The sequence below is a fragment of the Microtus oregoni genome, unplaced genomic scaffold (genome assembly GCF_018167655.1).
Source record: "Microtus oregoni isolate MIOR12 unplaced genomic scaffold, Mior012 000015F_ref0000493, whole genome shotgun sequence".
In the NCBI taxonomy this organism is placed as follows: domain Eukaryota; kingdom Metazoa; phylum Chordata; class Mammalia; order Rodentia; family Cricetidae; genus Microtus; species Microtus oregoni.
Window position 1 is genome coordinate 38,964,040 of NW_024543074.1, and position 61,265 is coordinate 39,025,304.

General features: G+C 48.6%; 4 protein-coding genes and 1 long non-coding RNA gene across 7 annotated transcripts in view; 3 read left to right on the plus strand and 2 right to left on the minus strand.

Annotated features, from left to right (window-relative positions):
- The window catches only part of Wnt3a (Wnt family member 3A), a 45,983-nt gene extending 32,629 nt beyond the window's left edge, over positions 1–13,354 (plus strand). The window contains exons 3-4 of the mRNA XM_041665914.1: positions 5,672–5,937; positions 12,875–13,354. Of these exons, the coding sequence (XP_041521848.1) occupies positions 5,672–5,937; positions 12,875–13,354 (746 nt within the window). The remainder of the gene's footprint in view (positions 1–5,671; positions 5,938–12,874) is intronic.
- An 18,854-nt stretch (positions 13,355–32,208) lies between these two features.
- On the plus strand, positions 32,209–48,021 carry Arf1 (ADP ribosylation factor 1). Of its 2 annotated transcripts, none has more exons than XM_041663984.1 (5): positions 32,209–32,300; positions 45,908–46,091; positions 46,177–46,287; positions 46,488–46,612; positions 46,738–48,021. In XM_041663984.1, the coding sequence occupies exons 2-5, from the start codon at positions 45,944–45,946 to the stop codon at positions 46,897–46,899; spliced, it is 546 nt and encodes a 181-aa protein (XP_041519918.1). In that variant the 5' UTR covers positions 32,209–32,300; positions 45,908–45,943; the 3' UTR covers positions 46,900–48,021. The 2 variants fall into 2 exon arrangements, with proteins under 2 accessions (XP_041519918.1, XP_041519917.1); XM_041663983.1 differs by lacking the exon at positions 32,209–32,300 and adding an exon at positions 32,358–32,760.
- Positions 48,012–51,719, minus strand: CUNH1orf35 (chromosome unknown C1orf35 homolog). Its single transcript, XM_041663982.1, has 7 exons — positions 51,392–51,719; positions 51,206–51,251; positions 51,030–51,112; positions 50,882–50,954; positions 50,680–50,765; positions 49,697–49,828; positions 48,012–49,566 (listed from the first exon to the last, which is right to left on the minus strand). Exons 1-7 carry the CDS (start codon positions 51,634–51,636, stop codon positions 49,446–49,448), a joined length of 786 nt encoding a protein of 261 aa, XP_041519916.1. The 5' UTR covers positions 51,637–51,719; the 3' UTR covers positions 48,012–49,445.
- Positions 51,720–51,864: 145 nt separating this feature from the next.
- On the plus strand, positions 51,865–55,522 carry LOC121456130. The gene is made up of 3 exons (XR_005975597.1): positions 51,865–52,222; positions 52,892–52,966; positions 55,419–55,522. It is a non-coding gene; the product is annotated as an uncharacterized LOC121456130 (long non-coding RNA).
- On the minus strand, positions 55,511–58,675 carry Mrpl55 (mitochondrial ribosomal protein L55). 2 transcript variants are annotated; one of them, XM_041663986.1, is made up of 4 exons: positions 58,615–58,675; positions 57,259–57,366; positions 56,828–57,029; positions 55,511–55,749 (listed from the first exon to the last, which is right to left on the minus strand). In XM_041663986.1, exons 2-4 carry the CDS (start codon positions 57,306–57,308, stop codon positions 55,591–55,593), a joined length of 411 nt encoding a protein of 136 aa, XP_041519920.1. In that variant the 5' UTR covers positions 57,309–57,366; positions 58,615–58,675; the 3' UTR covers positions 55,511–55,590. The 2 variants fall into 2 exon arrangements, with proteins under 2 accessions (XP_041519920.1, XP_041519919.1); XM_041663985.1 differs by having other exon boundaries at positions 58,511–58,669.
- Positions 58,676–61,265: the final 2,590 nt, after the last annotated feature.

Here is a 61,265-nt window from a genome sequence, read left to right on the forward strand (position 1 = left end):
TGAGCGGAGGGCAGGAGGGGTAGTGGGTGTGTTTAGTGAGGCTGGTGTTTACTCACAGCACCTCAGCTCCAGGCTGTCCCTGGACTGGACATTAGGAAAGGAAAACAGGGCGGAGGGCTTTTCAAGAATGTGGGGTAGGGGGGCGTGCACACCTTTAATCCCAACACTCAGAGGCAGGTGGATCTCTGAGTTTGAGGTCAGTCTGGTCTGCAAAGCAAGTTCCAGGACAGCCAGAGCTATTGCACAGAGAAACCCTGCCTTGAAAACCACACACTCTACCCCACCCCCACACTGCCACCCCCCAAAACCCCCCACAAAACTGGGAATGAGTGGAGTGTCTGTTGTGGTTCCAGTTCCATTCAAGAGCACACAGTGTGGTAGGGTCTCAGGTGGGGGTTACCTCCCCAGAGTAGACTTACCGCCCTTTCAGCCCAGAACTTCTGCCCTTCTTCTTGATATCACAGACAGCTAAGGGGTAACCTGTGTTCTGGATTGGAAATACACAGTGGACAAGATCCAGTCCCCACCCTTGGAGATGGTCTGGGCTGAAAATTAATCCAGCAGACTGAACTCCTGTTGAGGAATAGCCACCGCTGGCATTCCAGGGAGCCAGAGGCCATACGTTGGTTAGACAGGCTGCCATGCTGCAGAGAGGAGCAGGGGCATCCTTAGCCCAGGGAAGAACAAGGCTGGCGACTATGGCAAGAGGCCAGTGAGTGTCTGAGAAGGGGAAAGCAAGGGCAGCAGGAAGGAAGCTTTACATAACTTTAGCAGGACCCTGTATCGCACTGGCGCTGGGCTCAGAGCTGGGCAGCTGTGTGCCTGGCAGTGGAGGCAACTGAAGGCAAGGTGGCAGTCCAACTAGGAGCTTCTCTGTGGTGCTGGTGGACGATGGACTCTGCGCTCATCTTCTGGTGTCCAGAGTGACTGTTTCTAGCCAGCCAACTTCCTGTGGGAAGTAGTGGGAAGAGGCTGGGCTCCTAGATGGTACAGAAGCTGTCTAGGCTCTTGGCAGTGCCCCAGGTTGGGGATAGAGTGGCTGAAGTCTACCGAGGGCCATCCAGGGAGAGGAGCTCATCCATAGGGAGGGTCATCAGCTCCATGAGGGCTTTGCCAGCCAGCTAGAGGTAACCACAGCACACACTGTGCTCTTCGTATGAGAGCGAATGTGCATTCTCTGTTCTGTGCGTGTGGATGTGTGCTTCATGTGTGGGCAAGTCTGAATGTGTGTAGTTGTTCACAGTCCCTCTGTCCCTGCCTTTGAAACACACAGAGTCCCATGTGTTTAACCTCTTAGCTATGGCTTGTGGAAGCATGGGAAGTAGTTGCCCGCTTGTCGCCCAGAGGGACAGCTCTTGATGTGTGGAGGAGGCGTTGAGGAGGCCACAACTCTCTGTAAAATCTCATAATCTCCCAGATTGGGAGTTTCTATATGCAGGAGCTCAGTGACACCACCCCACTTCTACTAGAGGGTCCCCAGCCTGAGAGAGCCTGTGTATAGCTCCCCCTACAGGCCTGTGGGGCTTTCGGTCTGGAATGGTTTCTAGACAGGTTTGTAAAATCTCTTGCTAGTCAACGTGTCAGATGCATGTCCTTCCTGCTCAGAACACCATGTTTGTCATACAGCAAGCCCTCCTTATCTAGTGTATCAAGTAGAGGAGAGGGCGCCTTCTCCCGTACGGAGCTCTTATTCACCGCTGGGACTGGGGGAGGTGCGAGTTAATACAATCATAGAAATCAGTTTGAGGATGTCAGAAGTAGAACTACCATGTGACTCCACCGTTTCCACTGATGGACCTATACCCAGAGAACTCCAAACTCTGCCGTAAGGATACTTGCACGCCAAATGTTTATTGCTGCTTAATCACGATAGCAAATAATTGTAATTAACGTAGTTGTCTAGCAACGGGTGAAGGGATAATGGAATTTTTGTGCGTTTGTAAAAAGTGGAATACTATTCACCTCTGATTTTTTTGTTGTCGTTGTTTTCTGTCTTTTTAGTCAATATGATCTGATTGATCATTTCAAGATCCACCCTTGTGCTTTGTCCACTCTTTCTGAAGCCCCTGGTCTAGACCTGCAGTCAGGGAGGATGCCAAGGTCTAGGTGGTTGTCTTTCCTGTACACGCAGGCCTGTGGTAAAGCTTCATGTCATGTTAGGCACAGTAAGCTTTAATGGTCAATCCAAACAGAACAGTTAGAGTATAGCCGGGGTGAGTTACATGGTCTCTCTCATTGATAAGTTTTCTTTATGGGCTATTGGTCTACCTGTTTTTGTAGCTGGGTGATAAAAACTAATGTTTCTTCTCTCCTTCTCCTCCTTCTGAGTTCCACAGGTGCCAGTCTTTATAGCTTCAGCATGTGGTTTCTCTTTCCTTTTACTAAGCTGGCAACTTTCTCTCACTCTGTGGTTTTTCTTGGGCATAATTACCACTCTTGATTTCAGGGCCACCACTGGGTAAAACAAGAATGGCTTAGTCACAAGCACTGTGATGTTGAAACTGGTGACTGTCTATCTGATCCCCAGACAACCCCTGAGAGACTACAGTGTGAGTTACATACATCTAACATGGATACTCTGCACAAGGGGTTACATATGTCTCGGGAAGGAACAGCACAGGACAATATGAGACTTCACCACACGGCTCAAAACAATATGCAATTTAAGACAGGTGGATCTCTGTGAGTTGAAGGCCAGCCTGGTCTATAGAGTGAGTTCCAGGACAGGCTCCAAAGCTACAGAGAAACCCTGTCTTGAAAAAACAAAACAAATATGCAATTTAAAAAGTCAGTTATTTCTGGAATTTTCCTTGTGTATGTCTTGCGTATGTGGTGCTGGGGATGGAAACTAGAGCCCCGCTCAAACAGACAAGCAGCCTCCCACTAGCTCTCTCTCTCTCTCTCTCTCTCTCTCTCTCTCTCTGGGCCCCCCAATGTTCCATGCAATGCTTTCAAATTGTGACAAGCTATGGGTAACTGAAGCCTCTGATAAGCAGGAGTCCTGTGTTGCCAAACTGACTCTCACATGATGGATGTTTCCTTCCACCCACCTGCTGCGCAAGGCTGCATTTCCTTCACTGCCTTCCTAATCCTCGCTCTCAGTCGGTTCCGCATGTGCGTGAGATAGCGCCTTATTGATTTGCATTGCGCCGTGACTCATGGTACCGAGCTTCAGACTGGGTCCTTCTGGAGCCCTGGTGTATCCAAAGATTCACTAGAAAACAGAAGTGATAGAATGATCTCTCCATATATTAGAATGGGGTTCAGTAGTGGCTGACAGGCTGTGGTTTGGCTAGTACAATGACTGTCTTCCAACAGAAAGTCCAAGAACCCAATAGTTATCTGGTTCACAAGGCTGGATGTCTCCGCCGTCTTCAGTATACGCTGGAATCCCAGAGAAGTAGGCTCTAATACCAGTGAAGGAATGGGCTTGCCAATGAGAGTGAGGGCCAGCAGGCAAAAGAGTAAGCTTCCTTCTTTCCTGCTCTTTATGTAGGCTGCTACCAGAAGGTGTAGCCCAGATTTGGGTGTGTTTTCTGACCTTAAATGATACAATCAAGAAAAATCCCAGGTGGTGGTGGCACACACCATTAATCCTAGCACTCAGGAGGCAGAGGCGGATGGATCTCTGTGTGTTCTAGGACAGCTTGGTCTACACAGTGTGTTCCAGGGTAGTTAGGGCTATGTAGAGAGAGAGAGAGAGAGAGAGACCCTATCTTAAAAAGAAAAAAATAAGCCAGGCAGTGGTGGTGTATGGCTTTTATCCCAGTGCTCAGGAAGAAGATGCAGGTAGATCTCTGAGCTGATTCCAGGGCAGGTAGCCAGGGCTACAGGGCTACACAGAGGAACCCTGACTTGAAAAACAAGACAAGCCCAAAATCCCTCCCAGGTGTACCCAACAGCTTCGGTTTTAGTTAATTCCAATAGTCAACTTGACAACCCAGAAGAGCTGTCCTGGTTGGCCTTGAACTCAAAACAATCCTCCTGCCTCTCTTCTAAGTGCAGGTTTGTTTATTTATAGCATTAAAGATCTAATTTATCTTGTTCTGAGATGGGGTCTCCTGTAGCCCAGGTTAGCCTTGAACTGTCTGTAGCTGAGGATGAACCTGAAGAGTCGCTTGTCAGTCACCACCTCTGGAGTCACTGGGATTCCATTCTAGGCCTGCGTGTCTTCACCATCTCATTACAGGCAGGGCTGGGGCTTGGTCCCAGGCTCCTTTGGCACGCCAACCTGCTTCTCTTCCCACTGTAGCACATTATTGTATTTTATTTATCTGATTTTTGAGACAGTCTCATGTAGCCTAAGCTAGCCTCTATGATGACCTTGCATTTTTGATCCTCCTGCTTCCCTTCCCCGATGCTGGAATTAGAGTGCACGGCTATGCCCAGCTTATGTGAGAGTAAGGATAAGGACCTAGGGCTCCCTGCATGCTCGGCCCTATTTATTTTTATTACATAATTGTATGTATTTTCAGGTGCGGTGTGATATTTCAGTATAGGATTATATTAAAAATGATTCAGTCAGGGTTCTTAGCATGTTCACTGAAAATGTCCATAAGCCCTTTTAAGCATTGACTTTTTTTTTTCTTTTTTGACGCAGAGTTTCTCTGTGTAACAGTCCTGGCTGTTCTGGAACTTGCTTTGTAGACAAGGCTGGCCTCAAACTCACTTAGATCCTCCTGCCTCTGCCTCCCAAGTGCTGGGGTTAAAGGCATGCACCACTACCGCCTGACTTAAGCATTTTTTAAAAAATACAATGTGTTTTCCACTCTCCTCATACTACTGTTCAGTAACATACCAGAACCTTTTCCTCCTCTTTAACAGAAGTTTAGACCCAGTGGTTAACCTCTCTCTACCTTGTCTTGCCATCCCAGGTCTCTGTTAGCTAACCCATTCTACTTCCTGCTATGCAATGATGCTTTTAGGTTCCAGCCCATCTTTCTGTGCCTGGCTCATTCACTTAGTGTAACGTTCTCTGGGTTTGTCAGTTTGGGTGCAAGTAGCAAAATCTCACTCTTATTTATGACTAAAAATGTCTCATTGTGCACATTGCAGACCTATGATAACCAAAGCCATACAGCTCTGGTATAGAGCAGACATGGGCCGACGGATCAGAATAGCAGTGCCTCAAGGAATAAATCCACATATGTACACCGCATTGTTTCTCAGGAAAAAAAATGTATAAAGAACATACATTTGAGAAAGGACAATCTCTGATCAATGGTGCTAGGAAAGTGGATATCAATAGCCACACATGGAAGAATGAAACCAGATTCCTATCTTCTACACACAAATACCAACTACTAAGGAAAAAAACTTAGGGCTGGGCCTGGTGATGATGCTTTTAATCCCAACCATTAAAAGGCAGAGGCAGGCAGATCTCTGAGTTTGAGACCAGTCTGGTCTACCTAGAGCATCCCAGGCCAGCCATTGCTCTACAGTGAGACGCTGTCTTAACAACATGTGCGTGCGCGCAACACACACTGAATGACTTAGGGAAAACACTTGGGAAATGGATGGTTAGGGCCAATATTTTTCAGAGAAGACTCTTAGAAGCACGATGGTAAGATCCTGTGTGTGCTGAGTTCTCAGTCCTGATTCTTGGATTCCTGCCTTTGGAATGCAGCCCTCCTCACCTGGCCTCCTTACCTGCCATCTCCTTCCTTTGCAGCCACCCGGGAGTCAGCCTTTGTCCATGCCATTGCCTCTGCCGGAGTGGCCTTCGCAGTGACACGCTCGTGTGCAGAGGGCTCAGCAGCCATCTGTGGGTGCAGTAGCCGCCTCCAGGGCTCCCCAGGCGAGGGCTGGAAGTGGGGCGGCTGTAGTGAGGACATTGAGTTTGGTGGAATGGTGTCTCGGGAGTTTGCTGATGCCAGGGAGAACCGGCCAGATGCCCGCTCTGCCATGAACCGCCACAACAACGAGGCTGGGCGCCAGGTATGTACGCAGAACTCCAGGACTTCACTGGGGTGACCAGAGCGGGAGAACAGGGTGAAGGAGAGACTGCTCTTGGTGACCAGGCCGCAGGTCTGCTTTCCTTCTATCAAGGGACATAGTGACACTACTCAACTGTTTCTCAACTGTCCAGTGTGCTCCCAAGCTCACCTGTGGAGTTAGGGTCCTTGGGAAGGAAACAAGTGGAGGGAGGCTGCCATAGAGCATGTGGTGTCCAAGGGTTCTGCACACATAAAAGGACAAGACATGAAAGGGAAAACAGAGGAGAGAAGCAGACGAATGGATGGATAGATACAGTAGATATAGATTGAACTGATACAGAGAATTATAGTGCAGCGATGATACAGGCTATTGAGACGGAGGGAGGGAGAGAGTATGAGAACTTGAGAATCTGGAACAGAACAGGAAACCATGATAACAGCATTTTGAAGGTCCCTTCCTCTGGCTCTACCTGGATATAGCCTTTTCTTTACCTTCCTCTGGCTATCCCTGGCTTCAGGGGCTGATGCTGAGATCTCAGGGGAAAGTGAAGGTCTGAACTTTCCTACATAGACAAGTTTCACCGCAGCAGCTCATCCTCGAATCTGCTTAGTGTCCCTCCCACCCAGAGTCCCGCTTCCCTTCCCAGAGAAGGAGGGTGGATAGGTAGGAAGTACTCAGTGGTACAGCAGAGCCAGGGAATGAGTCAGGAGCCGGAGTGGATGTCGTCAGGCATCTTGAGAAGCAGAGCTGACTATGGAGGTGAAAACAGACGTTTCTTGAAAGTGTATTTCATAAGCGTTTTGAAGTGGGTATGGTGGGGCAGGCCTGTAATCCCAACACTCATCAGAGGTGAGGCAGGATATAGATGTTCAAGGTTGGCTTCTATTGCACAGTGTTTGAGGCCAGCCTCGTACATGAGACACTGTCTACAAAAGCAAGCAAGCAAGAAAGAAAGAAAGAAAGCAAACAAGCAAGCATTTCCTTAAGTGATGGCTCCTCTGCCCAGCTCCCGTCGCCAGGCACCTGCTTACACTGTAGCAGACATTTGGAGACGCCAAGCATGCCTGAGGACAAGCTGTCACAGTGACACTTAACTCTACATCAGGAGCCTCAGCGTCTCAGACCTTCCATCTCTGCCTAAAACTCAACACTTGCTCAATCCACTTATCCTGCAGACAAAGGATAGGATATTCTCCTCTGGGGAACCCAGCTCTCTCAGAATGAATGGTGGGGAGGCGGTTCCTAAAGCACAGCAGTTGGGTCACTTTATAGTGAGTATTGAAGGTGATAATTGCCTCCTACCTGCAGGAATTTCCAGAAAGCAGCGGGAGGTGATGGGGATCGTTGTGGTGCAGGTCTTTATTCTTAGCAGGCAGAGGCAAGTGGGTCTCTGTGAATCTGAGGTCAGCCTCAACTACTTAGAGAGTTCCAAGCCTTCAGGAAGCTACATATAGAGTCCCTGCCCCCACTCCCGCTCCCCACCCCTAAAACCACAAAAAAAAAAAAAAAACCCAGAATTTTCAGAAAACATACAATAAAACAAACAAACACCAAGAGTTTAAGAGTTTAACTAGATGTTATGATTCAGGCCAGCAATCCCAGCACTTGGGAGGCTGAGGCAAGAGGCTCATTTAAGCCTGGGCTATATTGGGAGTCTGAGGCCAGGTTGGGTTACATAGTGAGACTTGTCTCAAAAAAAAAAAAAATACAGAAAACTAAACCACAACTTTTTTATTTAAAAACAAACAGAAAACTTCACAAAAACTATTGGTATCTCCAGAAAGATCAACCATTGTCCTGTGACATTGGAACAATGAGTCAATTTTAAAAAGGAATGAGAGAGAAGAGTTCTTAGAAATTAAAAATATGGGGCTTACAATATGGCATGGCAGATAAATGTACTTGCCTCCAAGGCTGACAACCTGAGTTTGATCTCCAGAACCCATCAAGTAGAAGGAAGAACCAACTCCTCCTGCAAGCTGTCCTCTGACTTTCACGCCTTGTGATGTGCATGTGTGCATTTATATATGCACATAATAAATGGTGGGGGGTTGTTTGTTTTCTAGACAGGGTCTCTCTATACAGTCCTGGGGGTCCTGAAACTCACTTTGTTGACCAGGCTGGTCTTGAACTCAGAGATTTGCTTGCTTCTGCTCTGGGGTGCTGGGGTTTAAGGTATGTGCCACCATGCCTGTGGCCTTCAGTGCTTTAAAAGAAATTGTTGGGCAGTGGTGGCGCACGCCTTTAATTCCAGCACTTGGGAGGCAGAGGCAGGTGGGTCTCTGTGAGTTTAAGGCTAGCCTGATCTACAAAGAGAGTTCCAGGACAGACATGACTGTTATACTGAGAAATCCTGTCTCGAAAACCAAAAGCCTAATAATAATAATGTAAAAGTATGATAAGAAAGCAAACATTTCATGAAGAGTTTTGGGGGTTATGTTCATGAGAGACAAGGGAGGACGAGAAGAGGAAGCTAGCAAAGACAAGGCAGGAAGCTTCCCTAGAATGGAAATTGTAGCTCATGCAGGCCCCGCTCAAGGATGGGGAAAGAAGAGTAAAGTGAGCTCAGGGCTCACAAGCCCTGGATGCACTTTTTAGAGCAGTTGTTCTCAACTAGAGGTTTGTAGTTCATTTGGGTGGAGCGACCCTTTCACAGCGGTCACCTAAGACCAATTGCATACCAGATATTTACATTACAATTCATAACAGTAGCAAAATTACAGTTATGAAGTAGCAATGAAAATAATTTTATGGTTGGGGGTCACCACAACATGAGGAACTGTATTAAAGGGTCACAGCATCAGGAAGGTTGAGAAACATCATTTTAGGGGATTAGCATTTGGTTCTTGCACCTACAAAGGGTGGCTCATAACTGGCTGGAACTCCAGCTCCAAGACACCTGCTACCCTGCTCGAAAAACAAAAAAGGAAGAGTGGGAAAAGCCCCCTTCCCCAAGATACGTTATAAAATTCAGAGCCTGTAACCTAGAGCAACCCTCCAAGCTTCAAAGAGAATATACTTGATGTTCCCGCAAAAGATGGGGCATCCAAAAGTCACTGGAAGCTAGAAGGGAATAGAGCAACAACTTTCAGAACTCTGAGCAACAAAGCAATCTTAAATCAAGAATTTCATTCCCAGCTACACTATGAAAGGGGGCACAGTAGATAGAAAAGATTTGTCTTCACAGTCCCATTTCACAAAGCTGACCAGACGGCAGAAAGATGTCTTGAAGGTAAAATGAGTAAAATATCTTTTTGTCTTAATATTTTTATTACATTTAGTCTCTGTGTGTGTGTGTGTGTGTGTAGTAGATGCATGTTCCACAGTGTGTATGTGTGTAGATGAATGTTTCACAGTGTGTGTGTGTGTGTGTGTATGTGTTTAGATGCATGTTCCACAGTGGCGGGGGGGGGGAATGCATGTTCCACAGTATATGTGTGTGTGTGTGGTAGATGCATGTTTCACAGTGTGTGTGTATATGCATGTTCTACAGTGTATGCATGCATGCATGCGTGCATTTATGTGTGTATGTGTGTGGTAGATTCATGTTCCACAGTGTGTGTGTGTATGCATGTTCTACAGTGTGTGCATGCATGCGTGCGTGCGTTTGTGTGTGTGTGTGTGGTAGATTCATGTTCCACAGTGTGCGTGTGTGTGTGTGTGTGTGTGTTAGATGCATGTTCCACAATGTGTGTGTAGAAGTTAGGGGACAGTTTCAGGAGTCGGTTTTCTCATGCAGGGAGCCACGTAGTTCCCTGTCAGTCAGACCTTGCCAGACTGAGCTACCTCACCGGCCCTTTTTGTTTGCTTTTCGATATCAATTCAAGATGGGCTTGAAGCCGGGCGATGGTGGCGCACGCCTTTAATCCCAGCACTCGGGAGGCAGAGGCAGGCGGATCTCTGTGAGTTCGAGACCAGCCTGGTCTACAGAGCAAGTTCCAGGACAGGCTCCAAAGCCACAGAGAAACCCTGTCTCGAAAAACCAAAAAAAAAAAAAAAAAAAAAAAAGATGGGCTTGAATTCTCTACACAGCTAAGAATGACCATCTTCCAAACTCCTGCGTCCCCTTCTTACGTGCTGGGACTATGGACCTGTACCACCACATTCAAATTATGAGATGCTAGGGATCAAACCCAGGCTGCATGCCCAGCATGCTAGGCAAGTGTCCTCCCCACTGGGTTTCATCCCCAGTCCTGATGCTTGGACAGCATAAGAGGATGTTTGAAGATGAGAAAATACAGGGCTGACTCATGGCAGGTGTGTTAATCATGTAACAGAACGCTGTGTGGGAAAGGAAATGTCACCTTAGAGTCTGCTTACGCAGCCAGTGCCCTCGGCAGTGAGTATTGAAGGGAGAGATCATCCTACGGCTTTTAGGGCGAAAAGGGTTGGAAGGTTTGGCTGTGCAGGGAGAGGTGAGAGTAGTAAATTTCAACACTTCACACCAAGAGAGCAACAGGCAACACCTTCCATTCAAAAATCAAGAAGCAACAAGTGCAGTGACAGCCTTGCATACTTCAAGGCACTGCCTTGCATGGTCAGGAATTAGGCCACGCAGACGAGCTTTGGCCAGGATCCCTGCTTTCACCAGCAGGTCTCCGCTGCTATTGAGATCATTGACCAAGTAAAACAAAAACAAGAAGACTGAGGAAGGAGAGACGGGAAGAGCCTCCCGCAGAAAACCTGGCTGCTGAAGAGGAGAATGTGGTATTAGATAAGCCGGACAAGCTGGGCATGGGGTTTTTCTACCGTGCCCGTGGGCCAGTTCCATAAGAAGGTGAAGAAGCAGCTGAGAGTTAGATGAGGTGCAAGCAGGTCTGAACCCAGAGTGATTGAAGCCTTAAGCCGAAGCTTTCCAATACAAATCCTTGCAAACCACAGCCCGAGCTGCTTGGATAGGTGAGCTCTCAGGTAGGTGTACTGAAAGAATACCCAGTTAAAATGCAGTTGGGAGTCTTCAGAAAGAGTCTTACAGTGTAGCTCAGACTAGCCTCCAACTCTCGATCCCCGAGCCTTAGCATCCACCTATAGTCATGTGCCATCATGATGGGCAGGTCTTCCTCTTTTATCACAACCTTTCCTCCCTCCCTCCCTCCCTCCCTCCCTCCCTCCCTTCCTTCCATCCATCCAAGAGTGCATACAGAATAAACAGGGGAATGATGGAGCTTGAGAGAACTTTCCAGACCCTAGACTCTTGACTCCTGGGGTCTGACAGGTGAACTGTCACTCTAGGGAAGGTAGGAGCCAAGGGATACATGGAGATGGTCTGTGCCTCAGTTTCCTGTCTCCGTTTAAAATATTTTAGCTGGAAAAAATATATAAAAAGAAAATACTTTAACTGGTCAGGCGGTGGTGGTGCACGCCTTTAATCCCAGCACTTGGGAGGCAGAGGCAGGTGGATTTCTATGAGTTCAAGGCTAGCCTGATCTACAAGAGCTAGTTCCAGGAAAAGTTCCAAAGCTATAGAGAAACCCTGTTTCAAAAAACCAAAAAATAAAAAAAGAAAGAAAAGGAAAGAAACCCTGTCTCAAAACAAAAACAAAATTAAAATATTCTAACTGCCATTGTAATTGAACACACAGGGCACAATGAGACCTTTCAATATGGGAAATAAAAATCATGACCAGATGCGGGTATAGGAAGCATTCCTACCACCTGAAAAAGTTTTTCAGCCAGGCATGGTGGTACAGATCTGCAATCCCAGCGCTTGGAGGCACAGGCAGAACTGCCACAAGTTCAAGGCTAGCCTGGGCTATGTGCTGAGTTCCAGATCAGCCAGCACCACATAGTGAGAACCTGTCTCAAAATGAAAAAGAATTTTTTTTTCTGTTTGAACATTGAAAACCTCCCACTCATCGTTTGAAGCAGCTCTTTGTCTGCTGTGATGGTCGCTTTGTGCTATAGACTCTCAAGGGTATACACTTCCCTTCCAGTGAAGACCTCTTCAAGTCTTAGCCTCACCACACTTGGGCCCGAGCACCCAGCATGAAAACCGGGACCACAGCCAGGTCTAAGCAGTAGCTACCCCCATGGCCAGCTTGTTATTTCAATAGTGCGATGGATGGTGGCTACGGATGCAATATTCTGCATGCTTTTCTTTCACTGAGACTTAAACTGTGTGTGTTTTGCACAGTGTTTCTTGGAATGTAAAAGGAAAGATGCAAGAAGGTGTCCAGAGCAGGTGTCTGTGGGCTAGGAAGGAAGGCTAGAAGTCTGGAGCGAAGGAACAGGGAGTAGTCCCTGTGTGTGGTAGGGAGGGCTTGGAATCTGAGGACAATGGACAGGGCCACTGGAAACAGTTCTGGTGGTTGTATGTCCCCCTTGTCTCCACCCCATTCCCTAAAGAAAGGGAGGCAGGATTCCCTTCTTGAAGCACCTCTACTTCTTCCACTAAGGAAGGAGCAAGGTGGGGCCTGGCGGTGGTGACACACACTTTTAATCCTAGCACTCGGGGAGGCAGAGGCTGGCTGAACTCAGTACATTCAAGGTCAGCTTGCTCTACAAAGTGAGTTCCAGAACAGCCAGAAGGAGTAAGGTCTCCATTGTCAATACAGAAAGTGTCTGTTCATCTAGGTCCCTGAGAGTATAGGGACCACTCTTAGCACCCCTGCTTCATACTCCTAGTCTTCACACCAAGGCCATAGCATCTGCTCTAGACAGCTCCCTACATCTCCCCTCCAGCATCCCCACACTGACCACTTGAAGCTTTCTGCACTGTATCCTAAACTCCCCTGGAAAGAGAATTAGCTGGGCCTCCATGGAGAAGAAAGCTCCCAGGCCCCTGAGGCCTTGGATCTGGCAGGGCAGACCCAGGTCACCAGAGAAAAGGTAGGGCCCACAAAGAGGAGTCTCGGGGGCTTCCTGGAGTAAGTGGGCTGCAACCCCCTGGTTGAGCTACCCCAGGCACTGACACAGGCTTGTGTGCTTGCCTCCTCAGGCCATCGCCAGTCACATGCACCTCAAATGCAAATGCCACGGACTATCAGGCAGCTGCGAAGTGAAGACCTGCTGGTGGTCGCAGCCGGACTTCCGCACTGTCGGGGATTTTCTCAAAGACAAATACGACAGCGCCTCAGAGATGGTGGTGGAGAAACACCGCGAGTCTCGTGGCTGGGTGGAGACCCTGAGACCGCGTTACACGTACTTCAAGGTGCCCACAGAGCGCGACCTTGTCTACTACGAGGCCTCGCCCAACTTCTGTGAGCCGAACCCTGAAACCGGCTCCTTCGGGACGCGCGACCGCACCTGCAACGTGAGCTCGCACGGCATAGACGGGTGTGACCTGTTGTGCTGCGGGCGCGGCCACAACGCGCGCACTGAGCGACGGAGGGAGAAGTGCCACTGTGTTTTCCACTGGTGCTGCTACGTCAGCTGCCAGGAGTGCACACGTGTCTATGATGTGCACACCTGCAAGTAGGAGGGTTCCTAACAGAGGGAGCAGGGCTCATACTTAGGGGCAGGGTACCTACCTGGGGGCGGGGTTCCTACTTGGAGGGGGTCTCATACCTGAGGATCTAGTTCCTACTTGAGGATAGGGCTCCTACCTGTGAGCGGCTCCTTCCTACGGATCCGGTTTCTACCTTTAGCTGGGGCTCCTACTTGGGGTCTGGGTTCCTTTTTAGTGGAGAGGCTCCTGCCTGGGATACGGGTTTCTACCTAGGGTGGGGCTCTACCTAGGGGTGGAATTCCAATCTGGGATGGCAGTCCTACCCCGTAAAGGGTTGGGCTCCTCTCTTGACCCAACGGCTCAAACCGGGACAAGTGAGCAACTCCCTCAACTAGGTGGGATTCGTGGATGGGCGGGGAGGATTGGGGTCCCTCCTCCCAGAGGCTGCTGCTCTGGATAGATTGAGAGGGTGCTTCAGGGTGGGCCCTACTTGGCTTGGGGATCCAGTGGGGGCGGGACTTCACCCTGAGTGGGTGGAACTTCTGAGAAAGAAGAAAGAGGAAGCAGACCCCCTTTCGTTGGGGTGAGGCTAGGCTTTGTTGAAGACTCATGGGACAGAACTCCAGGGAGGGAGGAGATCCCAAGTAATCCTAGGCTCTGAGCTGGCAATTCAGCTACCACATGGCTCCTTTTCAGTCCCCGTGTGCGGATCCACCTGCTTCATCTATGCTTAGCCATAAGAATGGCAGAATGAGCCATGGAGAACTCAGGGGTGATGCCAGATCCCATCCCCATACCTGGGAACCCCTTTCTAGGCACCACTTGTGCCTGGGCATTCCTACCCTCCTTACCAGATCTCTCCTGAGGAAGATTTGAAGTCTCCCAGAGTTCAAGCAGGCAAGCACTGAGTAGAGAGGGTATTTCAGGGATGGGCGCTGCTAAGAAGGATCTTGGGGCCTGGCATCTTCCCACCATAGCCTGTCTCTGCCCTGTACCCGACACTCAGATCTCCTCCCAGGAAACCTTCTCAGCTCATCTGGTCAGTGATGCCCAGGCCCCAACGGTGCTCAGAGATGTTGACCTCACTTTGAGTTGTATGAACTACAAGGGTATTAGGACACAGGCTACAGAGACAAGGTGTCTCCTGGAGCGCCCCAGGTTCAGGACTGATCCCCAGAGACTGCTATTGAGGCAATGGTCACCAGGTCTGTTGGCCACCAGCCTGTCCCCAAGCTTCTCTTGCGTCTGTCTGGCCTGAAAATGAGACACTGCAGGCCATCTGCCACAAGACCTTCCTGAATTGCTGCCACTGTGAATTGTCCCCACCTCCAGGCATGGGAGGGGATGTGGCCACATAGGAGTGTGCCCCAAGAGCTCGGAAGAGAAGCTACGCACGGTGACTGTCTTCTGCCTGGAACTTTGCATTTGGGGCTGTAATTTTATTTCCAATGCTGCTATATCCACCATCACTGGAATTAGACAAACGTGACTTTTTTCTTTTTTCTTTTCTTTCTATGAAAGAAATTATTTTAGTTTATAGTATGTTTGTTTCAAATAATGGGGAAAGTAAAAAAGAAAGAAAGAAAAAATACCCAAGTCTGTGGTTTGTACTAGATTTTCCCCTTTGTTAACGTGTTTTACCTGCACATACTGATGGAGTTTGTTATGTCATCCTGTGCTGATCCCCTGAGTGCAATTCGCATTTCCCTGTCCTTGTTATTTGTGGTACATCTGTACTGTGTTGGGGACCTGAAGATGCCAGCTCAGGGGCTGTGTTGGAGGAGGTCGCTAGTTAGTTCCCAGCCACTTAGCCCCGAAATAATCACCAGTAACTGTATTATTTAAATCACTGCTTGGCCCATTAGCTCTAGCTTCTTATTGGCTAACTCTTACATCTTAATTTGACCCATCTCCATTAATCTGTGCATCACTACGAGGTCGTGGCCTATACCAGCAAAGTTTCAGCACATCTGTCTCCAGCTGCGGCTCCTTGGCTTCTCTCTGACTCTGCCTCCTTTCTCCCAGCATTTCGTTTAGTTTTCCCTGCCTAGCTAAGTTCTGCCCTGCTATAGGTCCAAAGCAGTTTCTTTATTCATTAATGATAATCACAGCATACAGAGGGAAATCCCACATCAGGACTGGGTTTCAGAACCAAGTAGAGACCATCAACAAGCCTCCAGGGAAGTCTTTGGGCCCAGAATTCCAAGAAGAAAAAATAGAAAATAGCTAAGTCAGGAAACGAACTAGTCAGTTGCAGCAAAATCTGGTATAGAGCAAATTTGAGAGCTTGGATAGAGAGTGCGGGTGGAGTTTTAAGAAAGTAAGGGAGCTGGGGAGCCATACAGTAATTAGGATACTTTGGTAACCCCAGTGAACAGATGAGGAGCCTGGGTCACAAGAGAAGAAGCTTGCCCAAGACCACCTCACACATTGGTGATGCAGGAGAAACATGGAATAAACCATCTCCCCATGAATCCATAGTCACACAGCTGATACCCCAAGATCACTGTATTTAAGGTATGGCAGCCCTTGGGATATGAGGACAGTGGTCTAACTTGCTGTTGGTGGCCTTTAAGTGTAGAGTCAATTGGATCCTAGAAGCACACTCCAGTCCTTAGATGGGGCTGGACAGATTCCCACCCAAAGGAAGCTCCGGATGGGGGTGGTCTTTGTTCAGGAGCTGCCATACTCCCATCTGCCTTCACAAGGAGCCCAAAGCCTCAGCCAAGCCACGTAGGGCTGGTGACCTGAGTGGTTAGGGATGGGATGTGGGGCACCATGGAAGTGAGCTAGAGGTCTCTCTCAAAGCCATACTTCTCTCAAGACCACAACTCTGCCTAAGCATGCCCTACCATGTCTCTGCTCCTTTCTCTATGCTGTCCATCCTTTTCTGTCCCCACCTCTGGGTCCTGCCCTAATGTCCAGATAACTAGAGCAATGAATGTCCTGAGGAAGCTGAAAGCAGCAGATCTGACCTCTCAAAAACCTGAGTGCACACCTTTAATCCCAGCACTCAGGAGGCAGAGGCAGGTGGATCTCTGTGAGTTCAAAGTCACCCTGACCTACAAAGTGAATTTCAAGACAGCCAGGGTGGTTACACAGAGAAACCCTGTCGTCCCCCCCGAAAAAAAAATAAAAGACCTGGGAAAAGAGGCAATGGGGTGAGGGGAGACACAGGCAGGGCCTTCCAGGCCCATTTGACCCAGCATCATAGACAAATCTGTGAGATTAATCCATGCTGACTGCTAAAAGCCAAGGCTACTGTCCACATGTCACTTGCCCGTTGCCCTGGTAGCCCAACATTATGTCACACTGGCTGAAACTACACTCTGAAGGCCATTCATCGGAGTAGTCTGCCACTGGCTTTGTGGCAGGGCCACTTAAGAAGGTCCTTAACGCTTCAAAGCAGTCACAAGCAGTCCTAAGACCCCACTAGACTCCCTTGTATCCTTAAAAAGTGTACCAGGAAGGAGCCCACATGTCCTGGGCATAAAGACATGTTCCTGGTCTGTACATGGCTCCCACTGCACACCCCAGGGACATCATCTTTTGTCCACCTAACCTGCCAACTAAGCCTTGTGCTACTCTGTGCACTTACCCCTTCGAGGGCCCAGATTCAACCTATAGGTTGCTGATCCATGACCTGAGACAGCTCAGTCCACCACCCTGAATATACAGTCGTTGTCGTCCCCCCCCCCCCGCCACCCGGTCACATTGTCATACCAAACACCAAGGTATCCAGAGTCCCAGTAGGCTACAAAAGAATAGCTAGCCTGGCCTGCCGGTATAGACCTATAATCCCAGCTGCCACAGAAGCCAAGGCAGGAGGATCACAAATCCAGGACTGTCTGAAATACAGAACAAGGTCAAGACCTTAGTAAGTCCCTGTCTCAAATGAAGGGCTGGGATGTACCTAAGTGGCAGAATGCTTTCCTAACCTGTGTGAGGGAGGCTCTGGACTCTACCACAGCACTGGAAAAAGATCACAGGCTATGAGGGACACTGACAGCTGAGTGGTCTTGGGAAAGGAGGGCTGTGCTGGAGCTCTCTAGCCCTGGAGAACTAGCCAGGTCTGTTCATGGCTTCTGGAGGAGCAGAGTGTAGGCCCGGATTCTGAACTCTAAGTGCCCCTTCCTTGGCCTTCTGGTTCCCTGCATCTTAGCAGGTAGGCACCCTACACATAACTCCCTCTCCTCAGCCTCAGGGCTTGCTGTGCCCCTGCTGGTGCATTCCAGGCGGGCCACCCACTCAGGGCTGCAGGTGTACGTCAGGCCCTGACCTACTATTGGCAGGGACTACCTAGGAATTCACAGAAGGGCAAGGGTCAGTGGGGCCAGTCGGCTGCAAGTGAACACTTTACAAAGAGGATGCCCTGTTCAGGGCCAGCCAAGACAGAAGAACAGGCGCCCAGTCTCCCCTCAGGTGAATGAGTCACTAGCGGGTTAGGGGCAGGTTCCGGAAGAGTCCACTTAGCCTGCTGGGCCATCTTGGATGCTAACAATAATAAAGCCATCAGTCCCTAGGGCAGTGATGAGAGTCCTCAGTTAAGCCTGTCCGACAGATGAGTAGCTCCTCTGGTTGGCACCCTGGGCAGGAGCCACCCTAATTGGTACCTGCTGCCCCGGTGCCCAGATGAAAGGGACAGACTCGACTGGGAGGCGGCAGGGCAGTGGCACAACCAACAGGTCATGGGGACCTGAGAAGTCAGGGTCCAATGCTTATTGGGAGGACAGGCTGTCTCAAGACCCTAGTGGGGTCCAGGTGCCACACAGATTTTGGGGATACAGAGCCCATATGCCCAGGCAGAAGACAGGCCACTTTAGAGTGTTAAAGAGCCCACATACCTCAAGATATAAGTCTGGGAAGCTTGGAGTACCTAAGCCTAGAGAGGAAATCGCATTGGCCCGAGGGCATGCCAGGGATCCAGATGGGCTCTGTTGTCTGGGTGCAAGTTTCTGAGCAGCAGCCCCTACCGGCCCTGTATGAGAGACTACCATGATGATGGTCTTAGCTGTCCAGAGGTGACACACTAGGCTGTGGTCCTTATGGCTTAGTGTAAGAAGAAAGGGAGAGGGTCCACGAATGGAGCATCCACAGCCCATGGGAACACAAGATAGACCCCAGACAATGGCCTAGCCATGGGGAGCTAGGAGGTAAAACCCCACACTCATTGCCTGGCAAGAGCAAGCTCCACTCCTCTCTGGGTCTCAGTTTCCCTCCTTGCAAAAGGAAGTGGGATGAACTGCAACCCCCTGTCTTAGGGATGGGAAGCCCTAGGCCCCACTCAGCTTGCAGCTGTGGGCCTTAGAAGCTGCCTCTCTGGTGAATTTACAGCCCCTCCCGCTGCCCTGGAGAAGGAGGAAATGAGCTGGGGGCCTGTTCACAGGTAGTTGAGACAGCACCCGAATAACCATATAAAAGGGCCGGAGGCTGGGGGCCCCACCCAGCCAGGACAAGCTTGGCCATCCCCTTGCAAATCTCACACTCAGTAGCTTTGAAGTACTGGAAAGGGTGTGGCCAGCCCTCACCTTGGGCCCCCACTGGCCCTCCCTCTTTCTGTCACCCCCTCCCCTAGACGCCCACTTTCTGGGTCCTGGGGCTCAGTTTCCTCTCTTCAGAGACAGACTGGATGTTGTCACCATGGCCTGTCACCTCCAAGAAAACCTACTCTCAGGACAGTTGGGGTGCAACCAGCTATGGTTCCCACACCTGGCTTGGGACTGGGAAAGTGGGCCTGAGGACTAGCTTTCCATGAAGAATTGGTGAGGTGTAGGCAAGTGGATGGCAAGAAACTGGAGTCCTCAATCCAAGCAGTCTTGGCTGCAGGGTCTGGCATAGTCTCCTCCAGGGAATACCTGAGAACAAACAGGCAGTCAGGAGGAAATTTTGGGAAGACCCTAGAGCCTTCCTGAAAGTAGACCATCCACTGTTGGCATGAGAGAAAACTGAGATGTAGGGGTACCACAGCCCTAGAAACCCTTCACCTGACCTGGCATGTTGCACAGATGATGCCAAGCCTGGTTTGCTGTATGGGTCCTGGTTGACTTAATGTCTGTGACATTCTGATTCTGTGTGATTGAGGTGATGGGTTCTTATACCTGACCAACCTTAAGTCCTACCAAGCCTGCCCCAGCCATAAGGATCTACCCAGAAGCAACTTTAGGACCCGATACTGCCCTGGAGTCCAGTGAGTGGCCTGGAACAGATTCTTCTCCCTCTGGCTCTACCCTACAGCATGCCATAGGCCCCAGGTCCTGCCCCTCCCCCATCAGTCATTCACCTTCTCCCACAGCCTGGTCCCTTCAGGAGTCCCCCATTTTCCTTCCAGAAACACCTCCAAGAACAACACACTCTGAGATGATATCATTCTTGGTCATCATTTCTTCAATGACCTCCAATTTCCAGAGCCAGAGTAGAAACCAGGTACGTCACTGCCCCCGAAGCTCTAGGGGACCAGCAAACCATTCTACTAGAGCCCACTATTAGAGAGAGTCCTGCCCACATAGCCCAGTTGGCTAGTGTCTCTCTCTCGAACTGAGTTGGACCACACTTGATTGCTACTCCCGGGTTATGTAGGAAGGCTTTCAAGAGGAGGCCAGCAAGGTGCTGTTTCTGCCCCCTGATCTTTAATTCTGAGATGCCAAACAGATGCCAAAACAAGGAGTGGTGGTCAGGGCAGCAAGGAAGCCCTGGAAAGAGCCCTGACTCCAGGAGCCTGGGCACTGCCTACCCTTCCCACCCTGCCCTGCTCTGCTTGGCCAGGCAGCTGGGATGGAGCTGCAAGCTGTCAGAAGGTGCTAATTGTTGTTTAGCTCTGAGCCAGCTCCTTGCTCTGGTCTTTTTTTCCACCCTCTCTCACTTTTTTATTTGAGCGTCTAGAACTCCTGGTAAACAGTCATTTGGCTCTCAGAGCCCTGCAAATTGGTGTTTATGGTGTGAAGATGAGGAGGACCCAAGACTAGTCCACCCAAACACAGGCCAGTAAGGAGGGAGGAGAGAGTGAAGGAAGCATGGGCCCAGCAGGGACTGGGTACCCTCTATGCCCTATTCAGGTCCAGCTCTGCTGGTTGATCCAGGAGAATGTCCAGGAAGAGGCTCCCTAATCCTTAGCAGTGGGGAGACTGGAAGTTGCGGGAACTGGGGCAGAACCTGAGGCTCTGAGGGTTGAGGGAGGGAGGGATGAAGAAAGAGAAAGAGGGAAGACAAGAGAAAGAGAGAGGGAGGGAGGAAGGGAGAGAGAGAGAGGGAGAATTCATGTGCATAGGCCCTTCTTACCCAGTGGCCTCACAGATTTGAGACAGGAATGTATGGCTTCTGTGTGGTGCTTGTGGGGTGCAGGGTGTGGAAGGCAGGTGCCAGAGGAATTCCAAGCCTGAGCAGATGGCTGGGAGGGCTTCTTGGGAGAAGGGGACTTCCCCAGTTGTTGGCCTCTCACTGTGGAGAGCAGGCAGGCCTGTGCAGAACCCTCAGGCTCCTTGGCAATGGTGGCTCAGCAGGCTCCCTTCACCCCAAGCTCCTCAGCTCCCTCTGCTGCAGGAATTCCAAATGCTACTGCAGCTTCCCTCTGCCCCTTCTCCATGCCTGGCACAGACTGGAGACACTCTGCCACCCCACAGTGCCCGTCTTTCTAAAGCAAGTTGACTCTTGACCAGCACACCAGACACACTGCTTGGGAAGGGTGAGTCCTGAAACTCTAAGGAGACCATTTGACATCTGTAGTTTGGAGTAGACCCTGGGGATTACACAGGCTTCTCTTCCGACTGTTTTTATTGTCCAGGTCTGGGTTGGGGCAATAAAGTGAAGTGCCAGCTTGCACCTCGGGGACCAGGGACCAATCTTGTGGGCGTCATGACCCAGGCAACATTCCATATGCCATGGACCTGATCCCACGTGTCCTCTGCTCAAGGATATTCCATGGCTCCCTTGTGTCTACCAGACGAAATTAAACTCCTCAGCCTATGCACCTCACAGTCTGGTCCTTTAAATTTAGTCATTTCCCTATAGAGTGAGTGGCTGTCCCACCCAGGAGCCGTGACATACATCCCGCTTCTGACTGCAGTTGACTCCCAGTGTATCCTTCAATCCCCCAGATGCTCTTTGACCCCTGCACTGTTCTCAACACTTCTAAAAGAAGTCTCCGGTCTCTGAGCCTTTTCTCTCCTGAATCCTAAACTTTCAATGACTCCTGCTGACCCTGGAACTGATTCCAACCCCTTGACTTTCCCCTGCCCATCACTGTCCCTGGGGACATCTGAAGTACCAGCTTGACCTCAGGGAACTATGTGGAAATAAAGAAGGTAGGTGGATTCTGATGTTGCTGCAACCTTGCTCATTCCTAGGGGCTTCAAAACATACACAGGGTTGCATTTCCAAGTGACCCAGCTGCCAGAGGAACCCACATCCCTGATGGTAGGAAGGGGCTGCCCCAAAACGAAGGCCCTGTCAGGTCCTTCCTGTCATATCAAGGAAGGTTGCCTGACAGATATGATGGTGCACAATGCATGTGGCAAGCACGGAAGGGAGGAGTGTGAGGGTAGAAAAGGTGCGGGAGAGGACCTTGCAGGTGGGGTGAAGCAGGTGGAGAAGGTGCGGGAGAGGACCTTGCAGGTGGGGTGAAGCAGGTGGAGAAGGTGCGGGAGAGGACCTGGCAGGTGGGGTGAAGCAGGTGGAGAAGGTGCAAGAGAGGACCTTGCAGGTGGGGTGAAGCAGGTGGAGAAGGTGCGGGAGAGGACCTTGCAGGTGGGGTGAAGCAGGTGGAGAAGGTGCGGGAGAGGACCTTGCAGGTGGGGTGAAGCAGGTGGAGAAGGTGCGGGAGAGGACCTGGCAGGTGCAGATGAGGAGATGTAACTCCCGAAGGTGCAGGAGAGGACGGTGTAGTAGATGCTGAAAACCCCTCTCACAATAGAGACTATGGGTGTGGAGGCTCAGTTGAATCTGAAGGTGGAAGGCAGAGTAGTGATGACCCTAAGTCCTGTCTCGTGTCCCCAGAGCCTGATCTGTAAGCCACAGTGGGGGAAACCGAGGCAATTAGAACATCAGAGTATCTTAGGACAAGAATTTCCTCAAGACTCCCAACATGTGAGTATGATGTTGTTGTCAAGGGTACTGGACAGCTCCAGGCTCGGAGACCACCTGAGGAGACATGGGAAGGCCAGCCCCTGGGCACAGTCCAGACTTCACCACAGACCCAGCCTGGGGCACAGGTGTTAGGGGTGGGGCTCACGTTGGCGGGAGTGCTGGGTGCAGATGCCTCAGCTGGGCTTTTTAATTAACCTCTGCTGGCTGCTCAGAAGGGCCCCAATTAAGTACAGAATGCAATGGCAGAGTGGGGTCAAAGAGAGGAGCTGGTTTTAATTAAAGTGCAGTGGCCTGGGCAGGAGCGCCCCCGCCTGACCGCCTCCTCAACAGGTCCTACCCAGCTCAAAGGCAGTCACGTGACGGGTAGATGACAGAACTCTGCAGTCTCGTCTGGCTGAGATCCCACTAGATAACAACAGAACCAAGGGCTGCCTTGTCTAGCCTGTGTGGCCACTGCCAGGCAGCCCCTCTCTGAGCCACCTTGTCCCCTCTGACCTCTTCTCATTCGTCACCTGACCTGAAATAACCATCTGCTACCCATTCAATAAGCAGGTCCCTGGTATAATAAGCATCTGTGGTATGTCTACTTCAGGAGCAGCAGAAAGAATAAAACAAATAATCACATCCAATGTGCATGGGCAGTGGAATTGAGCCAGACGGGGAGGGGTGGAGGATAGCCTTGTAAAGGAGCAGAAAGCAGCAGGAAGAAGAGAGAGCTCCCCTGGAGAGGGCAGAGCCCAGTCAAATCCAAAGCAGTACCTGAGCAGGACTGAGTTGCTTGGGTATCAGCAAGGACAAAGTCTACGAACAAAAGTTAAAGGGAAAGCCAGACTTTTCTCCAAATGACCAGAAGCCTGCTGAGGACTCTCAACATAATCAGCTCCCCGGGAAATGTAAAGACAAACCACAAGAGAGTGTTGGTGAGATAGCTCAGCAAGTATAAAGGATGCTTTGCCATTAAGTCTGAAAACCTGGAACCCACACAGTGAGAGGAGAGAGCTGACTTCCACCAGTTATCCTCTGATTTTTGCACACAAAATGCTTGCACATGCTTATACACATGTGCATACATGCACACACACACAATCAACCAATGTAATAAAAGTTAAAAGTGAGGAGCTACCATCTCTTGCCTCCTAGGATGCCTGATATACCAGCAAAGCAACAGGGGATGGTTGCACACGCCTGTGATCCCAGCACTTGGAAGTGAAGGCAGGAGCATTAGAAGTTCAAAGACATCCTCAGCTACATACGGATTTGGGGCCTGCCTGAGCTATATGAGATCCTGTTTCAAAGCAACAGCAGCAAGAACAAAATTGGATGCTGAGGTGAAAGTAGAGTTCCAGCCTCCTTCCTTCTGCAAATTCCACGCAGTTGTTCCCTCACCTGTTACAATGGCCCTAATGAAGATCTGTCTTAGCATTCTTTCTGTGAAAAAAGCTGACGTAAGAAAATGCTATGGGTGTTTTACTACACACACACACACATATACGGGGGGGGGGGGGGAGGAAGGGAGGGGAGAGAAACACCAAGGGGGATAAGGGCTTTTGGGTTTCATGGGGTTTCTTGCAAGGAGAAACATTAGCTACGCATCTGACTCTCTACAAATCTCACTGGCTAGGAAGACAGGAAGTCCTCTAGTACCTTGGCCCAAGCGCAGGTCCTGAGCATCAGTACATCCTGATGAGACTGAGCCTAACCATGCCTCTGAGAACACTCTCAGGCCGGGAGCTGCCAGGCAGGTTTGCATGTCCTGCCCCCACAGCCTCACTTTGAGTAACCGCTTTGAGTAACTGCAGCTATGGGCCAACATTCTTCACGCCTGGCTTCCTCCAGACATGGGACTTTGGGGAGTAATGAATGAGGGATGAGGAATGGGGGGGGGGCACTTCTCCAGAGCCACTGTGAGCCCCTCTCACCTTCCTGAGAGATTCATGTTCCCCCAACTCAGCCCTGCCAAACCTGAATGCCCAAGTACCATTCAGGGACACAGGAAAGATACCCTTGTGGACAACAGATCCAGATTGAGGCTTGGAGGACAGGGTCCTGAGGTGCAGGGTAAAATTTAAGAAATGTTTTAAATATTTCTTGGGTCCAGTGGGTTACATCAATACACACACACACACTCACACATATATGTACATATAATGTGTGTATACATATTCTAAAGTTCAGTTTTGCACACTTGATATACAGTAACACATGTGTATGTGTACACACATGCATTTCCTTATGAGGAAATGAGCACATTGTCCCTCCCTTTTATAAAAGAAACCCCTCACAGGGACTCTCCTTACAGAGTCAGCTTCCTTTGTCCTCTTGTTTTCTTCTTTAGGTGATAGTTGGCCCTAGGACTCTAGAAGATTGACTGTCCCCAGTGGACAGGAATTAGGAGACTGTTAGCATAGAACTTCCCAGGGGCTGCACCCCTAGAGGCCTGGGCTAAGGTCAGTGGCTGAGCTACAGGTGAAGGCTACTCTCTATTAACAGAGCTGGCTATCCAAAGTGAAGCCCATGCTGCCTGAGCTGGGTACCAGTGAGCTCAGGCTCAGATGTTGAAGGGTACATCATGGTGTCTATCCTACTCCCTGAGTGTATACTGTAGGAGTATGGTGTAGCCTGTGTGTACACTCCCCAGGTCCACAGTTTCATTCCCCTTGGGTCCTCTCTGGTCAAACACTGGGGTCCTGGAATGCTAGGTTATAGATCTGAAAGACAGGTTGTCCACTAAGAATGTTCCCTGGAGTGGGCAACATCCTGATTAGCCCAGAATAGACAGAAACACAAGTTCTTGGATCTGATGAACAGGAAGCTCCAGGTTTGAGGCCCAGAGTGTCTGTAGCCTGGATATCTGGGTGCAGAGCAGCTCCAGACTGAAGCTGGAACACACACCACTGACCACCTGAAGAGTAGAATCACACTCCTGCAGGTAGCCCACTGCTGACCACTGTCGATATTCACAGCAGGGTTGAAGTTTGTTTGTCTGCACACAGCAGGAACCTCTCCAGCCAGCTGATGAGGTCGGTTAAGGACCTAAGACACATATACATCATGACAAAAGAAAACAGAGGCCTTTAATCCCAGAGCTCAGGAGGCAGAGTCAGGCTCATCTCTGTGAGGTCGAGGCCAGCCTGGTCTGCAGAACGAGTTCCAGGATAGCTAGGGCTGTTGAAAGAGAAACTGTGTCTGGAAAAACCCAAACCAAACCAAATCGAGGCCATTACCAAACACTTACATGCATCTTACACATTGTTTGTGGGGTGATAGGTATTTTATTATCCCAATGGAACCAACGAAGCTGGAATACCCAGATTCATTTTTCATTTTTGGTTTTTCGAGACAGGATTTTTCTGTGTAGGCCTGCCTGGTTTAGAACTCACTCTGTAGACCAGGCTGGCCTCTAACACAGCGATCCCCCTGCCTCTGCCTCTCAAGGGATGGGATTAAAGGCATGCATGGGGAGTGACAGGCGGTAGGAGGCTCTGAAGAAGGGTCTTAAACAGAAAAGACAAAGGCAGTTTCTCCTGCAGTCTCACATCACAGTCAGCACAGGAGACTTCTGGGATCCCGAAAAGTGTGAAGACTGTTGCTCACCAGAAAGCAGTTTGTTCTCAGTAGTGGACATCAGCAGGAATCTTCTGATTTAGTTCAGTCCTGGGGCTCTCTGCCTGGAGCATCAGATCCCAAGCTTGGGGGATTAGTCTCTGAGATATCCCCACTTCAGTGCTGAAGTAGGCCCAGGGTGCATCCCCTTTTCTTCTAATGACCAGTACTTATAAACCGGGCTCCCTCTACCCTTCCTTGGGTTGCACTGATCAAGCAGCTCAAAGAACTTGTGTTGGCTGGTTTACCATGAGAATAATTACCAAGGATACAGATGAAGATATGTAAAAGGTCAGGTATATGAAAGGAGTGGGACTTCCATGTCCTCCCTCGGCATCCCCTACCCCGGGATCCTCTGCACGTTCAGCTCCTAGGAAGCTCTGAGAGTCTCTAGGGGTTTTATCGATACTTCATTACATGGAGTGATTGGTTAAACCACTGGCTGTCAGTGATCCCCTCAACATTCAGCCCTTCTTCCTTCTCTGGGGGCTGAAATGAGGCTGAGGGTCCCCACCCTCTGATGTAGCCCTGGTCTCTCAGTGACCAGCCCCACCTGGAAGCTCTCCAGGGGTTGCTGGCCAGCAGAGGGCTCTTCAACACATGGAATATACTTCCCTTCCAGATTCCTCAGATTTTAGGAACTGTAGTCTAGAAAATAGAAGTTGTTTTCTCTCTCTTCCCCCCCCCCCTCAGTTTCTAAAGCCTGGAGAAAGAAGTGTGATAAAAATTAGAAAAAAAGCTGGGCATGAGGGGCTGGAGAGATGGCTCAGTGGTTAAGAGCATTGCCTGCTCTTCCAAAGGTCCCAAGTTCAATTCCCAGCAACCATATGGTGGTTCACAACCATCTGTAATGAGGTCTGGTGCCCTCTTCTGGCCTGCAGGTATACACACAGACAGAATATTGTATGCATAATAAATAAATAATTTTTTTTTTAAAAGCTGGGCACGATAGCCCATGCCTTTAATCCCAGCACTTGGGAGGCAGAAGAGGCTGGACCTCTGTGAGTTCAAGGCCAACCAGGTCTAAATCTCAAATTCCTGGACAGCCAGGGCTTACAAAAGAAACCCTGACTCACAAAAGCAAACAAACAAAGGATCTGGGAAGGAAGGGTTTTCCCTGTATCCCTACCTCTGGGGAAGTCATTAAGGATGTAAAGTTTCTCTTGCAACCAGGTACTCGATCCAGGGTTTTGATTGTATGAGGATGTTGAACATAAGACAGAATACCAAGTGCAGTTCAAGTGAGATTCAGTGCTGTTCAGAATTTCCCTAAAGGCTCTGTGAAGTTACTTTTTTCAGCCAGTTAGCCTGCTCAGAGACCCATGCTGAAAAGGGCTTTTAAGAGCTTGAGGGCAGGCAGAGTAGGTCAGGAAACCCTATGGTGCACTCCAATCTGCCCAGTGTATAAAACCTCCCAACAGGCCAGATTGCTGGTGCAGTGGTGAGCTCCCTGGGAATCCGTGATGGGAATCCCAGAGACCACTGTAGTCTGTAAAATAACCAAAGGACCCGAGTCCTAAGAGGCCAAGGAAAGAGCCATAGGGCTGGAAACAGTCAAATGTGGAGGTTAAACTCCTTATCACTGGGCTCAAACTCGCATCAGTAGCCTGACATGAATGCCACCCATCTTCCATACAGAGGCTGCATCAGCTGTCTGGGGGACTGGATGGGGTCCTCAAGACACAGAGTTCCTTTCACCTCCTGGGGGCATCCCTGTCTCTGGTCCTTACACTAGGTAAGGTTGTCTTTCTAGAAACCTGGAGAAGCCAGGCCACGTGGCATCCATGCCCCTGACTAGGTCCTCAGGATCAGGTTGCTCTAAAGGGAACGGTCTGGACTTTGCCTTGGTGTATGATCAGCTGAAAGGGAGGCGAGCCGCCATAGGCACTTCTAGCTTCCCAGTACAGGTAGCTGAGGATCCTGGACCTCTGGACGCACTCCTTTCAGTCAGCTCACTTCGCCCCCTCCTGGCCAGAGCTGGCCCATGCAGGGACCTCAGAGAGGAAACGCACTCCTGGTCTCGAAGCAATCTTGTTAGCCTCAGTTTACCCAAGCAACTGACATTCCCTGGTAGGGTCTGTCCTCAGACATGCCCACTCAGGGCTCCCACAGATATGTATGCCCGTTCTGCTCCCCCCGCTCGCCCACCGGGACAGGGCCTAAAACAGAAGCACAAAGAAGGAAGTACGTTTCTTAACTTGGGAGTGGGCCTACAGCAATCTGTTTTATCATTTTTAAAACTTCATCTTACATAAATCCCATCCTGTCTCTCCTTTTTTTTTATTTTGCTAAACTCTTCCCCCAAAATAAAGTTTCTTTGGTTTTCTATTTCTTTTAAAAATTTTGGAGGTTTTATTTTTTAAAAAGTAAAAATTTTATTTAAAATTTCTTCTTTGTTGTTGTTGGCTTTTGTTTTGTGAGACAGAGTGTCTCTGTGAAACACTCCTGGCTGTACTGGAACTCACTCGGTTGACCAGGCTGCCTTCAGAGATTCATCTGCCTCTGCCTCCCAAGTGCTAGGATTAAACGTGTGCGTTACCACCAGCAGCTTTTTTGTTTTGTTTTTATTTTATGAGCATTGGTGTTTTGCCTGTATGTATGTCTGTGTGAGAGTGTCAGATCTTAGAGTTACAGCCAGGTGTAAACTGCCATGTGGGTTGGGTGCTTGTGCTGGGAATTAAACCTGGGGCCTCTAGAAGAGCATTGCATGCTCTTCCAAAGGTCCTGAGTTCAATTCCCAGCAACCACATGGTGGCTCATAACCATCTGGCCTGCAGGCATACACACAGACAGAATATTGTATACATAATAAATAAATAAATATTTAAAAAAAATTTTAAATACCTTTTTAAATTGATTTTATTGAGTTATACATTTTTCTCTGCTCCCGTCCCCTCCCCTTCAACCTTCTCCCATGGTCCCCATGCTCCCAATTTACTCAGGAGATCTTGTCTTTTTCTACTTCCCATGTAGATTAGATCCATTTATGTCTTAGGGTCCTCATTGTTGGCTAGATTCTCTGGATCGTGATTTGTAGGTTGGTTTTCTTTGCCTTATGTTTAAAAACCACTTATGAGTGAGTACACACAATATCTGTCTTTTTGGGTCTGGGTTACCTCATTCAATATGAGTTTTCTAGATCCATTCATTTGCCTGCAAATTTCAAGATGTCATTATTTTTTCTGCTGTGTAGTACTCCATTCTGTAAATGTATCATATTTTCCTTATCCATTCTTCGGTCAAGGGGCATTTAGGTTGTTTTCAGGTTCTGGCTACAACAAATAATGCTACTATGAAAATAGTTGAGCACATGTCTTTGTGGTATGATTGAGCATCCTTTGGGTATATACCCAAAAGTGGTATTACTGGGTCTTGAGGAAGGTTGTTTCCTAATTTTCTGATACTGATATCCAAAAAGGCTGTACCAGCTTGCACTCCCACCAGCAACGGAGGAGTGTTCCCTTTACCCCACATCCTCTCCAACGTAAGTTGTCATCAGTGTTTTTGATCTTGGTCATTCTGACTAGTGTAAGATGGGATCTCAGAGTTGTTTTGATTTTCATTTCTCTGATGGCTAGGGATTTTGAGCATTTCCTTAAGTGTCTTTCAGCCATTTTAGATTCCTTTGTTGAGAGTTCTCTGTTTAGGTCTGTACTCCATTTTTTAAAAGATACCTTTTAATTGTATGTATGTACGTGTATGTGTAAGTACAGGTGCTTGTGGAACCCAGAACTGGAGTTATAGGCAGCTGGGAGCTGGGGACAGACCTTGGGTTCTCTGTGAGAGCAGTCTGTACTCTTAAGGGGTGAGTCATCTCCTCAGCTGTTGTCCATTTTTCTCTTTAATACACACTTGGGGCTGGAGAGATAGTTCTGTGCATCAGACTTCCTGATGCTCTCGTAGAAGCCCTAAGTTTGGTTCCCAGCACCTGCAAGGCAGCTCATAAACACCAATAACCCCAGTTCCAATGGATCTGACCCCTCTTCTGGCATCCTTGGGCACCAGGCACCCACATGGTATACATACATATTTGCAGGCACTCACATACAATAGTAAAATAAATAAATCTTGAAAAAGATATATACACTTAGTGAATATACAATTCAACAAAATTTATGTGCAATATGAAAGTTTCACTGGAGGTTTAACCTGACCTGATGAGGTAAGGAAAGCCTATCTAGGTTTTAGTAGTAGGGTCCACTTCAAATTTATCTACAATGGCTATTAAGTTTTTAACTGGCACAAATAATTAATTATGGGGTACATGATAAGTTTTTGGGCATGACTAGAATGTACAGTGGTCAAGTCAGGATAAATGGGGGGACTAGCACTCTGTCCCTATTTTGCCACAATTTTGTCTCTTTAGGAACAGAAAGAGAATTTGGTTCCTGGCTGGTAACTATTGTGTGATGTTTTACTCTTTTGACTTTTTGAGGGACCCACCACCCAGCTCCCAAGTAAATCACACACAGAGGCTTATTCTTAGTTATGAATGCCTGATTTTAGTTTGACTTGCTTCTTGCCAGCTTTTCTTATCTTATGTTAACCTGTTTACCTTTTTTCTCTGGACTTTTTTCTTTTCTTCTGTATACCTTTCTTTACTTCTTTCTCTGTGGCTTGCTGTATACCTTTCTTTACTTCTTTCTCTGTGGCTTGCTGTGTAGCTGGGTAGCTGGTCCCTGATGTCTTCCTTCTTCTCTTGTTTCTCTTCTTCTCTCCTCCCCGATTTCACTTCAGATTTTTTTAAAAAACATTTATTTATTTATTATGTATACACTATTCTGTCTGTGTGCATGTATGCAGCCAGAAGAGGGCACCAGACCTCTTTACAGATGGTTGTGAGCCACCATGTGGTTGCGGGAATTGAACTCAGGACCTTTGGAAGAGCAGGCAATGCTCTCAACCACTGAGCCATCTCTCCAGCCTCCCTCACTTTCTATTTATAATCTCTGCCTGCTAGCCCCACCTATCCTTGCTCCTGCCTCGCTATTGGCCTTTCGTTCCCCCACCCCCAGAAAAGGCTTCTCTGTGTCACAGCCCTAACTGTCCTAGAACTAGCTCTCCTAGACCAGGCTGGCCTTGAACTCACAGAGATCAGCCCGCCTCTGCCACCCGAGTTGTAGGATTAAAGATATGCGCCACTAGGGTGACAGGCTTATATGGCTGGGATCACAGGTCTCTGGGATATCCTGCAATTTCTCCAGGGCATGAAGAGCCAGCATCACCCAAGGCTTTATACATGAATACTTGTGTGTTGAGGGTAGGAAAGAACAGGCAGCTACCCCCATAGAAATTTACAGACGTGGCACTTAAAAGGGTAGCCCAAAACAGTGAGGATGCCCTGCACCTTGTGCCTGGACACAGGAGTGACTGATCTAGGCCCAGGTAACAGAACTGTCTCCTGCCAACTCAACAGATTAAAAAATAAATAATAATAATGATTTTTAAAAAAAGTCCTAGGTCCCTCAACATCTGTTGCCTGTGGGACTCTTCACAACAAATGGGGTGAAGAACTGGACAGAGCCTGCGTCTGAGTCCTGCAGAGATGGGGGAGGCGCAGAATGCTGCTGCTTCTGATCAGGTAGGAAAGGCTTCCCAGGGCGATGGAACAGGCTCTTCCTCACCTGCACCCTCCAGGAGTCCCCTCTCCACATCAGGGGCAACCTAGAGTACCCTCTCAGGCAGTGCTAACCCCACGCAAGTCTCTGGTTCTCTGGGTTAGCTCTGAGCGTGCACAAAGGTCCAAAGCCAGTGGAGAGACATGGCGAGTATCTGACACTTGGCCTGCGCCTCTTTCCGCTTTAGCACCCGTCAGTCACATCATTATCTTCAGTGCTCAGGGCCAGCTGAAACATCAGACTCTGGAGACCTCTGAGAGGGACATCACATCCCCTCAGCGCTGACACGACCTTCCCACGCTGACCTTGGCGTCCACAACAGAACGCTTACTGTCCTCAAACCCGCATCCGCGGAATGGGCTGGAATTGCGCAGGAAGACGCGCGTGCGCACGCGTCGCTGGACACGGAAATCCACATACCACACCCTTGTGCGTTCCAGTCCGGCGAGCCGGTGTGCTAATCCCGGCCGCGATCCGGAAGCAAAGCGACTTTGGCTCCGCCCCGTGAAGGCCACTCGGTGCGGACGCGCAAGCGCCATTTACCTCGGGGCGGGACTTCGGCAGTGCCCGCCCTTTTCCCCCGGCGTGCCCCGCGGCAGGCGCTGACGTGGCTGCCGTCAGCGCCGCCATCTTGTGGGAGCGAAACCAACGCCTGGCTGGGAGCAGCCGCCGCGGAGGTGAGGCGCTGGGAGCGCTGGGGCCGAGGCTGGGGAGGCCACGGGCTGACCATCGTGGGCGTCGAGGGGCGCTCAGTGCAGGCTGCTAAGGGCCGGGTCTGGTCAGGCGGGCCTGGATCTGTGTCCAGTGGACCTGGCGACAAGCCGGGCAGAGGATCGGGGCTCCCCCAGTCCCGCGTCGCCCACGGCCGCTCGGCCCTCCCCCACTCCGCGGCCCATACGCCTGGCCGCCCGCCGCGGGCCGCAGCCCGGAAGTCCGGCCTGGACGCCGGCTCCTCTCCAGGAAGCCAGGTTTCCTGCTGTTCCTCTCTGCGCCTCTCCTAGGTTCCGCGGCCCGGGAGCCTGGCTAAGGGGGTCTTCCTGCTAGAAGGGCTGATCGGCGGCGTCAGAGACGGCCCGGGCCTTGGGGCGGGGGAAACTGAGGCTTGGGTGGCCCTGAGACGGCGTCAAGGTCACTCAGGTACCGAGGTCTTCCTCCTCTGTTTCTCTAGTCCTGTTCCCGGAGGATCGGAGCTTTAGGAGGGGACGGGATGGGGCAGGTGGATAGGGGCCCGGGACTGCTGAACCCGGTGCTGGGATCTAGCAAGCGCATATGTGGATCTCAAGGGATCCCGGGGTGCCCACTCTGCCCCCTGTGAGCCGTGATTTGGGTCCCACACTTTACCGGCCAGATCTTCATTGAGGTTTGCACTCCGGGGCTTGGTGGCCTCTGGAGGAATTAAGCCTCGTTTCGCCTCTTGACGGACCCCCTTGCTGCTGTTTTGGGTGGGTTAGAAGGGCCCTTCTGAGTTGAGGAGTCTTTAGCCTGGCCGTGGGACAGTCTGCTTCCAGTCCCTGAGCAATCTGCAGCTAACAGAGGCCAGATCCAGTACCCCGGTCTGACTGTCCAGTCAGGGTGGTCATGCCATGCCGGACTGAATGGAGCTGATGGAGCTGAGCCGTTGTATGGTACCTAAGTGCCAGGGAACCAGCTCTTCTCGTCAAGGAGGAATTCACCATCCGACAAGTGGCTGTTTTGCGAGGCAAGGAAGGGGCAGCTGCTCTTGGTCCCAGAAGTCACCGGAGAGCCCAGTAGTTGATGCCACAGCCAATGTTGGAGTAGTCCATTGCTGTTCTTGTTTCACATCTAGTGGTCAGCAGTTTTCCCTGCAGGCTGATTCTGGTGTTTCCTGCAGTGTTGGTCAGAAAGAAGAAGGCTGGGATGCTGTGGTGCTTTGGTGCTGGTTCCATGTCCTTCCTCTGTAGTCAGTGTCGACAGCATCTACCATGGGTGACTGGCTGTAATGTCCTTACTTTTGAGCTTTCAGTAGCAGTGTCACTAATGGCCTAGACCGAGATTTGATGAACAGTGTTACTACCTGGTTTCTCTGTTTCTCCAGAGTTGAGTGTGGGAAGGGCCGGTCACAGATGTGTGAGCTACATTGTTGGAACTGCCTTGTCTCCTTGTCATAAAGGTTTCTCTTAGTGGACTGTCTATCACTTATCCTTAGGTATCTGTTGAACACGAGTCACTAGATCACCACCCTGCTCTCTTGTTTGTGAGGCAAATGTGCAGGATTGCTACTTTAAAAAGGTTTAAGAGCTAGGGGTAGAATGCTTTTCTTGACCTGCGTGAAGCCCTTGGTTTGAATCTCCAGCACAGCATACACAAGGTTTAACTGTGAATAACAGCTGACTCATACTCGGTCTACTCATCCTGAAAGGAAAGGAGCAGTAACTAGTTCTGTGCCCCTCACACACAGTTCTGATTGTAAGTCATGTAGCTGTGATGCCCACTATGCCTCTTGCACAATAGTGCCTTGTAGAAAGAGTGTTTAAAATCTTTGCTCCACTGGGTTGCTACCTCTGCCCAGGATCAGGCAGGCTTCAAACTACAACTTTTTTAAGGTAAAGGTAAATTAGGCCTGTAGCAACTATGGCGACCCAGTGTCAGGCAGCCTAACCAAGAGAAAAAACTTGTTGTGCAGGTTCATGCAATAGCTTGTTGAGGATGGTTTGAGAGTGTTGGGTCAATGTTTTTCAGATTCTTTGAATTAAATGTTACCTTGATGTGCAGGGTTTTTTTGAGACAAGGTTTCTCTGTGTAGTCCTGGCTGTCCTGGAACTCTCTCTCTCTCTCTCTCTGTGTAGACCAGGCTGGTCTCAAACTCAGAGATCTGGCTGCCTCTGTCTCCCGAGTGCTGGGATTAAAGGTGTGTGCCACCACTGCCCAGCTTGATGTGCAGGTTTAAATCTACTCTTAATCACAGGGCCTTTGTATGTCATTTGCACTGAGGAGCCCATCAGACCTCAGCCTGCTGTAGGTTGCATTGCATTCATGGTCTGTCCCTGTTGCCTCTTATGAATTTCTTTGACTTTTAATCTTCATGAAATTGTCAGAGATGGTGAGGAGCGAAATAGGAAAATTCCTTTGTGTTGAGATCTTACACTAAGAGTGCTTGTGTGTGTGTGTTGTATCTACTATTGAAAAGATTTGACACTGCCTGCTGAGAAGTACAGGATAGCTGGTGTGTGTGTGTGCACATTAGTGTTGTCACTACACACTGAGATTTGTGTCCAGTATTGAAGATTACAGGTAATAATTAAAGCTTGTGATGTTGCTTGTCAATGTCCTGAAAGGTAACTCAGCCTTCCTAAGTGGGTCAAATGGCCTGGCTGGAAAACTTGTTATTGTGGGCACATCCAAGCTCTTTATTTCCAGGAGGACCTTTAGATGTTCACCACCCGTCCTGCATCAGATATAAAGAAGTAGTAAGACTGTTTAGGGCCCGGCCTCCACTACATTCTTATTTGATTCTGTTTCCTGATTTTTTTTTTATTCAACATTGGTAATTAGGAAGAGCATCACTCCCTGCAGGCCCTGATAATAGGGAAAGTTTTAAGTGATAAGGGGAATTGACAGAAAATAGGATGCTAGGCCTATATTTTATTGGTACTGTTCATGGGGAAAAGTTTTAACAGTGTAGTAGAGTTTTGCTCTAAACTTGATGCTCCTGCCTCAGCCCCTGGAGATAAAAGCCTGCTGGGATTACAGGTGTATGCCCCCATGTTAGGCAGAATATTTTTACAGACAGCAGATGGGGTGATTAAGTTTATATGGCAAGCAGCTCACCATATTTCTGAGAATCTGGGAATTGCTGCTGTATAGAATGAGTAAAGTGGGACTTGGTTATTATCGCTGCACATTTCAGGAAGTGGGAAGTGTGTGATAGAAAACCGTTTTCTTAATATCTATCTATAAAGGTAAGTATACCTGTTAAAGGATGCTGGCAAGCTAGAGCTCTTTCCAAAAGGCTCTTTGTGCTTGATGACTGTGTGTTAAACAATAACTTTTTGTTAGTATCAGTTGTCGAAATATTTTTGTCTGCCTGGCAGTGGTGGCACACGCCTTTAATACCAGCACTTGGGAGGCAGAGGCAGGCAGATCTCTGTGAGTTTGAGGCTAGCCTGGTCTACAGAGTTAGTTCTAGGGCAGCTAGGCCTGTTATACAGAGAAACCGTGTCTTGAACTCCCCCATACTTTTTTTCTTTCTTTTTTTCAGTGTCATATACTGAAACAGGGAAGTTTGTGGCCCGGATCTGTAGGTGTCCTCTGACAAGTTTTTCTTTCTTTCTCTCCCCTCCTTCTAAGTTCTGTTGGTATGATTTAGGTGCTTGTGGCCAAGAAAAGGGTTTCTAGATTTTGGTGAGACTCATTGCTGAAGAAGGAAAGTGAAGAGTGCTAGATGGCCTGAACTGTGTTTTCCTCTGAAGCCTCCTGTTCTGTAGATAAGAATGCACTTTTTCTTTGTTTGAGTCCAACAGCTTGTATTTAAAATATTTCATCTTCTAATGACTTTGGTGGTGAAATTTTGCTTGGCATTATTTTCAGCTTTTAACAGTTGTCTTTTGTTAAGGTCATATCAGACTTTGGACAGACTAAGGTGATCAGCTGAAATGTGTGCTTAGAGCTAGCAATTCTTGGGGTAGGTTTGATACATACCTTGCTTCCTCTATAGTTTTGCCTTCAGCTCCCAGGTCTCTACACACCTGAGTCTCTAGATGTTACTGGTGTAGGGATTTTCACACAGATGCACAACTGAGTATAGTTTAAAATAGTGCAACATTGCTTGTTGACTGTGTAGTTTCCCTGACAGTCATTAGGATTATTCTCTCTGCTAGTGTGTGATCTTTATTTCAATTCCAGAGCCTTGATAAACTTTTTTTTTTTTTTTAAGGAAAAAAACAACAACATTGCTTTCTCTCTAATAAGGAATCACCTGTGAGGGGTCTAGTGGAGGAGGTGACCTTAGCATTGGACGGACACAAAGCTGCTTGTCATGCATGTTCTTGTGTTCATCCCACACTCCTACGAGTGACATGGCAGGCCCCTGGGGCTTATCCAAGGAGGCAGAAATGTCATCTCACAGGTGATATTTATGCAGAGGTGTGATAGAAAAAGTTTGGCAAGTTTGAGGCAGGAACTAGAGGCCTCTTAGTAGCCCAGGACAACTGACACAAGGGCTCTGAGCTGGGTAAATGTACTCTGAGTTTGGAAACCAGAGGGAGCATTGTGGGAGGGTAGGACTAGAGAGAGAGTGGTCCTGGTCTCTGGAGCAGCTTTGCAGTCCTCAGAAAGGATATTTTCAAATCTGTAGGAACCCTTTGGTTCTCTCAGGAGGAAGGCAACGCTCTCTGGCACTTAGCCACTTGTTTTCGTGTAGGTGGAAAATCCCTCTGTGATAGCCTAAGCTTGATCACAAGAAAGATAAAGCAGTTCTTTGGCATAATTTTAACAGATGTTCCAAGTCTTCCAGGAACCCCAGCTTTAACCACCTTGTAAGTCAAGGGCAGTGAATTTTGTTTTCTTCAGCGCCTCACAAAAAGTTGTTCTCCATTTAGGAAAAAAGTTAAGGTGGCATGTCCTTGAGATTACTGTGCTTGGCATTTAGTGCCTCAGTAGCTAGCCACCTCCCTTTGTCCTGTGTATAAGAATGGCTGAGCCTAGCATTAAAGCTGAGTTTCACTAGACATTAACTTCCCTTTGTATCCCTGTGATGTCATTGTTGGGGCAGACTTACGGGGATCTTCAGTCTCGTGCAAATGTCAGGTTGTCTATTGGCTTCTTTTCCAGATGACAAATTTAGTGGATTAAAGGGTGTGGTGGGAGCCAGGCGGTGGTGGTGCAGGCCTTTAATCCCAGCACTCGGGAGGCAAAGGCAGGCAAATCTCTGTGAGTTTGAGGCCAGCCTGGTCTACAAGAGCTAGTTCCAGGACAGGCTCCAAAGCTACAGAGAAACCCTGTCTTGAAAAACTCAAAAAAAAAAAAAGAAAGAAAGAAAGAAAGAAAGAAAGAAAGAAAAGAAAAGGATGGGGGTGTAGTGGGTACCAAACAGTCCCATGGCTACTGAATGTGAGGGATGAGGGTCCTAACATCACTGGTGTCACTTAGCACCTGATTAATTCAGTTGTTGAGTTAGTTCGGGGTAGTAGCAAGTATCCATGGTTTGAGTCTGAAGAACTGGGTGGAAATTTGGGGAGGAGGGAGATTTTGGTGGAAAAGCTGGATATGACAACATGGAGGATCCTTACCCAGAGAATGGGGCCAATTGTTAGAAAATGCGCTAGGTGCTGGTCACATGAGGGGAGGACTGAAAACTAAGGCAAGGAGGCATCAACAGATATGTGTTTCAGAGAAAAGCTTTTCTGACGTCGGGATAGTGGAGAAATAGAAGTTGAGTAGTGTGTGGTCAGCAGTGCCTGGCTAAGTGAGAACAGTGGACCTGGGGGATGTGGTCTTTGTCCTGTGTGTGTGCCTCACTCCAGCTGGGTGGGGCAAGACTGCAGTCAAGCTGAGGGAGCCTAGTGACAGCTCAGCCTTCCTGTACACTTCATTCTTTTGTTTCCTCCTGAAGAACAAGTGTTCAGAAGAAGGGCAGGGCACTCCCTACCCTCTGAATCAAAGTTCCCTGAAGGTAGAAATAAAGGTTTTTGTTTTAATAAAAAATACATTTTATTAATGTTTTTAATTTTTTAATTGTGTGTATGTGTGTGAAAGTGGAATATTGAAGCAGGTGGAGGTGTATCAGAAGCTTCTGGAGCTGTATTACAGACAGTTGTAAGCGGCCTGACATAAGTGCTGAGAATTGAACTCTGGCCTTCTGCAAGAGTAATATTTGACAGCTGAGCTATCTCTAGCCCCTCATTTTTGTTGTCATGAGACTATCTCAAGCTATAGCTCAGGCTATCCTTGAAACTCAGCACAGTCCTACCTCAGTTTCCAGAGTGCTAGGGTTACAGATTTGAGCCATCATGGCACCAAAAGTCAAGTTTTGAAGATTGACTTACTCAATACATTCCCCAGTAGCAATCAGCCTCTTTGTCTGAAGTAGGGATAGACAGAGCATTAAAGTTGAGTTTTAGTAGAAGGGTGCCCTGCCCACTGTAGCTGATTTGAGGAAGAGCTTGTTTTAAGAAAGCACCATAAACTAGCTTTTGGTTGTTCCAGTTCCCTTTTTCTTCAGTATGAAAAGAGCCTGGGGCGGGGGGGGGGGGGGGTAAGGGGGTGGAGAATGTGTGTTCCTTCGTTTGTTCCTTAGTATTGGGGGTAGGGAGCTCATAAAGAAAGAGGTAAGTTGGTAAGGTTGTTACATTATTTTGATTTGCCTTGCAACAGAAATTGGAGTCCTGGTTACCAGCTCTTCCGGGTCCTTCTGCTCCTCCTGAGCACAGGAGCGGTGATATTTAATTTGGGTGTGATACTTGTCTTGGCTTTGTGCCTATTCTGCCTCTGCGAGGAACAGAGGAGCAGGGTGCCATGGAGAAGCCACAGCCATCCTGAGACTCAGGCTCATTGCTTCAGCAGGAGCCCTCAGTGGTTTGAGAAAGTACATGTTGCCGGGCGGTGGTAAGGCAGGCGGATCTCTGGGAGTTCGAGGCCAGCCTGGTCTACAAGAGCGACTTCCAGGACAGGCACCAAAGCTACAGAGAAACCCTGTCTCGAAAAACCAAAAAAAAAAAAAAAAAAAAAAACCAAAAAGAAAGAAAGTGCATGTTAACAAATAAGTCCTCTGTGGATCTCAAGGTAGGAGATCAGGGTATGATCTTGGGTCATTTCCCCTCAGTTCCAGTCTACAGGTACTGTCTCCTGTAAACAAGTGCATGCTCCATCCATGTGCTCAAGAAGGTTGAGGCGTAAAGGGCTAGGGTCTGGACCTTACTAAGAGTCAGGGTGGGGTCTTCCCTGGAAACACCAGACTGATCCCAGGCTGGTAGTCTTGTGGCCATGTTGAGTAGGCTAAGGTATGAAGACTGCTAGTCAGAACAGTGGCTGCAGGGTCACTAGGGAGGGCTGGACTGAACCTTGTCTACTGACTTCAGTCATGCTGGTTTTTCACTTGCATTTTGTGTTGTCCTATTACTGTACTTTCTACCATTTTAGATGTGTTTCTGGGATGGTGCTTGTTTCTGTTTCTTGCTTTGTTTTGTCTAGAGTTTGGGGGAGCAAACCTAATGCTCTGCTGCTGAGCTGTTTCCAAGTCCAGATCTGTGGTTTTGGAGTTTTTCCAATGAGATAAATACCCCTGCCAAAGTAGAAATATGGTAGCAGTATATGTTAGGCAGTGGTTCTCAACCTTCCTAATGCTGGACCCTTTAATATTATACTGTTCCTCGTGTTGTGGTGATCCCCCAACCATAAAATTATTTTGTTGCTACTTCATAACTGTAATTTTGCTACTGTTTTGAATTATAAATATGTGATAAGCAAGATATCTGGTATAAGACCCCTAAAGGGGTCTTGACCTACAGGTTGAACTCCTGTGTTAGGGTATGGGTTCTGTTTCTCCTGAGTAGGTGCTTTGAGCATACAGTGCTGCAGGAAAGTCTAGAAAATGTGGATTTTATTCTGGAAGCCCCGACTCCTAGTTACAAGTCAGTATTAGTTGCTGAGAGGAAGACAAGACACAAAGAACAACAATCTGCTATAAGAACATGTGCACAGATACATAGCAAGATGTTTCCCCATTGGAGCCTTTACAAGTTCCAAAAATTGTATTTCATGAATTCCTTATTGTAGCTCTAGTTACAGGCCATGTGGTAGCCCAGTTGTTAGTATTTACTTAGAGCTGCTAATATATAGAGTTAATGTGGCTGTGAATGTTTGATGACATATTTTGAGGGTAGTTATGTTAAGAAATGGTAATGCTTAAAAGTAGAATAAAGGGAGAAGCGACATAAAGACAAGGTTTAGTGTCCTTGTTACTATAGTTCAAAAACTCAGCTCAGAGAGATTTGCATGAATGTGGATCTAACTTCATTTTCACTCCTCACCCCAACTATCCACATCAGACCAGGTAGGTTTCCCCTTCCCTTAACTCAGAAGACAAGAAGCTTCAGGGAGGCATTGTGCAGAACAGGCATTTGTTCCAGCTCCTGTCCTGGCACATGCTATTGAGTCACAGTTTTGCCCTTACAGGAGTGCCTGCCTGTCCTAGTATCAGCACATTCAGTTTTCCTCTTAAGCAAACTTTATGAAATAATGACAAAATGTAGAACAGTATTGAATTGTATGAACACACTAGACCTACATACAAGCCTGCCTGAAATGTTTTACTGAGGGGAACGGGAAGACCTGAGGCTTTAGGAACAGAAATACTCAATCCCCGTTGATGTACAGAAAGCACTATACACAGATGTTAACATGTGGCCGTATTGCATATGACACTAAAGAAGCCTGCTTTTTGTTACAGGCATCCAGTTTTGGAGATGGTTCAGGTTTTCATGTATCTGATTTTGTCATTGTTGGAATACTGGTATTCATTACTAAAAACTTTAGCTAAAAAGTGTTCTATAGTGTGGTCAGGTTCTTTCAAAATTTCAGATTTGGTAATTTTCTTCATATGACAGCTGAGTATACAATATTGATCTGTGTGGTTGAACATATGTAATTAATTAATTTTGAGACAGAATATCACTGTGTAGCATTGACTGCCCTGGAGCTCACTAAGTAAACCAGGCTAGCTAGCCTTGAGCTTACAGAGATCCTCCTGCCTCTTATTCCCAAGTGCTAAGATGAAAGATATATGCCACCATGCCTAGCTAAATATATGTAATTTATTCTGCAGTGAATTTGTCTTAAAGCAGGGAGAAACTAAGGAGTTGACTGAGTCAGGAAATACTTATTACCCAAGAACTTTGTGACTAAGCCATTCCAGCTGAATTAGTGTGCTCCAGGGTCAGTGAGAGATCTTGTCCTTTTTTTTTTTTTTAAATGTATGTTTTGCCTACATGTATCACACAGTGCCTGCAGAGGCCAGAAGAAGGTTCCACATCTGGAACTAGAGTTAAGGACAGTTGTAATCTGTCATGTGGGTGTTGGGAATGGAATTGGTGTCCTGCAACAGTGGTAAATGCTTTTACCCACTGAGTCTCTCTGGCTCCCTAAAAGGAACTGACTTTTAAAATGTCACCAACTTTTCATTCAGGTAGTATGAGTCCTTTTCAGGAAAGAACATTGTGCAGCCCAGAGAAATAGTGTCAACAGTTAGATAGAAACGGCAAAGCCTACACAGTCTGGTTTAGAGAAGATTGTCTGACTTGTGCTTGGGCCTCCCTAAGTCTGGTGAGGATGGTGGACCCTCCTGGCTGCCTAGCCAGTCAGGTTGCATTCATTCATCGTTGTGGAGTAGGTGTGGACTCACTCCTGTTTTCTCACCTGCATTCAAGAGGCCAGGAAGACCCTGCTACTGATAGAGTGGTGTGGGGAGTGTGGTTGCCACTGTCCTCTCCTCCCTAAAGAATAATGAACTTTCTTGATCCCATTCCAACTTGGTGGTTGTGGGTCTGCCTTCCTAAGACAGTCGCTTTGGTGACTTGGGAGGCAGAATAAACCAGCAAGAGCTCTCTGGGAAGTCTGTTTTCACTGCCTGCTAATGGAGTAATGCAGAGGAACTTGAAAAGCAGGTTTGGCTTGTTTGTGGGATTGTGGAGGGAAGGTGACAGGATCTTACCTGTGCACACGCAGTGAGGGCCTGTGCCCAGAGCCCCTTGTGGTGATTGGCCCATGTAGCCACTGTGCTTTTCTCTCTGTAGGGGCTTTCTTGATTTGGGGTTTGTTCTAAAAGCTGTAGATGTGGCATCACGAGAACACTAAAAATGCTGATGCATGCATAAGTGCTGATAAGGCTGCCGGGGGTGGGGGTGGGGATGGATCTACATGCTTGTTTGTTGAGTGTCTTAAATCAGGAGCTCATCTCATCATTGAATTGTGTGACTGCTTTTCCCTTTGGTGATTCTTGTTAGAAAGAAAAAAAGGAAAATGTTTGCTGTTGATTCCATAGCTCATCTGTAGAAAAGGCAGGTTAGGCAGAGCACACTCAGTCAGCTGTGGACCATGCCAGATCACGTGTAAGAAAGCAGCACTGGATTGCCAGTAGTCATGGACAATGAGGCAGTCATGCATCTGTGCAATCAAACTTGGCTGAGATCCCTGCCACTGGAATCAGTTATTCAGGGTGTCTGCCTGCTACTGTAGGGACTTAGAGTACGGGTACCCCTCCCCTCTGTATTCTTGTGGATTTTGTTGTTGTTTGGGGGAGGTGTTTCTTTTTGAGACAAGGTCTCATGTAGTTCAGCTTAGCCTTGACTAGCCATCCCACTATTTATTACCAAAGATTGATTATTCTTGAACTCTGCCTCAACCTTACATGTGCTGTGATCATAGGTGAGCACTATCACATATAGCAGATACTATTGGTTTCTACATAGCACCTGAACATAAAGAACTGTCTTATATACTCCCTCTGCCTCACCAGCCTCCCATGCACACCCTGGGCACCACTGTTTGTCCATTGATAATCACTTGTGATTTGGAAGGAAGGTGGAATTTTTTTGTGATTGTTGTTTGAGGTGGGGTTTCTCTTTCTAACAGTTCTGGTTGTCCTGGAACTCACTTTGTATACCAGGCTGGCCTTGAACTTACAGAGGTCTGCCTGTCTCAGCTGGAATTAGAGGCGTGCACCACCACCATCTGGCTAGAAGGTGGAAATTTTTTTAAGTTTTTTAAAAAAAAATATTTATTATGTATACAATATTCTTTCTGCATGTATGCCTGAAGGCCAGAAGAGGGCACCAGACCTCATTATAGATGGTTATGAGCCACCATATGGATGCTGGGAATTGAACTCAGGACCTTTGGAAGAGCAGGCAATACTCTTAACTGCTGAGCCATCTCTCCAGCCCGAAGGTGGAATTTTTTGCATGGACAAATAGATAGCCATCTGCTTCTGTAGGGCTTTTTTGCTTAAATTGTGTGTTGCCTCCTTAGATTTTTGCCTGTACTTGTTCGCTCTCCCAATTTCCCAACATCACCAGACCTCCTGATAGAAACAGCTAAGTGATGTGCTCCCTGCTCTATGACAACTAGTGACTCTCTTCTTAATTCATCTTGGGCTCATTTCCTTCTGCCTGGTTTGAATTCTCAGGGGACGCTTTGCCATGTTGAAATTAGTTATTCTTCCCTATCTGTAATTGATAGCAGTTAAAGGTCAAGAGCCATAATCTCAGAATTTTTAAAGAGTATTGCCTAAGAATTGTCCTCCCACCAATACTGCATTGCCAGAGTGTTTTGGCAGCAGGCCTCAGCTCTTAGGGCATGTGTTCCTCCTGCCTAGCTAAGAATCTTCTCTATGTAGTTTTGTCAATCTGTCCTGTCCATCTGTCTTTTCTTCTCATTTCCTTCCACTCTCCTCTCCCATCTTGTCTTCCTGTCCCCCCAAACCCTCTCTCTTCTTGGCCATCAGTTTCATTTTTTTAGTTTTTGTAAAGCAAGGTCTCACACTAGTTCAGGCGGGCATCAAACTTGAAATCTGCCAGCTTTTCAGCCTAGTGCTGGGATTACAGGCGTGACTCAACATGCCCAGATTTTTCTTCTTTTTTTTTCTTTGACAATCTCACTAGATGTTCTAGCCTCGTACTTTCTGTCCTCCTGCCTCTGCCTCCCAAGTATTTTAATTACAGCCATCTTCTTGTGTCTTATGTGTTTATATATTTTTTTAATTTTTTCTGGGAGCCTTTTTTTTCTCTTTTCTTTTTGGTTTTTCAAGACAGGGTTTTCTGTAGCTTTGGAACCTGTCCTGGAACTAGTTCTTGTAAACCAGGCTGGCCTCGAATTTACAGAGATCCACTTGCTTCTGCTTCCCGAGTGCTGGGATTAAAGGTGTGCACCATTACCACCCGGCGGAAGCCTTCATTTTTAATATACCCTGAAGTTCATATATAGGAAATTGAACCTCTCTGTTGGGCAGGTGTTTGGTTCTTAAAGTTCCATCCCCAAGAATGGATAAGGACTGTAATGAAATGGGCTTTGAAAATAGGTTCACATTCACTTTACCATATAAGACCCATGCCGTTCCTCTCTGGCGTATACAGCTGAAGGCTATATCTTAGAGCCAAACATTTAACTTGCCAGACCATGATTTAAGATGTCCAGCTCATAAGTTGTTACTAAGTTACTCAGCTTGTGGTGTTCTGTTATAGTAGCACAGAGGGACAATATATAGAGAAGTGTTGTCATCCTATCTTACACCATGCTTGTTCATTCTCTTGTGGTTAGCAGCCTTGGATAGTCCATAAACATATCTCTTTCTGAAGGCTCCTTGGCCTTCTATTTGCTTTTACTATTAGGAGCTAACAATCAGCGTTTAAGTAAGCAGTAAAATACATTTGAATGAAAAACAAGTGAAGAATAAAAGTGGCCACCAGATGATAAGATGATAAGCCCTGGAAGCCTTACTATCCTTTGCAAAAGCCCTTAACATCTGATAGGCTCTGGTAAATTGGTGCCAGCTTACTTGATTGGCACCCCTAGTGTTTATTTTTTGCCAGTGGGCCCTACTGAATGTATACATGCCCTTGCAGCAACACATTCTCACATTTGCCTGTCCTCATAGGAGCATCCTTTTGTATAGGTCTTCAAAGGAATGTTTTGCATCATTTTACTGTTTCAGTCTCTACCTTCTTCGGCTGTTTGAGATGGATAGAACATTGCCTTAATAACTGTCTCCCATGACCTGAATGACACCACAGTCTTTCTGGGCTTGTCCTGCTGTCACTAAGGGGTGATGAAATATACAGCCTGTAGTATTGAGCCTAGAATGTGACCAGCTCTCTAGTAATTTGTAGTACTTTTGACACTTTGAAGTAAGATAGAGATTTAAGGTGGTTCTTTCCGATCTTGTCAAGAACTCTGTTAGGCTGTAAGAGGCCTCGTGTGTCTCTCAAAACACTCTTTTTGGAGAGCAAGCATGCCAGCTCCCAAGTGTGAGTGTGCACAGCTCTAGTTAGATGTTCGGATAGGTGAACAGACTTGGGAAACAAGGGATTGTTCTGCTGTCTGTGCCTTCCTAGGCTAGTATATGGCCTTTAGATGACCTAGGACATCTATCTGGTGGACAAAGTTCTTTTTCTGCCACCTGAGATTGAATTGTCTCCCCTCCCCCATGAGATTTCTCAGGAGGGATGATGGGAGAAGCTGTGGGGTGTGGGACTCCTGGGTAGGTGTGTCTCTGTCCTGCCCCAGGGCCTAAACTGGCAGCACATAACAGGACTGTAACAACTTGCTTCCTCAGGTCTCTGGCCAGTATTGCTTCCACCTGTCCACAAGCATGGGGAATATCTTTGCAAACCTCTTCAAGGGCCTTTTTGGCAAAAAAGAAATGCGCATTCTCATGGTGGGCCTGGATGCTGCAGGGAAGACAACAATTCTATACAAACTGAAGCTGGGTGAAATTGTGACCACCATTCCTACCATTGGTGAGAAGTTGGGCCAGGACCAGGGTGGGGGTTGGGTTTGGGGTTCTGGAATACAGAGGGCACTCAGCTATAACCTTGCCCTCAGGTTTCAACGTGGAGACAGTTGAGTACAAGAATATCAGCTTCACTGTGTGGGATGTGGGCGGCCAGGACAAGATCCGGCCACTGTGGCGCCACTACTTCCAGAACACCCAAGGTGAGGGGCCATTTCTTTTCCTGGATTCCTCTTGTTTGCCTCAAAGGGATGCACTTGTTCACTGAGCCTCATGGCCTTGCCAGTCTCAGGGCATAGTGCCACACTAAGTATCATGGCCAGTGGGAAGACTGGATCCCTGGCCTGTGGGTGGATCAGGTGAGGGGGTGTTTGGTATGTGCAGTAATGTAGCTGTGTTGCAGGCTTGATCTTCGTAGTGGACAGCAATGACAGAGAGCGTGTGAATGAGGCCCGTGAAGAGCTCATGAGGATGCTAGCTGAAGATGAGCTCCGGGATGCCGTTCTCTTGGTGTTTGCCAATAAGCAGGTAGGCACCAGCAAGTTCCTTCCCTGATGGAGAGCCTGTGTCAGGGAAGAGAGAGGGTGGGTGAGAGGCTGCCCTGGGTGACTGGCTGTTGTGAGTCCCTGCCACTAATTCCTCCTTTCCCTCAGGACCTTCCCAATGCCATGAATGCGGCCGAAATCACAGACAAGCTGGGGCTGCACTCTCTACGCCACAGGAACTGGTACATTCAGGCCACCTGTGCCACCAGCGGGGACGGGCTCTATGAAGGACTAGACTGGCTGTCCAATCAGCTCCGGAACCAGAAGTGAACCAGACCCCTCCCTCCCCCTCACTTCCTCTTCTCCGCCCTCCGCTTTCCTCTCATGTGGCAAACGTGCGACTCTGTGGTCCTGAGTGCCAGAAGCTGTCTCCATGGGTTGGTCACAGTGTGCATCGCACCGTGCTGTACATGTGCAGACGCAGCCTGCAGCCAGGTTTTTATTTAATGTAAATAGTTTCTGTTTCCACTGAGGCAGTTTCTGGTACTCCTATGCAATATTACTTAGCTTTTTTATTGTAAAAAGAGAATCAACTCACTGTCAGTACTGAGAAGGGATTTGGGTGTAGGGGCACCTGGCCTCCGGGAGCCATTGGGCTGTAGACTGGTGTCAGTATCCATTTGGTGGTTGGTTTTTACCCAAACTCAGTGCATTTTTTAAAATAGTTTAAAAAAAAAATACAGGACAAGAACACTTGAACACACAGAACGGAGACTATGCCTAGTGTAGGTTTTGCAGTAATGGCCTGAATGCTAGTCCACTGGATCACCTGTTCCCCTGTGGAAACAGAAGAGAAGGTGGACAAACCACCATCCGCTGCATGGTCACAGTAGAGCCCCCGTGACTCGCCTGTCTTTGGGTCACCTGCATTCCATAGCATTGTGCTTGTACTTGTGCTCACGTGGTCACCTAGGGGTGGGCTGGGAGCCATTGTGGGGTGCAGGGCCCGGCTTGTATTTGGTGTGTGGCCGGGCCAGGTGGCAGTCTACATACCCAGCTTACTCTTGGGCCCACTTGGACGCGCTGGCAGGAGGCCTGGGTCTCACCAGCAGGAGCGCGTGCAAGCTGGGAGGGTCGATCCATTCCAGACCCACATCCTGGAGCACCCCCATCTCCATGTGTGAAGTAGCTTTCTCCCTCAGCCTGCAAGGGTCCGATTTGCCATCGAAAGACGACCTCTACTTTTTTCTTTTGTATTTTGATAAACACTGAAGAAGCTGGAGCTGTTAAATTTATCTTGGGGAAATCTCAGAACTGGTTTATTTGGTGTTGTGGAACCTCTTACTGCTTTCAATACACAATTAGTAATCAACTGTTTTGTATACTTGTTTTCAGTTTTCATTTCGACAAGCACTGTAATTATAGCTATTAGAATAAAGTCTCTTAACTATTTGATGGGCTTGTGTGTCAGTGTCACCACTGCCAGGCTGCCTCCTAAGAGAGCCCTTTTAATGCCAGAGAAAGCAGGTACTCTCTGAATCATGGTAGAAGTCAGTGAGACCTGGATGCCTTGGCTCCCCTCACATCTCAGGGTCACTACCAGCCTCCATGCTTGTGACAACTGAGGTGTGCCTCCTGTCCCTTTAGTAGGCAGCCAGTCTTGGTGTGGTACATATCTCTGGGTGGGTGTGGCTACTAGGAGATCCAAAGTCTACCATCATGAATGGGCCCTCTGCCTAAGTGGACAGACCTTCGCCCCCTTTGAGTGGTATTTTAGATAACTAATCTTCACTCGTGCTTAGGTGGCCACCTGCAGGATACAGGTCAACATACAAGCCACAGCTTGAGTCTCAGAACACTTTGAGGTCAGCCCAACAGTACACACACCCAGTATAGCTTTACAGTCAGAAAAGAACAACTTGCTATATAGATTCAGCCCAATTTCTACTGTCTGCCCATATGTTCACACAGGCTCTAAAATTGCTGTTATTTGTCTGCTGAACACTTTCTGCTTAGGTAGGAACCAAACTGTGTTGGGGGAGTTCCTGCAGAAATAAACTCTCAGACAAAATTTACATATTTCAGATGAAGGTACCAGAGACGAAAGGCAGATTAAAGCTAGGTGCTGATACTCTGGAATCAAACCTGCTGCAGGAACTCTCCCAGCAAGATTGTACTTGTTGGACAGACAGCAGATGCATTCATATCCACAAGTTTGTTCTTCTAACTTCTTGGCCATTTGTATGGTCTTAAGGCAGCCTCAAACATAGGATTCTGGTTCCTAGACCCAGTGTCCTCAGGTATACTGGATGGATACCCCATGCTGGGGCCACAGGCTCCCAGCCTAACCTGCCTGCCCTCAGTGAGATGATACACTCTACTTTTAAAATACATTTACTTATGTACAAAGTGGGTTGATACAAAAAGTAGAAGTAACCAGATGTACACACAGACACACCCCTAAACCTCAAGAGCCTGGACTGTGGCAGCAGAGACAGGAGTCTGACCTTAGTCTACTGGGCAATTATATCTTCCTTGGCATGAGGGCAAGCAAGGGCACTACCCTCAGAATCACTAGGCTCTGGTCACCCAGGACCTACTCCTCAGCAACCTGGAGTTGTTGCCACAAGCTGCCTCCAAAAGGCAAGATAGATATCCCAAGGTCCAGCAAGCTTGGCTCAGAATCCTACCAGGGAGTAGCCACCTGCCTTATCCCAGATAGGGATGTGACTTGGTTAGTTTGGGCAAGTAGGAAGGGGGCTGGTAGCCACTTAGCATCCAACGACTACTCTTTATAGACCCCACAGAGCTTGGTGATGGGCAGGGTCCCAGCTCAGGGCAACCAGGGCTCTGGTGTCCTTTGGTCTAGCCAATTCTCAGTCATCAGAGCCTCTGTCTTGTCGTCTGCGAGATGGGCTCCTTCCACTGTCCTGGCTATGTCCCCGCTTCCTCTTAGAGCAGGGGGAGATGTCAGAATCATGTCTCTGGTGTCTGGGCCTAGGAAGACAAGGACAACCAGACACTTGAAGCGTCTCTCACTCTGCCAAGGATCCCAACAGGCCTGGCCAGCTCTCTCCCCCCACTTCCTTAGTACCCCCCCCCCCCAATAGAGTTGGGCCTAGCCTACCGAGCAGGAGAGGGAGAAGATGAGCAGCTGTCAGTCTCCCTTTTGTGTTCTTTGTCTTTCTTCTTCTTGTGTTTCTTGTGTTTCTTCTTCTTTTTCTTTTTTTCTTTCTTGCTTTTCTTATGGCTCTCTGTACTGTAAGAAAGAACATAAAGGGTCTAAGTGTGAAGAACTGGAGTGTAGCAGCTGAAAGCTGAGGGCAGGGCAAGGCAAGGATAGGATAGCGCAGGGTCTGTACCATAGCACTGTACACTGATAATGTCTACATGTTCTGAGTTTATATTGGTAAGTGAGCCTAATATTAGGCTCCTCATCCAATCCACAAGGCTAAGCTTCCCTTTGGAATGTTGCCAACCTAGCCCACCCCCCCCCCTTGGGGAGAGCCAGCTTCTCACTATAAAGCCTTGTCTGATCTGGAACTCTCTATTTTACATAAGTACAAAGTTGAGTTGTCACAAAAGTAGAAGTAACCAGACAGTCACACACAGCTAAATCCCAAGGCCTGGAAGCCAGCTGGCGGGAACTCTCAGAGGTCAGCCTGCCTCTCCGTCCACCAAGTGCTAGGATTGAAGAAAAACACCACCACTCCTAGCATCACACTTTAACTGCTCCACCTTCCATCAAACTGGCTGGCATCAGGGCCCTGTCTAAGTGGCAGCTGCCTGTTGGGTCACCAATGGCAGCTACTGAAACTCCATCCCACTTTCAGGTTCCCGGGCATCTTAATGGACAGGCATATCCAGCCTGGAGGTGGAGGCCCAACAATTTCAGTAAAGCCAAAAGAACTAAGGCTGTGCTTGGCTCCTTCAAAAAAAGACCCAGTGCTCAGCCTCCCAGTACGACACCTATGGGTCTGGACATCATTCTCTTCTGTGAGTACGCTGTTTCTGAAGTGTCCCCATACCCACACTCGGCACAGCTCACATAGGATGCCAGCAAGAAATTCATCAGTGCATAACACAGGTAGGACAGGCACTCAGACTCACTCCAGTTGAGCCTTGTCCTCAGCACGAGGCTTCTTCCTGGCAGCAGATGGGGCGGTGCTTGGGCCTTCGCTGTCCACGCGGTGGTGCTATATGAGAAGCGCAGCTGTGGGGAGGGACACCCAGCACCCAGGGAGTCCCACCCCACACCTCCCCAGACACCCCAAAACCCAGGATCCTGAGCATTGGGATTTACAGGGTTTACCGTGAACACTGACAGCCCAAGCTTGGCAGCCTCTTTGTCTTCCCGGGATAGTGCCACACGGCCTGCGGAGCCACTGCAGAAGACAGAGCGGTGAGGACAGTTCTGGACCACCGCCCAGTCTTGCCCCCTTTTCCCCAACCCGCCGCACCTGGCACTGCCCAGACCCAGCAGCCGGTCCACGCCCTTCTCTTCAGGGTCACCTCCTTCCCGTTTGCAGATCTCCACGAAGTCCTGAGGAAACCAGGCGGAGGGGGTGGAGTTCTAGGCAGGTACAGATGGAGCCCCGCCCGCCCTGCGGACCCCGAACCCGCAGCCCAGACTCACCTCCTTGCTCAGGCCGGTGGGCTGTTTCCTCACGTTCTTGTAACCTCTGCGAGGGTCGAGGGTGCACGTCAAGGGGCAAGCGCCCCTGTGGCCTTCCGCCCCTGCCCTGCCCACATCTAGCCCCGCCCCGGGGCCTCCCAGATCCCTCCCCGGAGCTCGCAGTCGCCCCGCAGCCCAGGCACTCACAGTGCGGCTAGCAGCGCCTCGCGCTCCGCCTCACGCACAGCCGCCAGCTCTTCCTCACGGCTCGGGCCGGCACACGGCGCGCGGTCCTTCGCGTACCAGGTGAGGTCGCGGCCCTTCTGCCAGCGGCCCACTGGCGCCATCAGAGAGTTGCCTAGGTAGTTCTCCCTCTGCTTGTCGGTCTTCACATCCTCCCAGTTGAACTGGTCCTGCCCGCCACGCACGCCGCCGCGACTGGAGCCGAACATGGCGTCGGAGCCACTGCACAATCTCCAGTACCCGCAGCCCCGAGCTGCCGGACTCCCGCACCCCTCGGCCCCCGGATGCCCGCCGTGACGTCACACGTGCGCCTGCGCCTCTCACTAAGTCCGCGCGCCTGCGCACTGCTTGATTCGGACCGCCTGAGAGGAGGTCCGTCTTTCCACCCGGTGTTAGTACTTCACCCATAGGCACATCCTTTATCCCATTACGACGTGCAGCTGCGCACTAGCTTCTCGAAAAAAGGGCTGCTGTGCGACCTCACACGTCGATCTTCGGTGAATTGGGATGTCAACAAACCTTGGTGACACCAGGAGGGACCGGGGACGGGCGCCGCGGGTCTTGTGCTTGGAGCCTTTCCTCCTCCTGGAGAGCCAGGCGTACTAACCCTAAAGGACTGGGATCCCAGGTAAAATGAAAGTGGCAAGTGAAATAGTGGCAAAACTCCCGGGAACACTGAGGGACGGATAAAGTCGCCAAAGAAACACAAATCAACTCCTCTGTGGCATGAACAAGTTAAAGGCCATAAAGTCCAAGCAATCAGCCCTAAACCAGAGCAACCTGTGTTCTCTGATGGTGAGACTTTACTGAGAAGTACGAAGAACAGAGCTAATTGCATTATGTTTTGATGGGGCATGACCAAGACAAAAGTCAAGAGTAACTAAAGTTCGTTGAAGATAGATTTAGCTGTCATTTGACCCTAAATCATTAGTTGAAACTGGCAGACAATGAACGATCAAATCGATGTCTGGACTAAAGCTTAAATGATGAATTATTCTGTATTATAGTGTCAGCCCTAACTGCCCGTAATAGACTGTGTGGCAAACTACACCCTTACAAGTTGGTCTCGAAATCAGAGATCCACCTGCCTCTGCCTCCCTGGTGCTGGTATTAAAGGCGTGTGCCACCATCACCCAGCTCCCATTGTCATGTTTAAATCATCCACTAGGCTTGTTCCTGAAGGATAGGCCATTGAGGTAACGAGATAGAGCCTCACAGACTAGTGCTCATATGAAGGGAGCCCTGGAGAACTCTCTTGTTTTCTGTCACTCGAGTATAAAATGAGATGTCGACTGTCGAGAACCCAGAACAGATCCTTTGTCTGAACTCAATAGTGCTGGCATCTGGATGACTTAAGGGTGGTGAGGTTCTTTTGTTTGTGTTGGGGTTTTAATAAGGTTAAGTGAGGATACAATGAATTTGACATGAAGATGGAAACATCCCATGTTGTTATTTCTCAAAAAGGGAATTTGGAATGTCAACAAATGTGGAAAGGAACACAGAAATGCCTAGGCCCTTCCTCAGCTTCTACAGAACAAGGTAAATGATGTTCCTATACCTCGGATATTCTTCTGAAGACAATCATTGTTGTGATTTCGATAGCCTTGAACATACTGGCCTGTGAAGCAGGCTCCTCCAAGCTGCAAATTTGTAACTCTTGTTATCAAAGGAGGTGGGAAAAAAAGCAAGCCTTGCCCCCTGGTTTCCAGTTCTTCCAGTATTAATCAGGAGAGGCAACTTGGCTAATGTCTTCCAGTTTGTTTTTTTTTTTTTTTTTTTTTGGTTTTTTTCGAGTCAGGGTTTCTCTGTGGTTTTGGAGCCTGTCCTGGAACTAGCTCTTGTAGACCAGGCTGGTCTCGAACTCACAGAGATCCGCCTGCCTCTGCCTCCCAAGTGCTGGGATTAAAGGCGTGCGCCACCACCGCCCGGCTTTCCAGTTTGTTTTTGAGATAAGGTTTAACTGTGTATCCCTGCTGGCCTCACAGAGATCCACCTGCCTCTGCCTCCCAAGTGCTGGGATTAAAGGTGTGGCCACCACACTGCTCACCCTAGTATTTCTTTAGGGATCTATCTAGAGAGCAGTTGGATCAGTCCCTTGTGAGAACTCCTTTGTCACCGCTTTTGGAGAAACTTCACATATTCTACAAGACAACACATGTATAAAATCTGCAGCTGTGAGAATTACTATTTATAAAGTACCCAGGGCTGGTAAGATGGCTTAGAGGGTATGGGCCAAGCCTGGTGAACAAGTTTGATCCCCAGGATCCACATGGTGGAGAGAACCAACTCCCACAATTTGTCCTCTGAACACACACATACCATAGAGTGTATCCCACCCTGTTAATGAAAGTACCCCATCTGAGCTAGGCGTGGTGGTGAGAGTGTAATCCCAGTTCCCTAGAAAGGTAAAGCAGGAAGTCTGGAAGTTCAAGGGCTGCCTAAGCTTACAAAGAGATTTGAAAGGTAGTCTGGGCAATTTAGCAAGGCCCTGCCTCAACATAACCTGGTACTCTCTGGCATCCCAGAGAGACCTGGACAGCCCCATTTTTGCTCGTGTCTTTATTCTGAATACATGGTGAGTACCTACAAACAGTTTGTGAAGCAACTAGTACAAGCCCCGAGTTCATGTCCTGGCTTTGGAGGACACAATTGGAACCAGATCCCTCAGAACAGGATCACACAAGGACTGGATGGATGGCATGGATGGACCTAAGGGGAGCTGCACAATAAGGGAGCAGCTGACAGACATGTGGGCCACAGTGAAAGAAGAGGAAACCAGTCATCTCCCAGAGAAGCTCTTCAGAAAGCAAGATAGAAGCTTCTGAGGCCCTCACTGCTGACCAAGTATGCCAAGGACATAGAAGGCTGAGTTGCACTGTCTGAGCACAGAATGCATACTAGGTGAAGCTAAGAGGAACATGGCTATGGGACAAGTGTCCAGACCAGTTCCAAGCCTGTGCAGCCTTGAGTAACCACCTATTCCTGTGAGAACCGGAATCTGAAGCAACTGACTACAGCCGTGAAAGGCTGGATGGTCACAGGCCTGCTTTTCTTGAAGTTAGGTACTATGTGCACTCTTGCATCTGGAGGCAGCCAATGGAATTTTACATCATCATTAAGATGTACAAAGGTTCAAGCAGCTGTTTATAAACAGCTATAGGCTTTTTTTTATAAAAACCTATATTCTGCAGACTGGAGTAGACTAGGGGTTCAAGACACAGCCTGGCCAGTGGTGGTGGCACACTTTTTTTTTTTTTTAAAGATTTTATTTATTTATTTATTATGTATACAACATTCTGCCTCCATGTATGCCCGCATGCCAGAAGAGGGCGCCAGATCTCATTACAGATGGTTGTGAGCCACCATGTAGTTGCTGGGAATTGAACTCAGGACCTCTGGAAGAGCAGCCAGTGCTCTTAACCACTGAGCCATCTCTCCAGCCCCGGTGGCACACTTCTTTAATCCAGGAGGAAGAGGCAGATGGATCTCTGAGTGTGAGGCCAGCCTGGTCTACAGAGGAAGTTCCAAGACAGCCAGATACAAAGAGAAAGCCTGCCTCAGAAACAAAGACACACAGCTTGGCCACATTCCTGGGTACCCAAGGGCAGGAAAGTGTTTCTCCCTGGGAAGCCTTTCAGGGAAGGACCTATAAAGGCTGGGGCTGAGGATAATCACTGCAGACCACGTGTGATCTACGAGTTAAACTTGGAGGTTCCTAGGGGTAGGCAGGTAGAGCTTCCTGTCCACTGTCCATATACTTCACAGCTAACCTTTTAACCGTGTTTAAAACCCAGAGGTTTGAAGCTAAGTGTGATGGCATATACCTTTAATCCCAGTACTCAGGAGGCAGTGTCAGGCCTGGTCTACGTAGGAGTTATAGACCAATCAGGGTGAAACTTTGTCTTAAAAAAACAAAACCCAAAAACACAAATAAAAAATTCACAGGTCTGACAAAATGGATTCTAAACTGACTAATCCGTTCTAACTCCAGGGCCTTTCAATCTGGCTTTGAGCTGGCACATACTTTCCCAAAATGATGAACTTCAGGGCGGGACTTACACACAGAAGACAGTGACAGGAGGCTATGGTTTCAAGAAGGTATGATTTACAGACAGATGCCTCCCATCCTTACAAAATGTCTCTGATATAACGCCCTGACATAGTTACTTCTTGGTCTTGGTCCAAAACCGTTTGTATCGTTCAGTGTCAAAACTGTCAATCATCTCTGGCTCTTCTTCCTTCTTCTGCAGGAGCTGAGCCTCACGTCTTCGGAACCGGGCCCGGCGCTCTTCTGGAGATAGGGCATCCAGGTCTAGGGGCATCTGCATGGGGAGAAGTGAAGGCATGTACTCGCTATTGGGGAGAGTCAGGAAAGTGACCGGGAAGACACCTGGACCTCTTTTACACGGCTGTGCCTTCTATCCTGTGCTGGCCTACTAATTGGTTAGTCAAATCTGTAACTCCTGTTTGGAAGGGAAATGTTTTTCTACTCCTTTCCCCTAGGTTTAGTGTATGTTTGTTTAAGACAGAGTTTTAATTTGTACAAAAGAGCATCAGACTCACAGCAACCATCCTCAGCCCCCAGAGTGCTGCAGCAGCTCTGTACCACCATGCCTGGTTTATGTGGTCCTGGAACCAAAGGCTTTATGCCTCTTAGGCAAGCACTCTACCAACTATGATACACTCCACTCCAGCCCCGATTTGGTGGGTTTTGTTGTTTGGCTTTTGTTTGTTTGTTTGTTTTTTAGATTTATTTATTATTTACACAGTGCTCTGTCTGCAGGCCAGAAGAGGGCACCAGATTTCATTAGAGATGGTTGTGAGCCACCATGTGGTTGCTAGGAATTGAACTCAGGATCTCTGGAGGAGCAGCCATGCTCTTAACCTCTGAGCTATCTTCTCCAACCCTGTTGATTGTTTTTTTTTTTTTTTTTTTTTTTTTTTTGATTTTCGAGACAGGGTTTCTCTGTAGCTTTTTGGTTCCTGTCCTGGAACTAGCTCTACCAGACCAGGCTGGCCTCGAACTCACAGAGATCCGCCTGCCTCTGCCTCCCGAGTGCTGGGATTAAAGGTGTGCGCCACCACCTACCGGCCAACAGGCCTATAATTTAAGCATTTAAAGAGGCAGGAAGATTGGAGGTCAAGGTCAGCCTCAGTATGTAAGTTCAAAGCCAACCTGGTTTTCATAAGACCCTGTACAAATAAAACAAGAACAAAACCCAAACAAGAAATGACTCATTTGTTTGTTCTAATTTTGATGATTGGAGTTTTTGGTGTAAATTCCTCCAACAACCTGTTCTCCTCCTCCTCCACTTTAGCTATGTATGCAACCTCAGTTCCAAGTTCGGGCACTGAGCCCCAACACTATGGCTCAGCAAACACCTACTGAAGGACGCTTACCGCTAGCATGCGCCGTGGCTCCCGGTATCGGATATGGATGGTGGAACCGTCCTGCTTGACCAGTAGCACAGGGTAGAGGCGAGCATAGGCCTGGCGGCGTAGTCGAGTGAGTGAGGCCCTGCTGCTGTCAGCTCTCCACGAGGAGGTGTGTAGGTGGCAGGGTGCAGGAGTGGCTGCCCTCACGGCACAGTGCCTCAGCAGGCTACAGACAAGACGTGCAAACATTGGTTGATGGGTGGTGCTGAGCCAGATGGCACCGAGTACCCAGCCAGCCAGCCACTGTCAGGATAGGACAGAGAACTGCCCAGCAATCAGTGAATATTGTAGATTCACATTGAGAGGGGCCTCTGCTGAGCAATTAGCATCATTGAAGCTGTCTACAGTGGGTGGCTCAGGGCACAAGCCTCCTAGCACCGAGGACAGGGACGTACCTGAGGGGACTGGAATTCCATGCTTTCCCAAGCAGGCTGCCCAAAGGCATTGTTTTTCCTTGGAGCTGTGGTGGCAGGAGGAAACAGTCACTGGCCCAGATATAGGATCTGTTAGGCAAGGGAAAAAAAAACCCTGATTTTTCCACTTGATTATTGTTCTAAAATCCTTGCCTGGAGCTACGTCAGAGCCAGGTGCACCTCTGGCAGCACATCTACTGTAGCTCCGCGTTCATTGGTCCCGGAGTTCCCTACAGATACACTGACGCACTGTCAGCACTTTGCTGTACAATGGCGCAGTATTTGCATATGACCTGTCACTGGTTCCCCTGTGCCTTAAATCACTTAGAATACCTAAAAGAATACAAAGCCAGGTGTGGACTACATGCATTTCCAACACTCTGGAGACAGAGGCAGGAGGATCAGGAGTTCAAGATTATCCTGTTACACAGGGAGTTAAAGGTCAGACTGTGTCGAGACTGTCTCAAAAAACTGAAGCAAGCAACCTGAGCATATACACAAACCATATAACAGTTATTAAGTGATTTTGTTTCCAGGGAAACCCTATGTTCAGTGGAGACTCTATTTAAAAAGTTATCTTCGATCCGTGGTTTGAGTTCTCCGCGAATGGTCAGGCGTGAGAGCACGGTGTCACTTGCCAGTCTATCCTACCAGCTCTCCGGCCTCAGATTAGAACAGCTTGTGGGGGCTTTTCATAAAAGTTGCTACCAGCGTCCTATCCTCCAAAGACTGAGTTCGTTTCAGGAAGACCAACGCCCACCCATTTCTGAAGGTTATGGAGTCAGAGCCTCACCCTGTGCGGTGTGTGTGTGGTGCTTGGTTCTTTCTTATTAACATCGTTTTAGTTTTCATAATAATACGGTTATGACAGGACGCTTATCAGATTATTATAAAGTCTGATTACAGACAGGAAAAGAAGTTCGTGCTAACTTTCTCCAATGCCAGAAACTCCCAAAGTAGTCTAGGCAGGTGGGAAGTCGAGTGTCCAACACTCAGCAAGATTAAACCAGTGGGAGAGTGCATAAAATTGGAGGTTCCCACTGCCTCGGAAGAAGCGATCCCGCTGGTCAGTGTCCCAAGTCCGGGACCGCCTGCTCTCCAGCCACGGCGACAAGGCTCAGGGCCATCTGTGGAGAAGCCCCTTTCTATTCGCCCCACACGACGGTGTATGTCCCCCTCCCTTTCAATCGTCAGTGATGGGGCCGGTTGCTGCCAGCGCCCAAGAGACTCCAACCTGCGGCCGCCACCTTAGCGTTGGAGGGACCTCGTAGACCCGCCCTGCAGAACTTTACTCAGAACGTGGGAAACCATGCGGTGTCTCTGTACACGATGATCGACCTTTGTCTGTGACCACCAGTTCTCCTGCAGGCGCCGCGGCGCGCAGCGATGATGTCACGTAGCGCGGGCTGACGTCCTCTGTTAAGGGCGGAGTAAGACCAGGTGGGCGTGGTTGAGACTGACTGAAGCCTGCCTGGTTAGTGATCCAGGTACGCCGGATGGGGCTTACCCTGCATTGCTATGTGTGGCAAAGCCGGTGTAGGTAAGGCTGGCGCTTTGCACTGGGCGGAAGGCGATCGGGACTCTGGGACTTTCTGGGGTGCAGGCTGCATGGCGCTGTGCAGTTCGTGAATGGAAGCAGGACAGCATTGCTGCTGTGCGTCTTTGACATCTAAGTTTTCACGCCTGGTTGTTTTCCAGGTTTGCTCCGGATCCGATGGTCGCACTTAGACCCCTTTCTCTCAGCAAGTATATGGCTTGTCTGGGGGTGCGTTGTGGACCCATGTCTGGAAGACCGACATTCAAGCGCCAAGTCGGGATGACCAAACAGCCAACGTGAAGGAGGATTATTAGAAAACAATCGGGGGCTGGAGAGATGGCTCATGAGTTCAATTCCCGGCAACCACGTGGTGGCTCACAACCATCTGTAATGAGGTCTGCTGCCCTCTTCTGGCCTGCAGTCATACACACAGACAGAATATTGTATACATAATGAATAAATAAATATTTAAAAAAAAAAAAAAGAAAAGAAAACAATCGGTTCTCCAGAGCCAAACTACACGACTTTCAAGTATCGAACTGGTATCTCCTGAGTAACTCAACACTAAGGGGTCCTGCAGCTCTCCATCGTCTTGAACTTGTGGCGGCAGTTATTGCGAGCCCTGGAGGTGTGCTGCAGTGCAGGCTGCAGGACTCTCCGTAGTTTCTCGGGAGGACTACAGAAGGTTGTCTGTTTTACTCCCTATGCTGCCTTTAGAGGCTTTTTGCCACATTGGGCCCCTGGTGTCAGTGTCCTAGAACTTTTTCCTTACCCTTTCTTGTTTCTTCCTGAGTTCCTTGTCTTTTATCATCCCTCTTTAGGTTGCACTGGTCAGTATTTCCCTGCCTCCTCCTGGGGCTGTCCTGCGTATAGGCAGAAGTCTGCCAAGGGACACAAAATGAGAAGTCGTGTTTTGTTTCGGTTTGGTTTTGAGGCCTGGCAGCCAAGTGTCGTTATCAGGTCCTAGGAAGCATGGGCCACAGAACTGCCCTCACTGCCAATCCATGCAACTGTAAGCTGGTGCCCATAGGATCCCCAACAGGAAGCTCCAGCCGCCTTACAAAGGCCAGGTGAGCCCTGTCAGTGGCCTAGGAGCCACATGGGCATTGTCTGAGGAAAGGGCTGTTAGGCTTTCCGGCTTCTCTAGCCAGCTGTTCCCAGTAGCCCTCTTGTTCTGTAGTCGTGCTGTCACAACAGCTGGCAAGGACTCCTGGGCGCTGCTGAAAGTGTCTAAAGTTATAGACCAGCGAGTGTACTAAGTGTTGGGTAACCTTTTTGTACACGGTGTCCTTCCTCTCTTGCCTAGGGCACGTTCTGATTGGTTAATAAAGAACCAACTGGCCAATAGCTTGGCAGGAGAGGATAGGCGGGACTTCCAGGGAGAGATAGGAACTCCTGGAAAGAATCTGAGGCATGGGACATTCACCAGCAAGGCTTGGAGGAAGTTATTTGTGCAGGATCGAGGAAAGGTAACTGAAGAACCAAAGTTCCTCCATTTTGTCCTCTGCCTCCATCTTGTATTGTGTAAGCTATTTTCTATAAAACATTCCAGTTCTCAGAAATGGCTAGGGACAAAAGTAGCAGGGTAGCCACCTGGAAAGCACAGATAACCACAGAATGTCCCCACCCAAAGGCCAGCCGATAAGAAAACTTGACAAGCAAGGGGTGATGGTGAGGTTTGAAACTAAAAATCTGTGAAAAGTCCCTACGCAGGAGCCAATCAGGATTCAACCCATCACCCCAAACCCTGCTAATATAACTTTACTGTCTTTTGCCTTTAAGTGATGCTCTCTAGAAGGGTGAGACACCTCCTCCCATTGCTCTGCTGATGAGGTCCAGGCCGGCCTACAATTGCAATAATAAACCTTGCTTCTTCATATCTGTGAGTCAGTCTCCTGGTGGTCTTTTGGGGTCCCCATGGACTGGGCACAATACTCACCATTGTACCTCGCCAAAATAAATTATTTCACCAAGCAGCAATGGTGCAGAAGCAGGGTTTCTCTACAGACTCTCTCTTTGGAGTCTGTCCTGTGTAGACCAGGCTGGCCTCAAACTCACCGAGATCCACCTGCCTCTGCCTTCCTAGTGCTGGGATTAAAAGCATGCGCCACCACCGCCTGGCAACAAGAGGAATTCTAAAGGATTTGGAAAGATAGGGAAAATTCTTGGTCTGAGCAAGGAAAGAACCGAGATAAGCATGGGTAAAAGGCACCGGAGAGCTGTGCGTCAGGATAATGGAGACCAAGGTTCAGGAGCTGCCCTCCAAGCTGCCTTATCTCAAGCAGCACAACTCTTCTTCCTTCCAAGTTTCAGGTCCCACAGACACTCAGGACAAAAGGTTACCTGTGGTGCCTATTGTCATACAAAATGCATTCTGGCATCACACTGTCTCAGTATTACAAGTACCTGTGACAGAATTCCCAGTGCTGGCACCCTGGCTCCTGCCTGCTCT

Bases quoted from the DNA above. Each gene is read 5' to 3' on its own strand.
- Mrpl55 (XM_041663986.1), bottom strand. From the start codon at position 57,308: ATGCCTTTGGGCAGCCTGCTTGGGAAAGCATGGAATTCCAGTCCCCTC. The intron at 57,030-57,258 runs GTACGTCCCTGT...TCTTGTCTGTAG, and splicing joins TGGAATTCCAGTCCCCTCAG to CCTGCTGAGGCACTGTGCCG. The intron at 55,750-56,827 runs GTAAGCGTCCTT...CTCCCCATGCAG, and splicing joins AGCCACGGCGCATGCTAGCG to ATGCCCCTAGACCTGGATGC.
- Arf1 (XM_041663984.1), top strand. From the start codon at position 45,944: ATGGGGAATATCTTTGCAAACCTCTTCAAGGGCCTTTTTGGCAAAAAA. The intron at 46,288-46,487 runs GTGAGGGGCCAT...GCTGTGTTGCAG, and splicing joins CTACTTCCAGAACACCCAAG to GCTTGATCTTCGTAGTGGAC. The intron at 46,613-46,737 runs GTAGGCACCAGC...CCTTTCCCTCAG, and splicing joins TGGTGTTTGCCAATAAGCAG to GACCTTCCCAATGCCATGAA.
- CUNH1orf35 (XM_041663982.1), bottom strand. From the start codon at position 51,636: ATGTTCGGCTCCAGTCGCGGCGGCGTGCGTGGCGGGCAGGACCAGTTC. The intron at 51,113-51,205 runs GTGAGTCTGGGC...TGGTTTCCTCAG, and splicing joins CCACCGGCCTGAGCAAGGAG to GACTTCGTGGAGATCTGCAA. The intron at 49,829-50,679 runs GTGAGTCTGAGT...TCTTTCTTACAG, and splicing joins GAGGACAAGGCTCAACTGGA to TACAGAGAGCCATAAGAAAA.